Raw genomic sequence first — 56,468 nt, 5'->3', positions numbered from 1 at the left:
GTGCCGGGCCCGGGCAGCCGCCTCTGTTCTACCGCCCCGCCGGTTCAGGCCTGCCGGGGTGCCCCGAGGGTCGCGGAGAGGCCCGGGCTTGGCACCGGCGGGCCTGCGTTTACAAAAAAAAAGCTGGTTTTCCCTCACGGTTTCTTTCGGGGCCGGCGCCGGGAAGGCGGCACGGAACCGCCCTCCCGCCGTCACGTGCCGGGGGCGTGCACAGGGTGCACGATGGTGGTGGTGGCGGCGGCGGCGGGGCCCGGCGACGGCGGCGGCAGCAGTAGCGGGTAGAAAATGGCGGATTTCGAGGAGCTGCGGGTGAGGAGGGGAGAGGTGGCGGTGGCGGAGACGCGGGACAAGATGTAGCCTGGTCGTTCCCGCAGTGTCGGGGGGTGGGGGGAAATCCTCGCCCGCCTCTTCCCCCGGCCTGTCCTCACGGGGAGCCCCCGCCGCACCCGTCCGTGCTTCGCTGGGGGGGACGGTGAACCGACAGCGCCGCTCGCTGAGGCGGCAGCCCTTAACGGCCGGCCGGAAACCACCGGGGCCCCGCGGCCGCCTGCGCCTTCCCCGAACGCCCTGAGACGCGTTCGGGGAGCGGCGGGAGCCGGCGGCGTCCCGGGGAAAACCCTCCCTGTCACTTCCGCGGGGCGGGCGGCGGGGAGGCTCGGAGAGCCCGCCCTCCATCTCCGCCGTGAGGGCTGTGCTGTTGGTGGGGTTCTTGCACCCCCCCCCCCCCCCCCCCCGCCCGACATTTTTAAAAGCCGTTTCGGCGGTTGCGTTCGGCCCGACCGGGCGAGAAGCCGGGCCCCGGCCCGGTGCCGGAGGCTCGCATGGCGGCCGGCGGGGCCCCGCGCCCTCGGGAGGGCCCAGCGCTGTGGTGCCCTTGCTGCGAACTGAAAGGGAGAATGCTGAATAATGGTTAGGTTTTTGAAACTGCTAATAATTGCTGAATTTTTTGAGAATTCATGACTCGATTTCTAACCGGGAAAACTGCCTGTGAAGCGTCGAATCCAGTATGTCTTTTCAGACCTGTTTTATCTCCAGTTGAATGCCTTTCGTATTGCACTTGTGGACTTTTTGTAACAGATTTTTCGGTGTGGGGGTGGCCTTTTGTATCTTAAGGTGTGTACACAAGGAGCTGACTGCATCGTTTCTGTATTTCCTTACGTTTCCTGAACAATCTCTGAGTATCTTTGTTCAGAAGGAGAAGGTTGTGCTTCTGCAGCATCCACACCTGCAGAAATGCTGCTGAGGGAATACTACATGCACGCTAAACCCCCCTGACCTAGACTTGCCTGCAGAAGGAATAAAAGTCAATTAAATAGGAACTGCTGTGAGTTGGGCTTTAGTGTAGAGAAAGGTCTGATGGCTGAACTGACTGTAGTCTGACCAACACTGGGAAATATGCTGGAATCACCAGAGGATTTCCTACACTAAGGCTTCTTCCAGCACTAACACTGGTTGGGTTGAAGTGGCTGTAGTATAGCTGAGGAGCTCTGTTAAAAAAATCCCATGGAAAGAACTGAGTTTATTTATTTGAGGACAACAATGCTCTACCTCAGTGTTGGGTTTGAGAACAGTTGGCTTATTTTTTTTCCCCAAGTTAAACTTTTTTTAAACTCTTTTGTCTTTACACGTTTTCTTGTTTGGTGTCCTTGCTTGTTCTTGGCCACCTTTCCAGGGTCTCTCAAAGGGCATGGCTTTGTAGGTGGCTAAACTCCCACTGTAAACTTAGTAGCAGGAATAACTTTTCTTGTTGTAGCACCTCTTGTCCAGTCTTGAGCTAGAGCTGTGGTCTGTGTAAGTATTGATAGGCTCTGTCTGGGAATTGGGTACCTAAATACCTTTGAAATTGTATAGGCACCTGAGTTCTTTCCAAAAGTAACCCAGGAAGTATGGAGGGAAAAGGGAACTGGGTTTCAGGCCAACTACAGGACTGCCTTTTTGTCACTTGAAAGAATAGGTATCAGTAGTTGAAATGTCTTTTGATGTCCACGTTCATCTTATTTGTAAACTGGAGTGCCTGTTGAAACGAATCTGTTTGCCTGGAGCGTCTCTAAATGTCCAAGATCCAGCTGATAATAATGCGTGATCCATTTTGGGAAAGCTCTAGGTATTTTCTTGGAAGAGAACATAGTAGGCTGCCTCGTGTCTTCCAGGCCTTTACTGCCTTTTTTTTTTTTTTTAAGAGGATGCATTTGAATGTGTCTGCTTGAATACCAAGCACTTGGTTTGCAGGTTAATTTTTTTTTTTTTTCAGACAACCAATTCTTCCTGCTTTTGGCTAAAGAAGAGAGACAGCCCCTTCCCCCCAACAGATTTTGTGAATTGACCTTTTGGAGTGATGTGAAACTGCTGCTTTATAGATTAACGTACGGGACGTTTTTATGACAGTGTTGTTTGCTACTGTTGTTGGTTGCAGTTTCCTGTAGTGTGTGATCTCTACCTGCTTTATAAAAGGCCATTAGGGCAATTTGGAGAGTTGAATTTACTATAGTAAATTGTTAAGGGTGGACTAAAGGCAGGAGGTCAGAGTTCTCTCTTAAATCCTGGTTTTGAGGGGAAATGCACAGGGGCAGCTTTTTTCTATTCTCAGGGCCAAGGATCATTTTAATATGTGTTAGTACCATCCCTGCCATCCTCTAGATCTTTGGAGTAAAAGTTCTGAGGAGCTATGACCAAAGGGTTATAACCAAGAGGCTGTAGTGAAGGAAAACAAAGAGGCTCAAAGGAACCTGCTGTTACATCAAGGCTTTTGGAAATCTTCAGTTTTGTTAAAGGACGTGGAAGTAGCTGTAACCACGGTCATTACTTTTCAAGATATTGGTGAAAATGTCCAGTATGAGGCTTAGCCTTCCAGACCTTCAGATTAACCCTTAATTAATTAGTAGTGTTTATTGAATTCTGTAGGTTACCAGTTTCTGGAATATTAGGGAGTTGCTGAGAAGCTGTGATGAGCACAACTGTATCTTTCTTGTAGTTTGAGGTACAATATCCAGACCTGCTGTTCACAGATGTGTTTTTAAATGTGGCTCATCACCCATAATCCTCGCTCACAAGCAGCCCGGTGAATGTCAAAGGGATTACACAGGCGTAGACGGACGTGGAGCACAAGTCAGCAGTCTGGTGCAGAGGCCAGAGATGGCACGTGAACACATTTTTTAACTCCTGGCCCAGGAATGGGGGAACTACAGCTCCTTCTGAGAGCCATCTCTGAGAACACCATTCCAGCTCCCAACAAATTCTGAACACACTCAGATTTGGCTGGAAGCTATGGTTTGCATCTCAGCAAAATACTGCAGATAAGAGGGGATCGGTTATTAAAGAGAGAGAGAACATCTCTTGGGTCCCCTGAGTTTCTGCTGGCGTCCTGACTCTGATTTGGAAACAACACAGAGTGCAGCTGTTGTTGAAACAGCGTAGACCCCCAGTTTAGAAGATAATAGCTTCAGTCTCGTAGTTTGTATTTAATCAGGTTTTGAAGTAATGTATTAGTTTCATCTTGACGGGAGGAAAAAAGCTGTCTTTATAGGTAAATTAATATACCTGTGCAGAACTAATTTGTGTGACACTGGTGATCGGTTTCATGGCCATTGTGGGGGAAAAAAAAACCTCCTCATTTTAGTGAGAAGAGATGGAAGTGTGCTCATACATCCTATGTGGAAGGGGAGATTACACAAAACTTACTGGGAAATCAGGGTTTATAAATGCTGAAAGTAAGTCCCACTTCTACTTTTTGCTCTTGTCCACCCGGTACTGAAGTAATGCAATTCAAATATGAAGAGCAATGTGTTTTGGATACCATATTAAAATAGAGACATTCAGGTCTCATTCATGTATGTATTGGATCTTTCATTCATACCAGACTTGGTGTCTCTTCGCTCCCCTTGCTTTATTTTTCCAGTTTGCCTGTTTACCAGGTGAAGCAGTGCTTAGTGCTAAATTCTTAGCCAAGAAGAGAACACCAAGAGCTGTTTTCACTTGTCCTCTTCAAGCTCATTGCCAGACACTCTGTTCTACTCTGTCTTACTTTAGCTGTGTTAATAACATGGTACTGTATATGCCAACCAGTTTGGGGGTTTCATTTAGAAATCAAATTCCGCACGCTGATCTGGGGTGAACTTAAAATGATGGACAGAATAGATATGAGAAACTTCTACTGGTGATACAGTGATCTTTAGGTTGCAGTTAACACTGAGTGTGTTAAATACATAACCTTTGATAAAATACAGTTAATAACCTATGACGAGAGGCTGCTATCTTGTATCTGTACATAATCCCCCTGTTCTTTCTAGATGTATAGTAATTTTTTCAGACCAGTGAGGTTTATTGTGGTGCCTTAAAAGTTTACTATATCTAGAATAATTAGCAATTTTAATGATTGTGCTGAGGGATGGGGATGATGGGGGAGAGGAAGGAGATAATGTAGTTTATGGTATTTAAAAAAACGAGGCTTCAACGAAACGAGTCAACCTTTGTTTTGAGTGTCTTGCGTTAAATGAACGCAGGTATTTGATTTAGGATTTTCAGTTTTGTTAAGCGCGTGCAACTCTGAGGACTAATGCCTAATTTAGGAGTGAGGCTAGAGTTAATCCAAAGAAGAATACGCATGATATTGAGGACCTGGTGGTCATGCTGTTTGCACCAACTGCTGCATTCTTCAGAGCTGCTCTTACTGTGCTGTACTACTTACACAGATTTAGCTAGTGACATCTGCATTCCTTCCCAGGACTTGTGGTTTTTATCTATGGTTACATTGGTTTCCAGGATACGCTTATGTTTGTGTTTAGGGTCAGCATAGAGGTCTTCAACCTTCCTGAGACATGAGTTGCTCTTTCTCACAAGTATGACACATTTCTAGCCTGCTGTACATCAGCATGTATGGAGATGTATTGCAAAAGATGTCACCAAGGTGCTTCACTGCTATGTGTGTCCAGAAGAGGGCTTAAAGTCAGGAGTGAGGATTTGTGGGGTTGGTCCTTGGTGCATCCCTTCCCTGTGTAGCCTTCAGACACCTCAGAAAGCATCTGAAAGCCAGTGGGGCTGAAGCGGAGCTCTTGGGTGGAGACTGACTAGAACTTTTGAGTCAACCTGGATGGCTTCTGCAGGTTCAAGTGTAGCTTTGGCTACTTGAGCAGCTGTAGCTGCCCAAGAAGCTATGTTGTTGGTGCTTATTGTAGACACATGTCAAGAATTTAGCAAGTGTTCTTGGTTACCTTTAATTCATATATGTAAGTACAATGACTGTTAAGTTGTGGGTAGCTTTGTGGGGAGCGTGAAGAATCACAGGCTGGTTTCGGTTGGAAGGGACCTCTAAGACCATCCAGTCCCAACCCCCTGCCCCGGGCAGGTACACCTTCTACCAGACCAGGTTGCTCCAAGCCCCATCCAACCTGGCCTTGAGCGCTGCCAGGGAGGGGGCACCCACAGCTTCTCTGAGCAACCTGTGCCAGTGTCTCACCACCCCCAGGGTGAAGAACTTCTTCCTTGTACCTCATCTAAATCTTCCCTCTTTCAGCTTTAAACTGTTACCTCTCATCCTATCACTACAGTCCTTGATAAAGAGTCTCTCCTCACCCTTCCTGTAGTCCGTCTTTAAGTACTGGGAAGCTGCTGTAAGGTCTCCCCAGAGCCTTCTCTTCTCCAGGCGAAAGCCTGGACCTCTTGTTTGAGAGATGTTTGATCCTGTACTTTGTTCTGAAACATGCCTGCCCTTAATTTCAGCAGTGTATCAACATTTCCTGGACTCCTTAACGTCCTTATCCCTGTGAAATGAATGTCATTCCAGATACACCTACGGCTTCATGCTTTAGAACAGTATTTCTGCTTATGAATCACGGTTGCTATAGTTTAAGAATAAGAAACAAAAAACGCTGTGGAACTTGTTATGACCTTCAAGTATGAAATTCAGTGGAAAAAATGTTTCTGGAATATAAAAATACTTGAATTATCCAGTCTGACTTCCTTAAAGTTCTGTCAGACTACTCTTTTGTGTTCATGGAGAAACATTAAAAATAAAATGGCTTTGGTCTTCCGTGTTAAAAAAGCTTTTTATTGGGCTGTGCAGCTGTAAAGAACTTCTCTTAAGAGAAAATTGATGGCATTTACATGACACAACTTGAATGTTTAATCTTAATTCAGTGATGTGAAAGGCATGTTAATAGCTAGGCTGCAGTCTGCTGCAATATTGCTGGAACCCCAAAAGAAAATAACTCGTTGGGGTTGTTTGGAAGTAATATCTGTCTTGCACCATGATTATAAACACTCCTAAGCATATGTTATGCCTCCATAAAACCTTGTTGGTTGTAGCAAGTGTCCACTTTGAGATATCTGTAAATTGAGTCATAAGCTAAAACATGTAGATCAGACTCGCTGCGTTTTCATGCACGTCATTTTTGTTGCCTCAAAGGGAATGTAGAATGAGCTTTAGGAGGAAAATGTTGCAAAAGCTATTGTTTAATTACTTCTGGTAAAACTCACTTTTGCAAGACTTTCAAAGGCATATGGAAGATTTCTTGCATTTATGGGCAAAACTATGGTTTTTTTAATACTCCCAACCATTTTTAGTGGAGGTGTCAATGTAAAATTGTGCTGACTGTGGTATTGAAGCCAGCCTATGTATTCTAATAAAATGAAATCCATCTTGTAACAAAATGCTAGTTTGTGCAGTATCTGCATAAAATGTTAGCTGTTTCAAGGCGTGATTGACTGCACATTTCACCTTGATTAACTTGCGAGAAGGCACAGAAGGCAGCAGGCAGGGTAATAAGACAGTACTTTGCAATACATGCTGTTTTCCTTAATCTCAATGTAAAGGATTATTCTATCCATTTGCATTCAGATTATGGAATCCAGAATCATGCTTACTGCGTGCATCTGAAATAAAGGAGCAGACGTTGCTATCAAGCTTATGCAGCTATCTGTAGAACGTGCAACATGAAGTTCTCAGTAAATTCCTGACTATCAGTATTACTTTTGAACACAATTTCTCTTTTATGTGGCATGAATGTGAAGCTGTTATAGTACTTCAAACTATTTTTTATGAATACTGAAACACTATTTTCTTCACTGTGTTTGGCTGTGAGACTGAGGAGAAGTCGCAGGGGAATGCCAGGTGGAAACTAACCTTGTCCAGCAGCTTGCAAATTGGATGGAGTTCTGTCTCCATTTCTTCTTTTCTTGTATCATTTTGCTGTGGAGAGAAGTTGCTGGGATGAAATTAAGGTGACATCTGCTGTTGGTCTCTTCTCCAGAAGTTAGGGTGAGCCAATCAGCGTTTCACGTGACGCTGCTCTCACTGGCGATTGCGTCTGTGGTGCGTTTGTAGATGGGGTGTTGGGGGAATACCACTTTGAGGACTGCTGGGTTAGCTCCCTGATATCTACTCCTATCTGAAATAGGATAACCTTGTCCCCTCAACAATGAGGAAAGGGTGTGCCTGGTGAGAGTACTGCCATAGTATTTTAGGTAGTTGTTTTCATATGCACAAATAATGTGGCCCTTAAAGGCACATCCTGGCTGCTCTTGCTCCTGCCATCTTGTAATGGCACAAGAGGGACCTGGACAGGCTGGATCGATGGGCTGAGGCCAGTGCTCTGAGGTTCAACAAGGCCAAGTGCCGGGTCCTGCCCTTGGGTCACCACAGCCCCAGCAGCGCTACAGGCTGGGGAGGAGTGGCTGGAGAGCTGCCCAGCGGGAAAGGCCCTGGGGGTGCTGGTCGACAGCCGGCTGGACATGAGCCGGCAGTGTGCCCAGGTGGGCAAGAAGGCCAACAGCCTCCTGGCCTGTATCAGCCATGGTGTGGCCAGCAGGAGCAGGGAGGGGATCGTGCCCCTGTACTAGGCACTGGTGAGGCCGCCCCTCGAATGGTGGGTGCAGTTTTGGGCCCCTCACTGCAAGAAGGACACGGAGGTGCTGGAGCGTGTCCAGAGAAGGGCAGTGAAGGTGGTGAAGGGTCTGGAGAACAGGTCTGGTGAGGAGTGGCTGAGGGAGCTGGGGGTGTTCAGCCTGGAGAAGAGGAGGCTGAGGGGAGACCTTATCACTCTCTGCAACTGCCTGGGAGGAGGCTGTGGTGAGGTGGGGTCGGTCTGTTCTCCCAAGGAACAAGCGATAGGACAAGAGGAAATGGCCTCAAGTTGCACCAGGGGAGGTTCAGATTGGACATAAGGAAAAATTTCTTCACCAAAAGGATTGTCAAGCACTGGAACAGGCTGCTCAGGGAAGTGTTAAACTCACTGTCCCTGGAGGTATTTAGAAGACGTGTAGATGTGGTGCTTAGGGACATGGCTTAGTGGTGGACTTGGCAGTGCTGGGTTAACGGTTGGCCTTGATGATCTTAGAGGTCTTTTCCAACTGAAATGTTTCTATGATTGTAAGTTAAGTTTTCATCTGGCTCAATTCCCTGATCTGTCTTACTGCAAAACCAATTTTTTCAACATTAGGTAGAGAATAGGGACCAGCAGATAGGGGCAGAGGGGGTATTCAGACTTTTGGTGGCTGATTGCATGGTGGTAGCACAGTTGTGTTAAAACTTCTGCTGAGATCCGATCAGTGTTAGAATACATGGGTGTAAACTCTAACTGTATAATAAGGATTAGGGAAGGTAAACCCGAAATATTGTGTTTTGAGTTGTACCCCTTCTGAAATCAGTGCCCAAAGCTTTAAATGTTGTATATTGGACTGATATTTAAAAATCAACAAGCATTTTTGAACTGTTTTTAAAAACGTCTGTTATGATCCTGACGTTTACTACTTAATACTTTCTATTAGGGCCTTTATCTGCCAGTCCTTGAGTCTGGAGTTGGTATGGTACAGCAGTACAAATTAAAGTCAGATGTTCTTTCGTCTTTAAAACTGAACCTTCTTGTTACGGTGGAAGAGTCCCATAGAAATAGGAAGGAACTTGCTTAGAAGAATTCTGGGCAATTTTATGTATCTGAAGAGAACTTGCTCACAAAAATGTAAGATGGTGCCCCTATGCACAGTTACTCATTTATAGTAATGGAGTAAGATCACTTCCTCATGCGTAGTGGGTGTTTTTATTTCTTTTTTTTTTAAATGAGAATCTTTCTGTCTATGAACTTCATAGTCCAAGCCTCAAAATCTTCCACAGCGAACTCTGATAACCAAGTAAATAGTAGTATTTCCTTTGAAGAGATCTTTGTGTCCCACAATACCAGAACATGACACGAGAGGGACAGGAAGTTTTCTGTGATGTTCTGGAAGAATCAATTGTGTTGGTTGAACAGTTTGTTAGTGTGATCTAATGTAGCTGTTTATAAAGTGTCCACCTTGCTTTGCCACCCTTTCAAGGGTGAAACCTTATGTGCCTGTCTGTTCGTGCGTGTGTTTAACATGCTGCCCAAAGTAGAGGACATTTCAGAATAAACTATGCAGAACTTATTTTATTTCTTAAAATGCGATGGAAGACAGGTGATAATACTGGTTCATCTGGCACTTTTTGCTTGTTTCATGAAGCGAGACAGATATTTTGTGTTGGAGCTTATGTTTCTGCCGGTGAATTTAAGATAGCACTCCATGGGTTGCATTAAAATTTTGTTTTTGTTGCTATTGTTTGAGTGTGGAAACAATTAGAAAACTTTGAAATTGTTAATGCAGCCAAACTCAACCTTCATCCTGGATGCTTTGTTTCTTCTCTTTAAAGTAACTGTACTCTTGTGTTGGTAAGGGTATGGGTAGTATCTAAGATGACAGCTGTGGAACCAGAATGATGGAAGTTCAGATGCTTCACCATGCTCCTCAAAGGCCTCCTTGCGGTACTGTTGGTTGACCTGTGCTTGTCTCTCTTCTCTTCCTAGAATATGGTATCAAGTTTCCGTGTTTCTGAACTACAAGTGTTGTTGGGGTTTGCTGGACGTAATAAAAGCGGGCGGAAGCATGACCTCCTGATGAGGGCATTGCACTTACTGAAGAGCGGCTGCAGCCCAGCAGTTCAGATAAAAATCCGTGAACTCTATAGGCGTCGGTACCCAAGGGCAATTGAAGGACTCTCGGACTTACCAGCTATAAAACCTGCGGTTTTCAACTTGGACAGTAGTTCCTCTCCTGTCGAGCCTGACCTGGCTGTTGCTGGCATTCACCCGCTCCCTTCTACTTCGGTCGTGTCTCAGTCTCCTTCCTCGCCTGTCAGTTCTGTGCTCCTCCAAGACGCTAAGGCACAGTTTGAGATGCAGCAGCCGTCACCTCCGATTCCACCCGTTCATCCCGATGTTCAACTGAAGAGCCTACCTTTTTACGATGTGCTTGATGTGCTCATAAAACCTACGAGTCTAGGTAAGTGTTTAATAGCTCTGCAGGTTGCTTAATTCATGAAATAAGTGTTGCTTATGGCAGTACTAAGTCCAGACTTGAATGGCTTTTTGCAGCTGGGGAAAAGGGGAAACTGCCTTTCTGTCTCATCTCTGCCGTTGCCCTCTCTTCACCATTAGTCCCCAAAAGTGCCAAGCCACACTTCAGAAAATAGTGTTCTCTTGTGTAAATATTGTATGATTAAAGATCTTCGTCCTTTGAATATTAAATAATAGAGTAATTCAGTTGGGAAGTACCTACAATGATGATCTAACTGCCTGACGACTTCAGGGCTGACCCGAAGTTAAAGAGTAGTAATTAAGGGCGTTGTCCAAATGCCTCGAGCATGGACAGGCTTGGGGCATTGACTACATCTCTAGCAAGCCTGATCTGGTGTTTGACCACCCTCTCTGTAAATAAATACTTCCTGATACCTAATCTGAACCTCCACATTTGGCTGAAAGATTTGGACCTGAAGCTTCTGCCTCCTATAAGTGAGGAATGCATCTGTTGTGGCTGACAGGAGAAGGATTTAAGGGTCAGTAATTAATAAGGTGCAACGATGTAGAGAACAAGTTCCCTGGTTTGGTAGTTTAAGCTTGTGTCACTGCAACAGTTCTGCAGGTTCTGACATCTGGCGCTGAAGCAGATACTTTGTGCAGCAAAGTTCAGTGTTGTACTCAGTTTAGGGAAGATTTTTTTCCGCCTACAGGTTGTTGTCGTACTGTGTGTTAAAATGTAGAGTGGACCTCTGTCTTCCGAATAACCTGACATCTCAGTTTAGTTTCCTCAAACACCTCAGTCTTAAAACATATTTAATTGTTTGGAAATACATGGTTTTCTGTCTTGAAAGTCAGCCTGTCTTACCTTACATGGTAGAAAATGTTCCCTAACTGTTTGGTGATATTGTTTAGAAACACTTCAGCATTTTGCAGGCTGCTTGCATCCTCTTAAACGTTATTTTCTTAACTGATAATGAAGTTTTGTACCTTGGTCAAGCGATCATTGTCTTCCTCCGGTACCTAAAGCAGCAAACATTACCAACAAGCATTATTTACAGTGCCTGTGGTCGCTTCTGTTTGTGTGTCGTGACAGTCTGTTAGAGTTTGATATCCAGACTGTGTTGGTACAATAGCTGCTGTGGTGTGGGACAGCTCTGTGGCTCACGCTGCCATTACCTATATGGAGGTGATCTGTCAGTGCCACAACGTTGTGGATAACTCCTGGTTATGTTCCCTGTGCGCGGTAGCCGAGTATCTTAACTAGCTTCCTGAATTATGCTGTGTTGTGGGACAACTGTTGGCTCGTAGTTCACCAGACTGGTTGCCAGCCACGTAGTCATTCTGTCCCGTGTAATGCAACATGTGCTCAGTGTTGTATTTCTGCTGTACAGGTACCTTTTGCTTCCTGGTCAATGATAGCTAGAGGTGGTGGCCATATGCTAGAAATTTCCCTAATGGCTGTTTCTTCTCAACTTTGGAAATGATCCTTTTCTTCTGAAAAGAGAATGCTTCCTTAGGGGTGTCACCATGTTATAGTTAGAGCTGCAGGTAAATTCCTCTTTCCCTTGAAGACTGTAGGCTCTTTGGATGTTGCCTAGTTTTTGTAGGAGTGAGGGTTATCTAGTCCTGTAGCCTTTGGGTCCTCTTAGGACATGGGCAAGGGGGACAAGGTTAACTTAACTGAGTACTTCCTTGCCTTCCAACTCTTTCCAGAGCGCAGTACCTGAAAGTGGCAGCAGTCAGAGCGACAGCTCAGATCTGTGTGAGGCGGAATGGGGAAATGAGATGTGAGGAATGGCTTTAAATGCAAATTGTGGGCCCTTCTGATGTTAGAAGGATATGAGCATTGGCGGAAAATCACCCTTAACGTGGATGCATGAGCAAATCTGGAAATGAGGCTTCCTTTATTTCCTATTTTTAGAGTGATATGGGTAGCTTATAGTCCCAGTTAGTGGATGTGGGATGCCCCAGTGACGGGGACATGGTACAGACAAATTTTGTGTGTTTTGAGAATTAAGGGCTTGGAAACAAAGACAGACAGGTAGGTCAGAGCTCAGAATATAGTCCACTTCACTGTGACTCTTTAAAAGGGATGAGTGTAGGTATTCTTCTGCACTAACATGAGAACACAAGAGCAGGTGTAAGTGTGGGGTTTTGTTTTAACCCACACTTAGTTCAATAACTGAATATTTTAATGATCTTTTTCATGTGTGCTCAAGTATTATTTGTAAAATATGAAATGCTGTCTGTGGTGTGTGTGTGAGAACATGCACAGTGTAGCTGTTTTGAATTGTTCGAGGAACTTGGTGTGTTTGTTCCACCTGGGTTCTGTTTTGTGTTTTGTGCCCTTTTTGTGTGTGTGTGTGTTCTGGGCAGACAGATCATCTCTGAATCAGTACTGGGATCGGTACTGGGACCAGTGCTGTTTAACATCTTTGTCGGCGACACGGCCAGTGGCATCGAGCGCACCCTCAGCAGGTTTGCCCACGGCACCGAGCTGTGTGGTGCGGTGGACACGCTGGAGGGAAGGGAGGCTGTCCAGAGGGACCTGGAGAGGTGGACCTGTGCAAACCTCAGGAGGTTCAACAAGGGCAAGTGCGAGGTCCTGCACCTGGGTCGGGGCAATCCCAAGCACAGATACAGGCTGGGGGATGAGTGGATGGAGAGCAGCCCTGGGGAGAAGGACTTGGGGGTGCTGGTGGGTGAAAAACTGAATGAGAGCCAACAGTGTGAGCTCACAGCCCAGAAAGCCAGTGGCATCCTGGGCTGCATCAAAAGGTGTGTGGCCAGCAGGTCCAGGGAGGGGATTCTGCCCCTCTGCTCTGCTCTGGTGAGACCTCACCTGCAGTGCTGCGTCCAGCTCTGGGGCCCCCAGCACAGGAAAGACATGGAGCTGCTGGAGTGAGCCCAGAGGAGGGCTACCAAGGTGGTCAGGGGGCTGGAGCACCTTTCCTATGAGGACAGGCTGAGAGAGCTGGGCTTGTTCAGCCTGGAGAAGAGAAGGCTTCGGGGAGACCTTAGAGCGGCCTTCAGTGCTGAAAGGGGGCTGCAGGAGAGGTGGGGAGGGCCTGTTTACAAGGGCCTGTGGTGACAGGACGAGGGGTAATGGTTGGAAGCTGGGAGAGGGCAGGTTTGGACTAGGTACAAGGAAGAAGTTCTTCACCCTGAGGGTGGTGAGGCCCTGGCACAGGTTGCCCAGAGAAGCTGGTGCTGCCCCCTCCCTGGCAGTGCTCAAGGCCAGGCTGGATGGGGCTGGGAGCAACCTGGTGCGGTGGGAGGTGTCTCTGCCCATGGCAGGGGGTTGGAACTGGATTTGAGGTCCCTTGCAACCCAAACCATTCTATGAATGTGAGAGGGTACAAGACAGCCTAGCTCTTCCCAACCTGCCTGGCTTGGTTGTGCTATTTTTGCATTTGTCCTTCTTGCTGGTTACTTTAAGCTGTTGGACAAGTCCAATCTACCTTTATTTCAGGTCAAGATTTCTAATTACTCAAGTTGAAAGAAAGTAAAAAAGTAACATGGACATCCTATCAACGCCTAATACTAAAACATTACTGCTTCCCATCACTGACTGACAAGTAGGATTCTGACATGAAAGTGGTGTGTGTGTGTGTGTGTGTGTATATATATATATTTTTTTTTTCCAAATGCTGCTCCCAGGTGTGAAGTCTAGCTGGCTTCTCTGGCATTAGGGTTTGTGTTCCCTCCCTTCCTCCCTAAAGGCTTAGTTACCTCTAGTCGTTTCAGAATTGAGTAATTTTCCAGTTGCCTATTAATAACCTCTGGTGCACGTTCTCCTCTTGTAGTACATTGAAGTAGTTGTAAACATCTTCTCAGTGGTACTCTTTTTGCCAGGTATCCAGTGTTATATTTTGTTGTGTGTTGGTTGGAAAGGATTATAACACAGGTTGCCAAGCTTCTTTAGTACTGAAGTATAACGTGATATTAAGCTGTCTGAATATAGTTGAATGAATTATTTGTTCCATTGCTTTCCTGTTGACAGTTACATGCAGTTCAATCACAATTTGATTATATTAAGTGATTTATGCCTTGTTCCAGGAAAACCTCAACTGCAGATCCTGTTTTAATCGATTAGTTTAATCACCATGGTTAAACCTCTTTTTTTTTTTTCCTCTTTTTCTAGTACAGAGCGGTATTCAGAGATTCCAAGAGAAATTTTTTATCTTTGCTTTAACACCTCAGCAGGTCAGAGAAGTCTGTATTTCCAGGTAAGAAGTAAGAGTGTGGCATAGCATAGGTAAACTTTTTTAAAATTTCAGGAGAAAATGTGGGGGTTTTAGTTTGTTTTATGCATTGCATAAGCACGCAGATGCAGAGTGATAACGCTCACCAAAGTTATGCTGAGTTTAGCTGTCCTGTTGTCTTCAGGAGCTACTGTGCACAGAATTTATGTGCAGTTGGGGTAAATCCTACGCCACTAAAGAGTTAACAATTCCTTGGTTCCAAATAATTGTGACTATTCAGCGATGGTAAGCTTTTCTTCCCTGCATGTTTCCTGGCTGCAGGGAAGGCTGCTTTTATCTTTTTGTCCCAGGGTTCATGTTGTTGCAAGACCTGTGGTGTAAGCCAAGAGGATTCGCGGGGTTTTTCCTCTTTGGCAACATCGTCCTTTGTTACTATAAACTGTTGACAGAGGATGCTGATCCTAAAGTCCTGCTTGACTTGGAGTAGCTAAACAGAGGTGTTGCTCGTGAGACTTGTTCATAGCTCAATAAAAGAAAAATAAGAGCAAAGTTTAGTGACTTTTGTGGCAGGCGCACCAGTTATTTCTGCATACGACTTGGAATATGCGATCTGCTCTCTAAATGGGTACGTCTCTTTGCCTTTGTCACAGGGACTTCTTGCCAGGGGGCAGGAGAGATTACACAGTCCAAGTTCAGCTAAGGTACCTTTTACATACTCTTCTCTTATGACTTCTTAATTGGCTAATGTAACATACGTCTGGATGTTTGTGGGGACATATGGATGTGCTGGCGCTTGAAAATGATGCTTTCTCTTTTTGGGGATCTAGGTTATGCCTAGCAGAGACAAGCTGCCCTCAAGAAGATAATTACCCTAGTGGTTTGTGTATTAAAGTGAATGGGAAGCTGTTTCCGTTGCCGGTAAGCTTGTTTGCATGTACTTGTGGCTTCTTTGTGACTTGCAATGCATGTTTTTTTTTCTGTTATGTTAGCTTGTTAAAACAATCAAGCTGTTTATCACTCAGATTTCTCTGGTTACCAACGTTTGGCACGTGGTTTGTACATTTGTTGTGTGAGAGCGCCATTAACTGCTCTTGGTCATGGTAGAGCCACTGCATGGATTACTTGTACTTTCGCCATCTATAGCAAACCTCATCTGTGGCAGTTAACACAATAAAATAGGTCAAAACCAAACCAGTGTCTGCATGGGGAATGCTCCTCGTAGGTCTTCAAATGGAGTTTGTTTGACTTGATTGGTAAAGCCCTTGCTGTTTGGGCTATCTGTATTTTGTGATTGGCTTAAGTTCCTTCTTGTGACGAGGGAACAGTACCACCTCCTTGTGTACAACTTTGTACGCTGCTGTCCACCTGTCTGGTTAGAGCAGAATTAATTGTGAGGGTGAAGAACAGACACATTCTAGGGTTCCTAGCACTTGCTGATACTGGAACAGGACAGTGTTGGCAGTCATGCACTTTACTGGGGTCTGATGTTGCAAAAATTAGTATGGAGGCAAGGTCACCTCAAGGCTTGAATATATACAAAAAGGGAAAAGTACTGTCATTATTCTTGAAAAATCTCTGGAATGGGTATCTCTGTACAGTAGAACAGAGAGAGACTCTTATGCAACCCATTCTGAAATAGTTCTGGAAGCTATAGAAGATGGACATAGTGGTAGTACAGAGGATTCTTTCCGCAGTGGGTTTGGAAAAATACTGCCTGGAAAAAGGTGTGAAACCTTTTTCGGAATGTTTGTCACCTTCTTGGTGTGTCAGATGTGTTGTCCTGTACCTTCCCTCCTGCCATATGCAACCATGACTGCTTTTTTGCCCCTACTCAGCTCAAGTGAGACTCTCTAGCTTCTCTTCCCAGTACTTCTTTAACCATTGCATCACTGTTCTTCTATCTGTCTTCATTGTGTAAGACACCCCTCTTGAGTCCCTCCATTTGTTTGACAGAAGGACTGGAAACCTTAAAACAGCTCTCGAGATACCAAAAAGTATTCTCTTAGAGGAATACACTGAAGGAATGGATTGGACAGGATTAAAAAACCGAGTCAACTAAACTTTGACTCAATTAGCACAGTTTTTGGAAGTGGGGAGCACTGGAAATCTCTCTTTAATCTGCAGGGCATTTTCTTCTTATGTTTTCTAGTCAGTATTTTCTGCAAATGCCAGTTACATTCTTTGTGGTAAACCTGAGGATTTTCTCCTTCCTTCTGCAGATTTCTCCCTTTCTTTAAGCAACCCACTAAAAAGAATTGGGTCTGATGTTATCCTATGGACATCAATGTCTGCTGCTTCTCAGTCTTGCGAAGTCAGTTTACACCCTGCTATGCTATCCATTTTGTGTGTAACACGTGTCACAGCTGTAGCAAAAATTGTTTGTGATCTTGGATTATTGCTTTGCTTTATATCTAAATCCTGTAGGTTCTTCCTGCACATCGTAAGATGATTCTTTAATCAGTTCAGCAGAAAACATAGGTGAGAAAGTGAATAAATTACTATTGTCTTGGCAACTTCCTTTCCTCTCCTTCTTCAGTATGAGCTGAATGACAAATACATCTCAGTCTGAGTGCTCCTGCAAACATTTTTTTGTTGATTTAGTCACTGCATCCTTTCTATTGCAGGAAGTGTAAGATAACTTATTTGCCTCAAAGATCACTATTGTCCAACTCAGTAGTCTTGGTGTTAGGTAATTAATCAGCGATGCCAGCCTCTATTGCCAACTCACACAATTCTTGAGTGCTATTCTGTCTTACCCTGGTATACCAGTGCGTCCCTCTGCAGGTGTCTGTAAATTACTCTTGGTCATCTCCTTGGCTGCAATCCTTACCAGAAACTTCAGAGGAATGCTGTCAGTGTGCCAGGGCTGCTTCGGGTTGTGCCAGCTCGTGTTAACATGGTGTTTTCTTGTATTCCTACAACTGTTTGTGTCCTCCCTTTATTGTGTTGGTTCTGACTTAAAAAAGGAGTAAATGTAGAGCCTTGCATGCTGGTGTCTTGGTAAGTAACAAGGACTTTATATATAATGCACTACAGCAGGTGGTTCTCCTGTTGACTTCTCTCATAGGCAAGACAAAACGCAAAAGTCCAAAAAGGTAATTTGCTTTTCTTCTCAGGGCGCCTCTGTAGACCACTGCGAGTCTCTTTCAAAGGACAAAATCAAATATGTCAGGACAGGCTGGAAGTAGCCACATAGAAGACAGACAGCTTTCTGTTGATGGATTTTTCTGGCTCTAAAAGATTCCACCTGCTTTCACTAAGATGGTTCTTGCAAGAACCATGGAAGATTTAAAGGCCCAAATAATGTTGGCACTTCCTAGCCCCTAGAGTTAGCAGCCTAACTAAAAAGTGGCTGGTTATGGTAATGACCTTATAGCAGCCTTCCAGTCCCTGCAGGGGGGCTACAGAAAGGCTGGGGAGGGACTTTTTACCAGGGCCTGCAGTGACAGGACAGGGGGTGACGGCTGGAAGCTGGGAGAGGGCAGGTTTGGACTAGGTACAAGGAAGAAGTTCTTCACCCTGAGAAGAGTGAAGAAAAAACTCACCTCTTCACGGTGAGACACTGGCACAGGCTGCTCAGAGAAGCTCTGGCTGCCCCCTCCCTGGCAGTGCTCAAGGCCAGGCTGGATGGGTCTGGGAGCAACCTGCTCCAGTGGGAGGTAACCCCATTACCCCAAGACCATGCTGGTTGTGATAGGCAAGCGGAGTGCTCTTTAATTAACTCCTGGAAGGCTAGGAAGGGAAGGTTTTAAAGCTAGGAGCTGTGAATGTGTGTTTCTCTGCGTAAAGAAATGTATATGTGTGTGTTTTTTTAACCAGCATGTCCTTTCTGGGAGAGATTCTTGTATAGAACCACACTGGCCTTGAACTAAATGAAATCTGTCAGTCAGGTCTGTGCAAGACATAGGGCTGCAATCTCTTACTGGCATCCTTCTGGTACAGGATGAGTTTTTTGAGAGGAGTGGACTGCAGGCTCGTCTGTGTGAGATCAAAACAGAGTCTCAGAGTTCTGTTACAGGCTGGCTTGCTTTCATAGGGACAGATGCAGGGCGAGATGAATAAGCTGCAGCTCGGCTGTGTGCTCCTCCGCATAGCACAATACTTTCAGCTCATGATCTGCTGGAGAGTATCTGCTTGCCTAGAAGCAAAAAGGAACTGAATGGCTCCTGATCCAATTCGCATGGATCATCTAGGAAATAAAACTTCAGAGAACCCGTCCAGGTTATGAAATTCTTCACCAAATCTCAGCAAACGAGATCTGGTTTGCTTTGTTTCTGCAGACAACAGCTCTTAAATACAGCTGATAGTCCATGTACTTCTTCAGGGGCCTTGGCAGAGTTCAGATGCCAGCCTGTTGCTGATGACGGTAGGTGTAGTTGATGCGAGGCAAAGCAGACACCAAGGAGATGTGGGGCTCTTGGAACAGACACTATTGCATCTTAAATGGAATGAATGAAGTGTTTTCTGCCTGTGAAGCACTGAATTCACTCTTCATGGCTTGCTGTGTGTGTGGCTGTGTCCTTGCGATGTTCTGTTCTCTTTCAGTGGGGCAAAGGAAAAAAAAAAAAACCAGGACAAAACATCAACATGATTTTTTACTCTTCAGAGAACTTACCTGGACCAAAACTGCACTCTCTTCCACCTTTTCAGCACTTCTGTAAAATCACTTCCAAAAAAAAAACGCTTTAAAATTGCAGTTGACATACAGTATTAGGCTGTAAAAGATGGGTATTTCTCAGAGTAGGTGTTGAATTTAGTCTCCAGCCTAGAGAGCCTCTAGGTTTACCTGCTCGCCGTAGACCTGTTTAAAACTACCAAGTCTGTTTCAGCAAGTTTCAGAGTACAGCAGGGAGATTTGGTAACACTTTCTTGTTCTTTCTTCTCACAGGGATACGCTCCACCGCCAAAAAATGGAGTTGAACAGAGGCGACCTGGGCGCCCCTTGAATATAACATCTCTGGTTCGGTTGTCGTCGGCAGTGCCAAACCAGATTTCCATTTCCTGGGCTTCTGAAATAGGAAAGGTAAACTGTATGTTCTGTAGGGTGTGGAAAGTTGTCTGAATAACCTCATCTAGTATTCCTTCTTACCCTACTGCTTGATGTTCCTGGCAAGGCATGTGCCAGCAAGTGTTTCATACTGGGTGGCTGAACTTATTATCAGTGCCAGGAAACAAAGTTTGCTGTAGAAGTATGGTAGCTTACAGTAGCGTATGTAAGATTTGCGTATAGACGGCAATGACTTCCTTATAGAATTCACACTAGAGAGCCTGCTGTTGGGGATTGCCCGAAATGTGGGTTGAAAGACCAAAATCTTTTTGTGATGTAAATAGTACAGAACAGTTCAGACATGACAAAATAACAAGGAAACCCTATTTTCTTCCTTAGAGCTTGATGGTGTGAAAAATTAGATGATGTAGCCATGTATTCTAAGGCACGTTTCTCGCTATCGGTTCTAACTGTCTTTGGCGAAGGTTTTTTAAGCTGATCAGATGTGCCAAGGCTGTGGGGCTGGAGACATGCATTTGCTTTTGAGGTTTTTGTATTTTCTAATACAGTAATGCTGAGTAGTTTTTTAAAGCAATTTTTATTTCATAGGAAGAACTGCTTCATGGATATTTCCATCTCTTTTCTTTTGAGATTCCTTTTTTTACATGAAAACGGTCTCTCTGTGAATTGATTTAAAATTGTACTTGCAAATAAACCAAAACAGGGATGGAATTTCTAGCTCAGAAAGCTCTTGGATGGGAGGTTGCTGGGAAGGGTTTACTGGGGAGGTGTCAGGCCGCTGGTGTCAGCTGTTTCTGGGCTTGGTGTATGGTCCAGCCAAGCATGTTTGAGATATGTGTGTGGGGTCTGTGTGTAATGCAGGATACCTGAGCAGTGGGTGTGTTTTCTTGCAAACAAAGAGTATTCTGGAAGTTTGGGTGACTTGCAGGAGAAGTGACTCAGTGTGGGGAAGGATGGAGAGCAGGGAACAAAAAAAATGAAACGTGAAGGCTCTTCTTTAATGCAGTTCTAAACTTTGTGGAAAGGTGTAGTGGGGGAAAAGCATGCTGGACTTCAGGTGGCAGGAGATAAAGGGGATGGTCACTGAAATGGGATACCTGTTGCTTTCTACTGCCTGCAGTCATTAATCATAGTTGAAAAGGAATTAGCCTTTAGAATGGCTGCGTGGCTGTTTAGGAATTACCCCCCTATGGATTTACCAAGGAAAGAAAGGGAGAGCATGAGGAACTTCTCAACCTAGGAAGAATTCAGATAGCTGTTGCAGCAGCCCTTTCGGCTGTTGGTAAGTCAAGAACTACTTACTGCTCTATCTGTGACTAGCTGCCTAAATCCTTCTGGATTCAATTACCAAAGTAGCTTACCTCTTACTACTTTCTCCAAAATCAAAATCTGTGGACCAGAGACGCCACATGTTTCAAAGTGAGACTCCTATATAAGGTTTTATATGCTAATTTACATTTTTTAAAAAAAAGGAACTGGAGAGAAAGCTAATGTTCAGAAAATAAATGAAGGGCAGTGCTGACAGCAAAGTGGTTTTTTTTTTTTTTCTGAAACAGAGGTGGAGGGAAAGATCTAAGCTGTCTTCCCAACTGTAAAGCACAAGAGTATTGAAATCCTTGCAGTGTTGTGTGTGGTCTTGGCCTCTCCCGCTGACCCCTGCTCTCTTCCTCCCCTGGATCTGCCAAATCATATTCTCATGGAAGCAGATGAAGTGGAGGTTGTCCCAGCGTTCCCCCTTGCTCTGAGAGGCAAAGCGCATTCTTCGGTCTAATGTCGGTGCTCTGCTCCAAGTACCAGAACTCTCGGAGCAGCCGTTGCTATTCCTTCTCTAAATGAGACCCCTGGGGACGGTTTCAGTGAGCTTGCGTGGTGAGGGCTGACTGGCCTGTCCTTGACTGATAATGGAGGGCTTCTGAGCCAAGGAGGCATTAGCCCCACAGAGGTGGTCAGACTTGAGCCTGTAGAATTCGCTCTGTAAGCAATAAACAGTGCCATGTATGGTCACTCTTTAAAGGAAGAAAAAGAATCCATTTTCCTTAGTCGTTTCCCATGCACTTGGATAACTTCATCTGCTCATCTAGGTAAGAGCTGGTTTTCCTGCAGCTGGTGAAGGAGGAGCAGGGCAGTAGGTGTTCTTACTTAAAGTTCTTGTGCAGTACCCACACAATGTAGGAACCATAAGAAGGTGGCTGGCAGGGGGTGGAAATAAGAGACCACGGGTTCTGTTTGTTACACAGATGAAACCACTATTATTCTGCAGTAGTGGGACTGGCAGAGTTTTCTCTTCATTAGTGACCTTGAAGAGAGAGCGAACACTGAACAAAAGAAGTTGGCAAGTGGCGTAAATTAGGGAAGAGTAGTAAATGCTGGGGAATGTGCCCAGCCTCAGAGCGGTGGGTATGGTGTAATGAGGCTTGGCTTAAAAGTGCAGAGCAGGCTAAAGAGAAGGTACAAAGAAATTGGTGCGGCTGTGTGCCATTTGGAGGTGGTGTGTCTGCACCCGAAAGACCATTCATCATCCTCTCTTTTGTCATATGATCGTCTTTGAGCTCCCCACTGACAGAACGATACTGAAAAAAGGGAGGGATTTAGGAGACAAATGTGAGAAGTTCTTAAAGACTGCATGTATGAGAAGATGTGTCACCAGTCTAAATTATCTTCCCAAGAAAAGAGCCCAGGTTGTGTCTCCATTGTGGAATTACTGTTCTTAGTTAAGTCACAACTGGAGTAGCATGATCGGCAGGAGATCTTTGGTGGAGTATTGTACACTAATCAAGTTGTTTGTCAATGCTTTTCATAACTATTAAGCAAAAAACTGGCATGTTTTCATTTTTACTCTGTGCGATAGCTAGTGTAAATGGTAATCTGTTGTCGTGGTGGAAGTACTGTACGAAATCAGTGTTTTAATCTTTAATCACTTTTTTTGTAGAATTACTCCATGTCTGTGTATCTCGTTCGCCAGCTCACTTCAGCTATGCTTTTGCAGAGGTTAAAAATGAAAGGTATCAGAAACCCCGATCATTCCAGAGCACTAAGTAAGTCAAATTAATGTGCCTGCCTGTACTTTGTGAGGGTGGCTGGTGGCTCTTTAGGACTAGAACTGGTACTTGGGGGGGTTTGCAGCCTTTGGAAAAGGAAGTCCATACCCAGAGTATCAGAGGTCCCTTTGCTGTGGCTGAGGCTTCACACACTTTGTCAGGGAGGGTCCCTGTGCTGGTAGGGAGTGCAGCCAGAGATCCCGTCTGAAATGTTCTTATGGGAATGCCGTGAGCACCACTTACTGTGGTGGGCTGCGAGGTGCAGGCCAACGTCTTAAATTCCCTTCACTTGCACGTGATGCTGATTGTACCTCGCTCACTGGTGGTTATTCATTTATCTCTTTGCACGTTGGGTTGAGCTTGCTTTACTAACCCTGGTGGCTGTTCGTGTATCTGCTGCACGTCAGACAGTCTGGTGAAGTGCACTGTTTGCCAGTTGCTTATAAATATTGAAACTATTGTCGTTTGATATTGCTGTGAGTTAGCTTCCTACATGCTTAATTTTTTTTTAGAGAGCTGGAAATAAAGTGCATGTACTGGCCAGTCAAGATCAGCATTTTAAATAACAATGTCTGTGTATAACTTCCTAATTTATTTTAATAGTCAAAGAAAAACTAACTGCAGATCCTGATAGCGAGATTGCCACAACCAGTCTGCGAGTGTCTCTGATGTGTCCTGTAAGTATGGCTGGAAATTACCGTATACAGATTTGTCTTTTTACCTTTACTGCAGAGTTGGGCTGCTTTTACAAGGCCCCGCTTTAGAAACTTCACTGGCTTTTGTTACACACTGATTCGTTAATACAAAATAGCGGGGAGAAGGTTGCATCTACAAGCACGTGATTATAGCAGTGTTCAACCAACTATGGTATTCATTTATGTGGGTGCCTCACTGTCAAAATGCAGTCAGAACCAAGTTGCTACTCATGTGTGTATAGTGAGGTGTTTAGGAGTGGTCTTGTATATTGAGGTGTTGAAACTCATTGGCCAGGGTGACAGAACAATTAAAGGACACAGTGAGAAATAAAACTTCAGGTCTTCTCATCTTGGTATTGCTTATGCTGCCAGCTACTACAACCAGAAAAGCTCATAACTGTGTAACAAGGTAATGCTGCCTTGGGGTTTCCCTTCCCAAGCAGGAACTGGCCTTGTGTTTGTGACTGGTCTGTTAAACTTAATGTTGAAGTAGGTGTTATGCCTTTCTGAGTCTTAACATAACTGGCGCTGACAAAACCCCTTCAGGTATTTGGCTAAAAGGAAATGATGAAAGTGGGTACTTCGGTAGGTCTTTTTAATAAAAATAAAATCCTAGAAATAACATTGATGCAGGTCCATTAGAAATATTTCTGACTGTTTTCAACTCAGTGAAGGCTTTGAGGATGGCTTTATTGTTCCTTTAAGTGCACTGTACGTGCTTTGATAGGGTGGATTTGCCTGCAGCGACCTCAGCACTGGGCACCTCTGTAGTGAGGACAGACAGGTACTTCACCGACTGCCTCTGATTCCATTGTTAGCCATCCAGGCCTACTTCACTGTCTTCTGTTCTGACGCTCTTTAAATGCATCTCCTGCAGCTGGGAAAAATGAGACTGACAATCCCATGCCGGGCCGTTACTTGCACACACCTGCAATGTTTTGATGCTGCTCTTTATCTTCAAATGAATGAAAAGAAGCCTACCTGGATCTGCCCCGTCTGTGACAAAAAGGCAGCTTATGAGAGCCTAATAATAGATGGGTAAGACTGCGTTTGCAGACTACACAATCATGTAAATTCTTTCATGATGTACTTGATAGCTACTTTTGTGACTTGAGGTTTAGCCATTTCATACTATTTTCTTTGTCAAAATACTTCAGACTGGGAGGAACCTTTAGGCTCTGTTAGTTTCTGTTCCCATGACTGCATCATCAGACTCTTGAGCCTTAGTATATTTTCTCTGGAGAAATCCAAATCTAACACCTAAGGACGGGCCTCCCCTTTACATGACCCTGTCTCTGAAGCTGTTAACTTTAAAACTTAACTCTAACTCATGGACAGGTGTCAGACTTGATTCAGAGGATGACGATTCCCCCTTCTGTACGGAAACCTGTGAATTGCAGTAAGGCTGGAGTGGCATGTGGGTAGGCTGGGATACTCTTAGGTTTTGATGTCTGGACGTCTGTGAAGGCTGCAGTTACAGGCTTTCAGGCAAGATGAACTAGGGAGAGAGCACATGCCATGGGTCGAAGGTGATCATAATTAGCTTTTCAGCTCTGTCTCCTTTTCCCTTAGAATAAAAACTTTCACTTGGAATCAAAAACGAAACCACTTAACTTTATTTTTCAGGCTCTTTATGGAAATCCTTAATGAATGTTCAGATGTAGATGAGATCAAATTCCAAGAAGATGGCTCCTGGTGCCCCATGAGGCCAAAGAAAGAAACGGTGAAAGTCTCAAGTCCACAGTGCACCAAAATAGAAAGTACGTTCATCTGGGTACTGGTTGCAAACCGACAAAATGTCCTGGGGACTTATTTGTAGCTTGGATAATGTCTATGGATGTTGATTGTTTTGTGGAGGGCTTAATACTTCTAACCTCCTTGTCATTTAAACTGAAGAGAAAGGGTTGTATCTCTAAAAGTGTACATTTTGGGGCTGTCTTTGCTTTTCGTAACAGTAGTTAAGAAAACAAAAGGTTGCTCTTGTTTGAAGTCCTTAAACTGATAAGTGAAGATTAAAGCTTGTGCTTTAATATTCTCAATGTGATACAGAATATTAATACAACAGTTCCTGAGCCATAACATTCTCTGTAGTGGCCAGGAAGCGGAGCTGAAACAGGATTTGAGTTCCTGGCTCTGTTGCAAATAGAAAGCGCTGATGTCAGCAGCCTTTAAAAAACAGTGATATTTTATTCTCTTGTTTAGGTTCCAGTGTTGTTAGCAAACCGTGTTCTGTGACAGTGGCCAGTGAGGTAAACAAGAAGAAAGTTGACATTATTGACTTGACAATAGAAAGCTCTTCCGATGAAGAGGAAGATCCTCCTGCCAAACGGAAGTGCATATTTATGTCTGAAACGCAAGGAAGCCCAACCAAAGGGTTTGTCAATTTTAAACTTAGTTGTTATTCTGTGATGTCTCAGAGAAACTGATCTGTAGGCAAATGGATTTGTAATCTCTTTTTTGGGATCCAACTCCACACTTACAAAGGAAGATTTCTAGGCCTCTCCTTGCAGAAGGTTGTATTGATACGGTGCCTTTGTACAAGCAAAACACTAGTAAATAGTTTTACCTCTCATAAAAGACTCTCGCTGACTGTTGCTGTGTTTGCAGGGATATTTCTTCATAGAAAGGGAAGCTGATTAAGCCAATGGACAGGATTCTCCTGAGAAAGCAGATTATGCCAAGTGGAGGAGCTTTGTGCGTTCTTGCTAAGTTAGTGTCATCTTAAAGGCTTTTCTCTCGCTGTCTGTTATACCCTTTATCTAATCTGCTCTGGTGCCCAGGAAACGAGGTTGCATTGCGTGTTTCATCCGTCCTGTCAGTCGTGGAAGGGAGGTGCTTAGCTGTCCTGAATAGAGACAAGTTTTTGCTCCTTCTCTCTGTTAAACTCTGGAATGTCTTGGACGCTGTTGTCAGTTTGTCAGTCACGGTTATCAGTCAGTGCAGCGCCTTGGTCAGCCCAAGTGATGACTCCCCAAGTCCTCTGTCAACTGCTCCATCTTTGTAGTCATGCCTGACTTCAGCAGCAGTCTTAACCACCTTCTTTACTGTTGTGCCACCTTCTGTCTGTCCCACCCTGAGCCGCTCAGCTGCAGATACTGTTTGTGGCTTCCATAAAACTCTTGATCTTGGCCCGTAGGGTGCAGGAGACCTGCAGGGAGAGAGGGGCACTGGTTAAGCTCACCAGCTGTCACTGCTCAACGAGGCAATTCCCAGTGCCAGCTTTTAGTAGTGGCTTATTAGTTAGTGTTGCCGCATGCACGAGGTGTGTGTCTGTCTCGCAGTGTAGTGGCTTATGTCTTGTGTTAAAATAATAAAAACAAACCCTTTTTGGTTTGCCAGCTCTTGAAGTAATGAGCCAGTGTACTGTGTCTCTAGTCCACAGGAATGTGTGGTCTTTGAGCAATAGTTGCTCATCTTCAACAACTTTTCAGCAGTGACACCTGAAATGCTCTTGATTTTTGTGAGGATTGTGGAGGAGTCCTTCTGCAAGAGACTCTGTTTCTTATTTTTTAAGAAAAACTAGCTATAAGTACACCTCTTAATGATGTTTCAGAAGGCACCAAGACTTCCTTCCATCCTCTTGTGTTTGTCTGAGGTGGCTGCCTGCAGTCAACGATTGTAGAAGCACTGAGTTTTGTCTGTCTGTGACCAATGTATTTTCCTGACTGTTTGGGTCTAGAAATGGCATGTTTTCATTCTTCAAATCCAAGCCAAAAGACAGGCTTTTGGGGAACAGCTTATCTCCTGTAAACAATGTTGTGTGAATGCTAGTTTTGGCAAAACTGGGGAGGTGTTCCTTTAGGTAGGAGCAACCTAGGCTGAAGTAGGAGATGTGCTTGAGGAGGGATGGTCTGAAATTGAAGCTTCTGAGATCAGCATAAATGCACCAGTGCAGCAGTCTGGGGAGGCAGACGTGAGTGGCTAACACTCGTGGCTGCTGGGCTGAAGGGGGTGATGCCGAGCGTCTGGGAGCGGGGCCTGGGATCAGGGAGCTTATGAAATATTTTATGCATGTGGCTCCTGCCTGAATGCCTGTGGTGTCACCTCCAACAGCACCGTGAGGTAGTTGGGCAGAAGGTGCGGACGCAGGAGGGTTTTAACTGGTCGCATGCTCCTGGAGAGCTGGACTTAGCTCGGGCTGAGGCTGCAAGTGAAGATGCGTTTGATGTTTTAACTCCCGCGTGTGTAACCTGTGCTCCAGGGGCTGAATAACAGTCAGTCGTGCCCTTGGTGTGACAGGTTAGCACCGAGGAACAGGGACGTGGAGAAGCTGAAACGAGTGCTCTCCTCCTGGCTCTGGCTACCTGCACATCCCTCCCAGGGTGCTCCGCAGATACAGATTTCCATTTCTGTCTCTGAATGAGTAGAAATGACTCCAGCACCGTACTTTCTTTTAATGCCAGCTTGCTCTTACGTCATAGCTGCTGTTGAGAGCCAAGATAGGGTCATGTTATTATGGAGACTGTTATCGAATGGGAAATTAGAGTGGAATGCTGTGTTGTGTTGTAACATGTTGACCTTGTGAATGAGAGTGCACAGCGGTGCATCGTTGGTCCGCTGTAACTAACGGCCAGGTTGTTTGTAACTTCCCGTGCTGTTTAAAACAGGGTTCTCATGTATCAGCCATCTTCTGTCAGAGTGCCCAGCGTGACAACGGTCGATGCTGCTGCTGTTCCTCCTTCATTAACAGACTACCCAGTACCATTCCATCATCCACCAATATCCAGTATTTCATCAGACTTGCCAGGTAGGTGGTGGCTATTTTTCACGTGTATTCTGACACCCTTATTAATTTGCGGGGTGGGTAGAAATCGGAGAATTGAACAACCTTTTTTTTTTTAACGGAACAAGACTATACGCAGTATTGCACTGATGTGATGTCTAGACAAGTCCAGTACAGGCCGTCTTTCCAGTTTCAGATTGTGCCTCACGACAGGGATGTGAAAATCATTGCTTCTGGGGTACAAATTGGCGCTTTGGAGCAGCAGCCAGAAACACTTCTCGCTATATTCAGTTAGAGTTGGTGTAAACATCCGGCTGTTACGTGTTGTAGGTGCGAGGAAGAGCAGCTGCTTATTTAAGTTATAGACGTGTGACGGCACTGACTCATCCCAGCCCTAGCTGTAGAGAGATTCTGCTAGCTGATGGTAGCGGTGCTCTGTCTAGACTGTATGAAAAAGGTTAAGGTGAGCTACGATACGTAAGCTGACCTCTATTGACTTTCTTTACCTAGACATACCCTAAATGCCTATGATGTATTCTTCAACCCGCTGCTAAGTGTCAGACAAAAGGTGGGGATACTGATTGTTTTCTATCCTGGCTCCTTGAAACGAACACTGTATATAGGGACTCTGGGGGTTCTCTTTGCTGGCTGTAATGAACCCAGAGCCCAGGAAATGGTGACTTGTGGTGACAGGTGTCACATTGGCCTCCTGTACTTCCCTCTTCCCCCTCCATTGCCTGTCTCCATTTCTCCCGTGCAACATCTCTTGGGTTTTTTCCTCTTCTTTCAGCACCAGTTTGGCAATGGGATGGATATCAATCCCCTTGTCTCTCTGTCCATTTTGGTTCTCTTACTGCTCCCTCCCTCCACTTCTCCCTTGTTAAGAAATTGGTTGCCTTCCTAAATTGGATAGGAGATTAAGCTGAGAGAATGGAAGTTTAGAACTGTTGTCCATCTCTTATCAACTGAAGTTCGAGAATATGCAAGAACAAAGGAAGCTGTTAATTCTGTAAAAGCGGCTGAGCTTAAATCTCCTTCAAAATCTTTCTCTAATGGAGAAGAGGAGAGATGCCACTGGTTCGAACAGATTTGGAGGTGAGGGGAGAGGAAGGGAGTAAGTTTACCATTTCTTTCTGTTGACATAGCAAACACAAGGCCAGTATTTAGAAACAAACCAAAAAAGGCTGTAATTTCTCATTGGTTTCGTGATTTTAAACGTCTTGCCCTAAATGCTTACAGGCTAATGGTGTATAAGACGGACGCTAGTTGTCACTGCTCTTGCAGGATATACCTTGAACTACTTGTAGTTTCCTCTTCTTCATTCCTTTTATTTGTCTAGACACAAAACGGGGATGATATTAGAAATGTTTCCTTATTGGCTGCCCGTGGGTGGAGGAAGAGACCTGCTGCTTGTTTTTGGACTTGTGCATGTTGTGACTTTACTTCATTCCAGCATCTTTAATGTGATGACACTCTTCATGTCCCAGTTTGGCCAAGTCAGGTACAATATGCAGTGAAACTTGCATTATGAACCAACAGCTCCAAACGGCAACCTCCATCTAAGCAACCACATTGAACCACCCTGCAATATCCAGTGAATAATACATCATTATGTCATTCTCATTCTTAAAAAGAGCCACTTTTACTAGATAACTCGTTTTGCTGGTGCCTGAAGTAGTCGTTGAGAGTGGTGTCAAAGTGGTATATTCCATTTAGAAACTGTGTTAACGATTGTAAACTCTGTTCTACAACCACAAAAGTTCCTTGAATTTGTTGTGTATGAATAAAAGAAAGATGCATCAATTGATTATCCTTCTCTTCTTTCTAGGTTTGGATTTCCTTTCGTTAATCCCAGTCGATTCACAGGTATGTTTCTGAACTGCTATGGGGTTAATTTCCAAGTCTGGTTCTTGTGACATATACTGACGAAGTAACTCTCAGGGTGCTGTCATCATCCATACCATGTTTGCAGTCCACTTGCTTAGACCTAACCACAGACCAGGAAGATCCATTTACCCAACAGGAGGTGGTAACAAAGATGCATGGAGGGAGGATTCGCTTTAGCCTCGCTAGGATCAATCCAGGCATGGGAAGGCAGGCATCCTTGCTCTTGATTGACAGTTTGCCGTTCTGAGGGGATACTTGCACAGCGCTGACCGGAACACAGCCGTCGCGTACTGCATGCTCTTAGTTCACACTGTGCATCTGCAGGCCAGGTTACGCTCTGCAAACATATTTCACTGATTGTTGTTTCTGTTGGTTTTGATACTAGTAGGAGATGAAGTTTTAAAGGAACTATCCTCCTTAATTTGAGCACGTGACCCAACACTTTTATAATAAACGCCTCCGTGAAACACTTAAACCCCATTGGCTTTGGGTTATATGGAAATTTTATAGGTCAAAAGTAACTAGGTGGTGCTCTTCCTTCCTTGGAAACTTAAACTTTACACAGTTAGGGAGAACGATTCTTACTGTAACTAGCTTCTTGCACAGACTGCAGCCTTGAAATCTGGGGGAATATCGGCTCCCTAACGGAGACAAGAGGATGTGAAGCAGGCCCTCTGTTTCATCTCCCCGTCACTAGAAGACGGCAGTGATAGGACTCGACTGTAGCGTTGACTTTCTGGTGCCTTAAAAACAAAGGATGAACTTCCTCCTTTTCTTTCTGCTTACTGCATCTTGCAATGCTCTGTGCCTGACCTTGAGATCTGAACTGCCAAAAGTGGGAATAACAGAAGTTTGTTCATGTGGGAGACTGGAAGCAGGTATGCTGCTGTGAAGTGTCCACTTTGGACAGTTCAAACAGTTCAGGCTCAGTTCCAAACTTATGCCCAAGATTGGAATCCACAGGGTAAGAGAAAAGTAAGGTGTGTTGAACAACGTGTGTCGTGTGTGCGTGGGGTGCCTTACGTGATCCCCTTCTGTGACACCTGGCAACCCTGTTCTGTTTCTAAACGCTTAGAATGTTCAGCTCTGCTTTGAGAAGCCTTGTCTTCCACTTCAGGACATTTCAATCAATCAACCTAGTAATTTTTCTTAATCAGGCTTGATCAGGGCTCATTTATCGCTGCTAAAACGTTGAGAGACCTGCATCACTGCAGGTGTATACGATGGAAATGTCGATTAGTACAGCTGCTGCCGTTTGAGGGGATGAAATTATTCTAACCTCCACTGAAGGAGCAAAACTCATTCTGCTGCCTTTCATGAAGAAAGGAGCCTGGAACGTGCAGTTGTGCCCAGTAGCTATGGGCAGTGAACATTCTCGAAACACTAAGGTGGTGGGGTTTTTTTTTTGGTTTGGTTTGGGTTTTTTGGTGGTCATCATGTGGACGTGATAGTGTTTCTTAATGCGCTAGTAAACGCTCGAGCTAACCAGTTAGTAAGGAGAAAATCAAGGCGGGGTGGGGGGTGCGGTGAGGGAGACGAGCTCGTGGCTACCACCTCTGCTTGCTTACCCGCTGGTCTGCAGAACTTGGGTTCTTGTTACGCGTGTGTTCACGAGGTTCTGCTGGTGACGTGTTTTGTGCTTGTTGTAGGGAAGATGTATCTTCAGAGCATACATTTCCCTCGTGCAGTTAGTCTCTTCATTCTTCGTTGTTTGTTTCAAGCAGTACTGTCCTCCTATGTTTTTGGATAGTCTCACCTCAACCTTAACAAGCAACACGCCTGGCAGCATCATCACATCGACCAGTCGCCATGACAGCAGCACACACGTTAGCTCCTCGGGCAGGAGCGAGGCAGGGGTGATAACCAGCAGCGGAGGCAGCGGTCCTGACATCATCTCACTGGACTGAGACAAGGGCCGGCCTGGGACTCCGTGAGAAATTGCACACTGCTGCTGCTCGTGTCTCTGGAACTTCAGCATCTCAGAAGTTATTCTGATATTTATTGAAAGGATTTGCCTTCTGGAAAATGGAATAAATTAATCTACACTAGGAGCAGAAGTGATGGATTTTAATTTTTTTTTTTTCCTTTGCTCGTTAAATAGCTGGTGTAGAAAAGGCCCCTTCAGAACACGGTTTTATGCTTTTGGCTTGTTCTGGGGAAACTTGACTTTTTTTGTTGCTGGCTGGATTCCACAAATGTTTTTTTTATTTTGGTGTAAAACGCAGCAATAATGTAAAAACAAACAGAAACGTGTTTTTTCTAATAAAAAAGGCACTTAACCACTCTAGAACAATGACACCCTGGACAAAGGTGCGGAAGGGTACCCATTGGTGAATTTCCAGTATTTTTGCTGGGGCCTGTAATGAACTTCATGTAGGACAATGCAGCTTTGTGAAATAGCCATGGTTTGTGTTGTATGTCTTCCCCCTTACCTGGGGATGTTGGGGAAGCCTCTGTAAATAGGATTGTTTGGTGGTTTGTTTTTTTTTTTTTTGCCTCCTGATTTAACATTTTTCACAAATGGAACAAAATCCTAAGCTGTGACTTCTTCATCTTAAGGTTTTTTGGGCTGGGGAGGGGACACGCTATCTATGCAAACCCTGCATTACGCAGTCTGTGCTGTCACGTCAGAATGGGGATACCTCCCTGCCACCAAAAACTCCCAACTATGCACAGCCGAGCTATAGCTGAATTTCTTGTTTGATAACTTTTAAGAAGTAATAGGAAAAAAAGCTCTTAAACTCAAAATTAGGTTAGAAAGTCCCTTGTGGTCCACTTTGAAACTGCCACCCCGCACCAGGGGATCAAGCGAAGTGCACGCTTTCTGTGGGAGCTGTAAGGAGACAGTCCTGCACTGGAAAAAGTAATTCCTGTTTTATCTCCTCGAATCTCTTGCTCGTGGCTCCTGCCACTTCAGCGACTGCTGTACTCTGCTTGGGAAGACTGCACTCTGGCTTGCTGTGGGGGAGACTTGGCTTTTTGGAAGATAAAAGGTGTAGCTGCACAGCACAGTGTTCCCACCTAACTGGAATTACGTGTTTAGGGCTTTAATAATTGTTGTCCCACAGTACATGGCCTCCTAATCATGGCTTTTCTAATTCAGTGGGAGTAACTTCCTCCTGTTTTACTCCTGTGATGAATCTGCTGCTTTGTGGTGTGTATGCTGCCTGCACACCCCTGAGGATAAGCTCAGCGGTGCGGTATGTGGAAGAGGTTACAGACCAGGGAAAGGAAGTCATTCCCATAGAGCTGGAATAATGGTATTGTCTATATATGTTGACATAGCAGCTTTTCCAGGTGTTGTGTTTCTCTTGAGTAACTGTATTTGAGATTATTCCTTCCCTCCTGACCAGCTTTCACTTTTTCCTAACTTTGTGTTCCGTTCTTCTTATTTCTTTAGTCAGGTGTCTGGTGCTTTTCCCCTTCCCTTGCTGTTACAGTATTGGAATGAAGTACATGGATAAGAAATGTTGAAGCAGGATGTATTGTAACCCCCGTCCGCCCTGTACTCCCACCTTTAGCGCTGCATTACTATTCCTCATTGCCTTTTTTTGTATGATCTCTTACAGCAGTCTTCAATTCAGGTATTGGTCTTAATATTGCATCCATTCTTTCTTCTCCTTTCCTTACCTGTTGAGCTTTTGTACCTGTTAAATCATATTAGGAACTGATCCTTATTATTCCCAATAAAGCCATGCTTCTCATGATTTTTTTTTCCTAATGGCCTGCAGCAGATCGGTGCTTTCTGCATCACAGTTGCACAGCGACTTGAACTGTGAATAGCGTGGAGAGCGGTTCCAGAGTAATTCTGAATAAAGTGTTTTAAAACTGGTGCCTCTTGCTGAAGATGCTGTTCGTGCTCTTTATGCCAAGCGTGACTCGGGCAATTGCTGATCTGGCTGAGGGGATGTCAGTGCCTCACATACACGTCAGAAAAGTTCAGTAAGGGTGAGTGCCCCTTTTAGGACGTGTACTCTAAACCATTCATTGTACTATAAAACAGGGCTGGAATTTTATTAATTGTTGTGCCCTGTTTAGTAGTTACTTACCAGGGCTGAGGTAGGGTTGTGTTCTCCAGCTGTTTTGGGCAGCATTTAGCTTTAAACCTGGACCCAGGACAGCAATGTCAAATGCAAACTCAAAGGCATTTGAGCCTTACCTGTTTAGGAGAGAGTTAGATCATCACAGGCTGTGGGGTGAGGTCAGCGTCCGGGTGAACAACGTAATGGTCCTGCAATGCTGACGTACATGCAGCAGGTAATTACTAGGCTTGTGTAACACCTAAATCATAGAATCACAGACTGGTTTGGGGTGGAAGGGACCTCAAAGACCATCTAGGTCCAACTCCCCTGCCATGGGCAGGGACACCTCCTACTGGAGCAGGTTGGTCCCAGCCCCATCCAGCCTGGCCTTGAGCACTGCCAGGGAGGGGGCAGCCACAGCTTCTCTGGGCAACCTGTGCCAGCGTCTCACCACCCTCAGGGTGAAGAACTTCTTGTACCTAGTCCAAACCTGCCCTCTCCCAGCTTCCAGCCATTACCCCTCGTCCTGTCGCTGCAGGCCCTTGTACAAAGTCCCTCCCCACCGTTCCTGTAGCCCCCCCTTTCCTTTCGTTCACCTGACTTTGTGGCTGACGGGTATCAAGGGGTTGGAGTACTGCAGTGCAGCCATGTCACCCCTTTGATCGCTGCCTTCCCCGAGGCAACAAAGCATTTCTTCACGCAGTGGCAGGTGGAAAGGGGACTGGAGGCTGCAGCTTACTCAAGGCCTGTACCACTCTAGCCCTGCTCTAAGCAAACCTGCCCACTGTAGCTAGATGAGTTTTTGGTTTACTTTTCCTTCTAAAATGCATCTGAATGCCTAGCCGAGAACTTCTAACGCGAGAAAAGTCTTGAAGAAAAGGTCAGGTGACTTCTTACCTCTGTGTCAGTATCTGGTTACTGCTTTGAGAGGACTGTATCAAAGATACCTTAAAACCAGCTGCAGAAGGAAAATAAAGCTTATGAGACTAAGACCAAGTAAGTCCCTCTGCTGCTCAGGTCACCAGCATGCATCGACAGTCACGCTGCAAGACCTGGCCCTTTTTTCCCCACCCATCCGTTTGCATCCTCTTTTTTCTGCATTTCCTGGAAGCGAGCTAGCTGCTGCCATACAAGTGACGGAAAGGCTGCACCTACTGACCTGAAGGCCGTGAGCCTGAGCTGGCTCCTCGTTTTCATACCTCCGGGTCAGACGGATTTCTCTGAAACAACAGTGAGCCACGCAGGCAGGACTTGGCGGCCCAACGGTACCTACAGCCCCAGCCCCAGGAGGTTCTGTGCCTGTCCAGGAGCACGGGTTCAGGCATTTCCAACATCAGCGGGGGTGTTCTGTAGCTGCCTTTAAATCCAGGCGCAGGATGCCAGAAAGCTTACCTGTGACTGCAGGCCTTTCGCTGTCAGTCTTCAGAAGCACAGAGGATTCAAGTTGGTAAATGAAAGAATGCATCATCTGGCTGGGAGGACAAAACCTGACAGTTCAATGAGAATTCCTGTGAGAGCGACAGCGAAGGGAGCTGCTTCCTGGGTTAAAAGACAATTGCTGATGAGGCGAACTGCAAAGTCCTAGGGAACTAATTTTTTTTTTTCTAAGGTGTATTTTTGACACAGGCATCAGTGACCACAGACAAGATACATGCAACAACAATCCCACAAATCAAATTAACACATCATTTTAATTTCTTTTTTTTTAGCAGGTGATCATGCCAGCATCACGACACATTAACACTGTATGTGTATTCAGTGTGACACTCGAAAAACTTTCCATTTCCCTCCTGGTTTTACGAGGATAAAAGTATCAGGGCAAAACTGGGCAGTGCATCACACAACGTGAAACAGCAGTGATTATAACTTATCTAGCGAGTTATCCAGAGGTGGAATACCTTCCTTCAAGCCTTTGCGTTTACATGTTTCAGCCACAACTTGCCACGGACGAGAATTTCCATCGCAAGGATCTCCAGGCAAAACCTGCCAGTGAGCAGAGAGGCACTGTGGAAAAGCCTGGCCACCAGATCTCAAGTCAGTGGTAAAACCTAGTGGGAAGGCAAAAATAAAAATTAAAAAATGGATGAGCCAGCTACAGGAAAAAATAAAACTGCTTTACTGTGAATTTCTGCATAGAAAAAACCCTAAAAAACCAGTACTGTTAGGAGACTGCTACTTTGCAGGTAATTCTTTCAAGCAGGTAAAAATGGGGCCAGCTGCAAAGAACTGCAGACAGATGTTGTGTGACCAGCTGGCAGTAAAAAGGAAAACAAAATTCAATTTAGATAGTCAGGAAAATTATGTTTCATATGTCTTGGGACCTGAACCGATCACCACCGCTCCGAGATATTAAGGGCGATGGTAAGTAGCACAGAAGTGTTAGTTTGGTGTTCAGAAGAAGTCAAAATGAGAAATCAAGTGCTAGTACCTGTTAGGAAAGGAACAGAAAGCAAAACGTTATGTCCAGTGAAAGCCCGCACCTTTATAATTAAAGTTGTGCAGCTGTGGTTGCTGTCTTATAAAAGCAGTTACTGCAGAAAAGGTTCAGGGCAGGGAATACAGACGACCAAAGAGCCCTGAACTGGCTCCCACGCCAGCAAGGCAGGACTCCTCAGCATGGGCGGAGCGGCAAGGCAGTAGGAAGGACACAGGGGGCTAAAAATTAAGCAACATGGAGGATGAAGTGGATAAAGATAGAAACAGGCTCATGCTCCTTTTTATCGATACAAAGGAAGCATTGGTTGAAGCCAGCAGGAGCCAGGTGCATGAGACACAAAAGGAGGCAGTCCTTCACACGTCGAGATCGGTGAAGTCCTTGCCAGTGCTGGGGGTGCTGACGTTTTACAGAGTAAACTCATGAAGAAATCCATCGAGGGTTACTGAATTGATCTAGAAACCACTTCTGCCCCAGGATGCCTCTGAAAGTGGTTATAAAAAAGCCACTGGGGAAGTTTGACACCAGCTTACCTTCTTCTTTCTCTTCCCTACGCGCTCACTTTCAGTCACTGTCATGAACAGGATGCTGGGCTACCGCGACATTTAGTGTGACAGCGCAGGAACTCCACATTTGGCTGAAGCTACACAGGAGTTTCCTTTGCCATCTCCTCATCTTCATAGCAGTGTTGTCACCTTCTCCCAGGTATTCAGTCCTGTGAAGAGCTGCTGCCTGTGAACTGCTTCTAGCCACTCGTTTATAGGTAAATTCTGGTATTTCCCCATGTCTTTAGATCACTGTTTTAGCACGGTTCAACAGCATCTTTAGCAAGGAACTAGAAAGGCAGTTTTGCAGAGTACAGATGTCAGTATGTGCTATGTGAGACTGACAGCCCAGTGTAATACATGTCCCACCCAGTCTAAGCTTACACTTCATTTTGTTTTTCCATGTTTGGAAAATGAGTGTCTTTATGAAAGTGTTTTAAGCTCTATGGAAACCTGGAGAAGGGGAAAAAAAAAACCCAAATACTCAAAACCCAGTCACACAAATGCATGTGTAAATTGTTCTTCTAAGAAGTCAAATTGCCAGGTTAGGCATCTCTTATTTCATCACTGATTATTTTAGCAGTCACCACACCAATGTACTTTGGCAAAGAAGCCCCCTCCAAAATAGAACATAGCATTTCTTGCAGTTTTACTGTGTGAAGAGTTCCACATGCGCCCCATGGAACTGGTAAACTTTCTGTCACACTGTCACAGGGTACTCTTGAAGTGCATTTTTAAACGGGGAGGAGGGAAATGGGACACACAAACAAACCACTGTACCGGAGAAAGGGCTTTGTACCACACTGAAAAAAGTTTCAGGGGCAGCAGAAGGTTCAGATTATTATTACAAAGGTAGCGTTAAGATTGGTAAGAGGGTGTAATGCCATTTAAGCTACTCAGGCTGGCACTCTGTCCTTCTTTTAAAGGTTCAGATCGGTACCAAATTTTCTAGCCTGCTGCTGCTGAAGACCAGTTCTTTCTTCCAGGCTTGCTTCAAAGGAAGACCTTGATTTAAAATGATGGAAACCGAATCTGGTGTACACTGAAAAGTCCTCACGTGCTGCCACATCTTTTGGCACCCTCTGCTGGCATGAAAGCCCAAGGGAGCAGGGTGCCAGGAAAAAAGGAGTGAACTGTTTGGTGCTAAAGGTGCAAAGGGGCATCAGGAAGAAGCTCGGAGCTACTAAAATGGGAATCCTTAAGTCCTGCAGAGATCTTTCTTCGATTGCAAGTAGGTAACAAAAGAAGCATCACCTTACCCAATGACTCGCCTACAGGTAGGTACGCCTTGACCACAAACACAGGAGTTCCTGCCGCTTGGGATTCTTCAAACACGTGTCCCCTTTTCCTGTTCAGCACACCACAGATCCCACCAACCACTTGTCCTGAGCACTGTAAAACAAAAAATGTTCTATCGAGTGACGTGGAAGGAGATCACCAGTTCTTAAAACACAGCCGGGCAGCGCTGGGCAATCCCTCTGGACAGCTCTCTTGATGCTTTTCTTGTGATGGCGCTGCACTCAGAGAAGTTTCCCATTACAGCCTGTACCGACCGTGCCGGGCTGTAGTTCACACACACAAAGCGAGGCATCAGTGCGGACGCACCGTGCCCTACCTGCAGCAATCGTTGGGCAGAGCCCTCCAGCGCTTTGTCATAAATGCATGTACCACAGGCTGCCAACAGAATACAGGCAGGATCTCACCATAACTTATCTTAGAACTCGCAACATGGCTGACAAGGATGATAAAAGCTGTACTTAAAAAAAACTTTTTTACTTAAAACTTGCTTAGAAACATACCGCTAAGGGTGCAAAACTCCACTGCTTTGTCACAACAGGCCTCACAAGTCCTCCACATGAAAAAATTCTCCGTTTTGCTGTTCTGCCCTTATTTGAAATCATCCTTGTCAGCCCTCATGGCTAAGACATTTTCTAAGCTACGGAGCTAGTATATTTCCAGCACTGCAGCCTGGAATTAATTTTTAAAGCAGGTTTTAAATATTCCAATTGCTTTTAAGACAGTTGAAACAAATTGGTATGTGAATAGCTGTACTTGGTGATAAATAAATACTTTTAGCATGGAATATATTTTCCAGGCTCTCTCATGGAAGAATTTAATTTACCAAGAAAATCCAGCTATCCAAAGGACAGAAGTTAATGTTTAAACAGCTCAAAAAAAGCTTATTAAAAAAAAAAAAAGGAAAAAAAAATCCTTGCTGCTCTTTCTGGTTATTTTTGTTCTCATGAATGGTTACAGTGACAGAAAGAACGGAGGGAAAAAAAAATCCCCAAATCATAAGTTTCCCAAAGGTACTGGCAATTCATAAAGGACAGTATAATTCACCTCCCCACCTACATTTTGCTGTTCCCATTTAACCTTTTCCTAACTTTGGAATTAAAAACCGCTTTGTAAACAAAGTCTCTGCATCACTGACCTAAAGGACATAGAGCTATCGTAGTTTCTTGGAAGAGAAGGTGGAAATATGATTATATATCTACCTGTTGCACCTCTGTTGTTGGCAGTGCTGGGTTAACGGTTGGACTCAATGATCTTAAGGATCTTTTCCAACCTAAATGATGATTCTGTGATCTTGTACGTAATACCCTGTTGCATACCTGTGTTTCTACCAGACAGATGGGCTCCATAAGCCTGTGTAAGAGCGGAGGCATACAGAGCCCTCCCCGCAGTAGGAATGATGTGCCCACCATCACAGTGAACTGCATCAGTGGGCAGAGCGACACCGTGGACATCAAAACAGTATATACGTGGATATCAAAACCTGTCATGTTCTCCTCACACAAGACACCCTGCAGTATTAAAAGGGGAAAAAAAAAGTGTGACACTGCTCAGGAGTTTCTAAGACACGAACCTTCACTTCAGCAGGGTTCTGGCCTGACTGAAGTAATTCGTGCAGGTGCTGAACAGCTGCAGTTCACAGAATCCCAGAATCACAGAAGGGTGGGGGTTGGCAGGGACCTCGAAAGATCATCTAGTCCACCTCCCCTGCCACAGCAGGACCACCCAGAGCAGGTCACACAGGAACGCGTCCAGGCGGGTTTTGAATATCTCCAGGGAAGGAGACTCCACAGCCTCCCCGGGCAGCCTGTGCCAGGGCTCTGGCACCCTCACAGTGAAAAAGTTTCTCCTGATGTTAATGTGGAACCTCCTGTGCTCCAGCTTGAGCTCACTGCCCCTTGTCCTGTCATTGGACATCACCGAGAAGAGCCCGGCTCCATCCCCCTGACACTCGCTCTTTACGTATTTATAAACATTGATGAGGTCACCCCTCAGCCTCCTCCAAGCTCAAGAGACCCAGCTCCCTCAGCCTTTCATCATGACGGAGAGGTTCCACGCCCTTTATCACCTCTGTGGCTCTCAGTTGGACCAAGGCAGTGTACACCATCCACACAGCAAAGTCCTTCTAGGAAGGACTCGAATGCTCCTCTAGCACTGGAAAAGTCACACTTGGAACTAGCATTAAAACACCTCCCCACAACAATGTGTTCATTACGTAGGTTGAGTGACATACGTTCTTCAGTGGGGACAAATTCCAAGTAGCCCACTACCCTGTTCTTAGCAGTTATTGACAGTTTCTAAAAGATTTCACACGAACAGAGCGCAGATACATTTCAGTAACACAAGATATGAGTACAGCGTACATAACCACACTTACCTCTTTCGCAGCCCACTAGAAACCAGCAACAACACTCTTGGATTTCATTTCATACTGGACACCTTTCGTGATGTCAGCTGTTTGGACCGGTACCATCAGGTCCAAAGCTCCAAACCTTACGAGCCTCAGATACATCCCACTTGTGTTTCTCTACCAGGTAACGAGCACACTGCTTCAGTTCTTGATGGGAACTCATTTCCCCTTTGATACGTCCCCTGCCAGGCCATCAGGAAAGGGCTGAGCCTTCACATACAGCCCGTGGTGTTCGTTGGGAGATTTGGATAAGCACACCCGGCTTGACTCTTCACCAACTGTCTCACAGTCAAATACAACCAGTTCTGATTCTGTCAAGTAGATCAAAGACATAAAAATTCCCAAGTACAAAGCGTGTCGTTTCCACATACCAGCCAAATGCTATTGAATAAACCGCAGCTTCTCCTCCTAAGGCAATGTGTTAATGTCGGGTTCACTCCGTCACCCAGGCATGCTCTGCTAGCTTCATCAGGAGGAATAACGGCATTTTCAGCAGCACATCTACTGTTACCATCATTGTTCAGGTTAGTTTTCCTGTTCACTGGATTTTCTTCACATATCTGTCTTGATTCTAAGCTCTTTCAATGAACTAATCAAGAATCCCTTTCATTACTTAATCAGGTTGATCTCTGAAAAAGTTTCAAATTGCTTTAAGGAAGTTGCTCTAAGGAAACCAACAACAGCAGATTAAGATGATATTTTCAAAGGTTAATATTTAGTCATATACCATATGCTGCAGTCCACAAAAATTCTCGAATACCTTAATTGGAATGCAAACATGATCTTCTTCCGGATCTTTAAGGCAAATTTTGAGATGCAGCTCCCCTCCTCCAGCAATGATGTGTTCAGCACTCTTCAGCAATACACTAGAAGAGGAAATAGTAGGGAGTAAACACTTTAAGAATTTGTTAGTTTTAACATAAACACACACAGACTAAATCAGAAAAATGTCAGATGCCAAAACCGCTCAACCCCAAGTACTCAAAAATTTGACAAATTTTCATCCCTATATTGTTTCCAGGAGTGCTCCAGAATGAATCTCCTCACCAACAAAACCGGGTACTCTCACATTAAAGGTAGGTACTTGAGCATTAAAAAAAGTGTCAGGAAAAGTACTGCACAAAACCCCAATGCTAACTGCTGCAGTCTGTGGTTTTGCTCAGCATCTTCCTATTCAAATGCTGACTGAACTTACCCGTATTTATCTTGTGTTAGCTCATACAATCACAACTGAAAACTGTTTTGAGCCTGCAGCCACGCCACTAGGTCACATAAAGAGCTCTCCGAGTTCAGTTGTATGCTTTGGGTACTGCACTGCAAACCAGTAGCTCTAAAGCTAAAACTCACAGCTAATGCTCACCTGAACCATAGGATCAGACCTGGCCAGATGCTTTAGACCTTCGCCTAGTTTTGGTACATCAGCAAGGTTTTTTGCTTCAAAAGCAACATGTACAAGTGGACTAACACTAGATTTCATCACTTGCATGTTGTGGGCGTGTTCGAAGGTGGCAACGGTACCCACCTTCACCAAAAAGCGGTCAACACCAACTAGACCAACAATGTTGCCACAAGGTACATCCTCAATGGGCTCAACATAACGACCCATCATCAAAATGGTTCTACAGAGGATGGGCAACAATCCCCGAATACTTGTTTTATCCTCAGCATTTCCAAAAGGCTAATAAGCCTTTTCACACAAAGGAAAGTTGTCTATTATTTGCCTATAATGTCTCTGGATTACTGATTTTATTAAACAGGAAAAGAAGACTCTTATAAAGAAATACACTCTTCATTTCATTAGAATTCCAAAAACTAAAAGCAAGCATTTGTTTTTGCATGCATTGCTATCCAAAAGTAATATACTATTTCCATCTATCTTTGAATGGGTTTTAGGTAAAGATCTTCTTTCTTGCCAGGTGTGTAGTTTGGTCCCATGATTCGAATATTCTGTCCAGTAGAAACAACACCAGAGAAGACTCACCCAAAGGCACAGAAACACCCCTTATCGGATGTAGGGACCATTTTGGAAACGTACCTCATCAGAGGGCCTTTGTTGGGATCACAGTTTTTGACACCTGCAATAAAACATGTATCCGCATCAGACGCATTTTCTGTGAGACTTCAAAACCTGGAACTATATACATACGATTCCCAGAATTCAGTGAACCTTATTAACAGCTCCTCTCCTTCCAGCCAGTAAAGGACAACTGTGTGTGGGCAGATGAATTATAGCTATGGTAGCTAACAAAGATTCTTTATTAAAGCAACGAGTCATCACGGCTGTTGTTTCTTTCAATACTGACACCTCTGTCAGTACTTGCCCAAGCTTCCCTCTTCCAGTAGGAGGGTCCATGTTATCACTAAATCTCTACTAATACGACCTAGCCCCAGGAAAAGGTCTGAATAGGAGGATTTAAAGATCCCCTGTAATCCATTAGAATCCAGAAGACAAAATACAGCACTAGAAGTTTGCGTCCTCAGGGATCTTATGGATGATACGGTCAGAAGCTGAACCTCCAAGCAGAAGCCCTGTTCTGGTCTGCGAGAAAGAGTTGACAGTTTATTAGAGGATTAAACACATGTGCCATCACAGATAAGCTTCTCTTCTGCTAAGACTGAACGTGAAAATTACTTCAAATATTATTTATTTATTTCAACATTTGTGGATTTCTGAGGGAAGTGACAAATCTACACAAATCCAAAAAAAAAATCCTCTTGAAAATAGCCAAGTTGATGATCATAGTACAGATGATCATATTACAGATAAATTCTTCAGAACTTAACTCCTTCCTACCAGTGTCAGGCCAACAGCCCTGTATTAGACTCAGATTCAGCTATTTGCTCTTTATCTAGTCATGATCTCGGCCACATCTTCAGACAACTGGGAGACGGTTCCATTTTTTTATCAGATAATCGTCCTCCATCTCCAGGGTTGCGAGTGAATCAGAGAACAGGAACAACATGTCAGCTACCGGGGGACATGTTAGAAGTGTCTGAAAGTACAGTATCTTGTTATGATTCTGACAGGGATTGAGGAGAAATCACAGGATTCACTAGAAGGCCATAAAGCTGCAGAGAGAATGAAGATAAAGAACTTGCTGCTCCATCCATCATCTACGACATGTCCAAAGGCTGGTACATACCATATTCCTGCTCATCTCAACCACTCGTTCTCCGAATCTAAAACAAATACAACGTTGTTTCAGACACACCAGCATCCAGAATATAAGGACAGAAAGCAACCCTTATGTGTAGTACCCCAAGGCTTTTTTTTCCTTTGCGTTCTTTCTCTTTGAAATACCCTGCTCAACAGAGTCCCACATTAGTAATTATCATTCTAACACAGAAACTTAATGTAAATTCATTTAAGGAGGTTTTACTCAGCTGTGCACTAGAGGTGCTGTATTTTTGACACCCCCTGATAAGCTGGAAGATTATTTTTTTTACCCATAGCAGCTTCATCGTCAGGTGGCCCCTCATAAAGAAGTTCACAGTGGTATTTTTGTGCTGTTACAGGGCAAAGTGGGTGAATGGTGATCATCTGAAGCAAGGCGTCTCCATCAGGCAGGCAGCCGTGCATCACAGCCTAGGGACGCAAAATTCACATCGTAGTTAAAGCTTGTTTCAACAAACATAATAACCGACCCCAAATAAACCTTTTGGATAGCATGTAGAAGGCTACACCTAGGGATGCAATGTAAAAAATTGTGACAGACATTTAAAATTTCCCTACGACTACTTAAATCTTGTTAAAGGCTGCGAGGAAAATACTTACCTAGAACAAGCAATTTGAACATAACTGTATGTTTGAATTACTGAAAGCCAGCACTCCTTGCATTCTTTTTTTTCCTTAGGCTAGTGACTTACATTTCAACAGACAGGTCAGAATTCTTGGATTATATTAAGCTCCTGAAATAAAACATGAACATTCCTCTTCTCTGCTGACAACAGATTACAACAGTAGAAAGAAAAAGGACCATGAATAGTCATATCCTATGGCTGTATCATCCACATATGGAAGATAAAAATAAAACCAAATGTTTCATTAAATCTCTGGCCATTTGCCACAGTGATGTGGTTGGATTTCCCTTATTATTCCAAGAAGTTTCCACATGTATCCCCTGGGCCCCCTTTCCGCACAGGTTTTAACACACCTGAGGAGAACATGAGTTAGCACAAGAACTGGATGGTTTCTGAAAGTCTCTGCTCTTAACATTCAGTGCTGCATAGAAAGTGATCACATGCTTTCAGACTTGGCTGACTCTTCAACAAGGCTGACGGGAACTCAGCAGTGTTCTCAAATATGATGGAATTTGCGAGAGCCAACCAGAAACCGTATTTCTGATTACACGGCCACCGCGCATATATGTGCCAACAGACACTTCGTATTGGCATCACATTTACATCTGGAGAAGAGGGAGGGAGGCAGTATTGTTGGGTTTTTTCCATGTATGAAACAAAAATGTTCTCCCTTTTCTTAAATCAAAACAGGTATGTCTCTTGTGTGCTGCAACACACTTAAGTCCTGTCACCTCTCCAGCAAATTCAGTGCAATACATTAGCAAGCACCTTATTTCAAACCATGGCATTCCTGATGCACAAATTAACCACTGACCAGGTTATAAAAAGACAATGAAGGTAAGTTTCTGTGGATTTTAGAAAGACATAAAAGACTGTTCTCATTACACAGCTCACAGGTAAGAAATGCTACCATGCTGGAAATTCTAATGAAGTAGAAAGGCCAAGTTACCTTAAGAAGGGATTTTCCCTGTTTATCTTGATCTTTAGATCTAGCCTGGTATCAAGTTTCTCTATCAGTTCGCCTGCCTCTTCTTTCTTAAAATTCATAATGGCATGAAAGATCTGAAAAAAGTTTATAGCGGCCAGAGTAAGTAATATAACAGGGACAGGTTTTGCTTACCATTTATCTTAAACATGTTGTACGTCTGAACACCCTCCGGTTTCTGTTTGGGGCTTCCCTTTGAGAAACTATTCGCAAGGATCATACAGCTCAAGATTCACAAATTATGTCAAATTTTCTAATTCTGAAGGAAATTGCAAATTCCTATCAGAAGAGGTTCACACACAAGACACACAAAACTTTCATCTAACGATATGCAGGATAGGTTATTTCAGTGGCCAGACCATTCAGATTTGCTGCCTTCTACTTCTCTCCCACCTTTTGCACATTTTTTTCGTACTGCAGAATTTTTCTACTCTCCTTAGAAAATATGGACCTACGTTATAAGAGGGATGGGTTTCCTAACAGCTAACTTGCTAAACTAGAAAGAGTCTCCCCTTATGCCCTTGCAATCAAATCAAGACGAAATATTGCTTTACCTTAAACACAGGATCCAGAACTAGCTGGCTAAATGTCCCTGGCCACTTCTTTCCATCTGGGCTAGTGGATGATTTGCTGAATTTTCCAGTTGCTGGATCAAAATACCTGAAGAAGATGTTTATTTTCACTCATCCAGTTTGAACTTGAGGAGTATCCACTTTTTCCTGCAAATTTCTGCTTAGTTATTTTTAAAATAAAACTTTGTAAAGATTCACATTTAAGCAGAGATTAAAATAGCAGAAGAGCAGCTAATCCTTATTTGAGTGTAGCAATAACTGTTAGATGTTTGGGGAGGCAAAGGATGGCTTTTTGTTTGTTGAGGTTTTTGAGGTTTTTTACTACACTTAAAAACACCGACTTCAATGTGCATTTTTAGGCTTTTACAAGAAACTAGGCACTGTAAGCAAACCCATTGCCAAGAACTCTCTTACTCCACACTGTTATCTATAACTGCCTTTTGAAGCCCTGCTAAAATAATTTAAATACCACACAAGATCAGTCTTGGAGTATCCCGTGAGCTAAATGAGTCAAGGTAGGTTAATTTACTGTAAGGCATGAGAAGACAAGCAAATGCACTGAGCTTTCACACATGTATAAAGCATCCAGTTAACAGCAAGTTGTGTACACATCTAATAGGTTAACTCTGTCGTTTATGAGATACAATTTAAGGTTAACTAAATTCACAGAAATACTCATTGCTATCAAAAGACTGGATTTGGTCACAGAATCACAGAATGTTTGGGGTTGGAAGGGACCTCGAAAGATCATCTAGTCCAACCCCCTTGACAGAGTAGGACTATCAATTTTGCTTATGCAGTTCAATAAAATGTTTTGTTATGTTTTTGTTATGTTCTGAAGTTCTGAGAGTCAATCTTCCCTCTCTGCTTTTACAGAGCAGGTTATCAGAGCTCACCATAGGAGGCACATACAGCGTATCGCCTTATTGTCTATCAGACACACAAATCATAGAATCATCAAGTGATTCTAAGACCTCTAAGATCATCAAGTCCAACCGTTAACCCAGCGCTGCCAAGGCCACCACTAAACCATGTCCCTGAACACCACATCTACAGGTCTTGTAAACAACTCCAGGGATGGTGACACCACCGCTTCCCTGGGCAGCCTGTTCCAGTGCTTGACCTCTCTGTCAGTGAAGAAATTCTTCTAATGTCCAAACTAAACCTCTCCTGGCATGACTTGAGGCCATTTCCTCTTGTCTTGTCATTAGTTACTTGGGAGAACAGACCGACCCCACCTCACCACAGCCTCCTTTCAGGCAGCTGCAGAGAGCGATCAGGTCTCCCCTCAGCCTCCTCTTCTCCAGGCTGAACACCCCCAGCTCCCTCAGCCGCTCCTCACCACACCTGTTCTCCAGACCCTTCACCAGCTTCGCTGCCCTTCTCTGGACACGCTCCAGCACCTCCGTGTCCTTCTTGCAGTGAGGGGCCCAAAACTGCACCCACCATTCGAGGGGCGGCCTCACCAGTGCCCAGTCCAGGGGCACGATCCCCTCCCTGCTCCTGCTGGCCACCCCATGGCTGATACAGGCCAGGAGGCTGTTGGCCTTCTTGCCCACCTGGGCACACTGCCGGCTCATGTCCAGCTGGCTGTCGACCAGCACCCCCAGGGCCTTTCCCGCCGGGCAGCTCTCCAGCCGCTCCTCCCCAGCCTGTAGCGCTGCTGGGGCTGTGGTGACCCAAGGGCAGGACCCGGTAATTTTGTTGTAAGAGTTCAAACTCACGTCTCTATCCTTCTAAGCTGCCTGTGCAAGCTCAGTGTTACAGAAGCACAAACTCAACATGCACTGGTAGGCACCACCGATATCCTTAGAGTGTCACTGCAGTACCTAAGCATGTATCTACTCTCATTCCATGTCAACTGTGTTACTTACCTACCACCCTCGAGTTTTTTCATCACATCTTCCACTTTCTTTGAACGCTCATCTGGAGGGAGTTGTCCTTTTTCACCTTTGGCAACAATTTGGTTACGTACATATCAGCAAACTGCTTCAGAGTAAACGCCCAGCCATGCAGACCAGAGCCAAACCCAGTAAATGGATCAATCTTTAAAAGTGGAAAAAAAGTGAATGCATTTCATAAAGCACTGATTTGAAATGTATAGATTGCTTTCAATGACAAGTAGGATCAGTAGAGATGCCAAATACTTTCTGAAACGTAGCCCAAGGATATGTTCCCCCTAAAACGGGTCTATTGAATATTACTTTGAAGCAAGAACCTTGCTTTGTCACACACAGTGTTTATAACAAAGGCTAAAATAAAAACTTGAGAAATATATTTGTAGAGTGCTAAGCTCAATTTAGAGGATTATGACTTTGTAAAGAATATTAACTGAATTGTTAATTAACTTTCTCTGGAAATTTAAATATAGGTGGCTCATTTCTGCCACACATATAAAACTGGTCTGACTTAAGAACGGCTGAAATTCATGGAATATAAGAATCAGGACTAAAATCCTAGCTGAGAGTCCTTTGTTCCAGTGATTAGATTAAGCTGCAGTCAATTTTAACATAAAACAAGCTAGTACAGGACAATCACATTTAAACAAAGGGAACCAGGTCTGAAAACTCTGGTGAGAAGGTCTGTCTTGGAACTATTTGGTGGAAAAAATAATACGTGAAGCAGCCTGATTCTGACAATTCCTTACTCTAAGAGCTGGACCACCAGAGAAGACTTGCAGTTGACTGTTTTTTTTATTTTACAAATCTCAGCTGCAATACTGGAAATATTATTTGTCTTTTTACTTTCAAACCATCCTTCCAGAGATATCCAGCGTATTATGATATAATTACTGGTAGTATAACAGAAAGTTACATCTTCAGATCAGAAAAGAGCAAATTAAATGTCTTATCAAGCAGGAATAGCAGAAAGGCCATGTTTCTTGTCATGTATGTGACATAAGCAGCAAAGTCAGGCACAGAAAGCTAATCTTCTGGCTTCTGGTCCTTTGCCTTAAACTTCAAACCATAGCTTCCCTTCAGCAGTTTGCCCCAGGCAAATGTCTGACATTTGATGTTTGAATGACACTGAGGAACCAGCTTGAGCTTACACATTTTGCTAGTGAGAAAGTATCACTAGAGGACGATCTGCTGTGTGAATTCTCTCCTCTCTCCTAGGAGCTTTCGCTCCCCTGTTCGCTGGTCTGAAATAATATCCCCAAAAGAAAAAAGGATGAAACAGTGGGAGTGGAAAGGGACTGAAAAATGGCTCCTTCAGGTTGGCCAGAGATCTGAACTGCCATAAATGTACGCAATTGTTTCATATCAAGGCTTGTATTCTCCAAAATAGGATTTCAACCACAGCAAAGTTTTAAAGTTTTCTTTACCATAATTACCCATTGTTCCAGTTTCACCCTCTCCATAGGTGGAAATGATGACATCGACATTTTCCACAGGCTCCAGCTTCAATCCCAGCAGGGCACGATCCATTTTGTCCATCATCAGTAATGGTTTGATACGTTCTGCTGTAGCCTGCCGCAGAATAGTCTCTGTACACAAACACCTTAAAATATAGAAGTGCAATTAAAACATGCATTATATATATGGGCAAGATCTCTAATTTATTTTGTACACTGGTGACTGGGAAATTCAAACTGGGAATTAGGTGGGAGTCTTAGCGCTCCCCGAAACCATCATTACTTAGTTGCACGTATCGCTCCATTTTCTACCTGAAAGAGGAGAAGAAGGACAGGCAGCTCCACTCCCTAGGATTTTACTGAAAGATTGACTTTATTTCCTCACTTACTCTACATTCAACCCACAAGTTGGATACGAGTGGATACAGTCCTCTAAGATACAGGAAAGGCCACAGACTACGACTACAAATCAGAATTCATACCATTCGTAGCTAAACTTTCACAGAAAGAAGCTTCTTCCATCACTCATGATTTTTTTTTTTTTCATAAGAGGAAGAAAATAAAATGCACGGCAGCATTTCTAGTTAGAAGAGCATGCTTACCTGAAACACAGTCAACCACAATGAGGGCACCCTAGGTGGCACAGAGAGCTGCTGTAACTTCAGAGGAGAAATCAACATGTCCACGTCTTACTAACATTAAGTTAATAAGAAAACCTGAACCATCCCTACACTGTTTGATGAAGGTCAAGTTGTCTGAGAGTTCATAATACATAGAAATTGCCTGTAAGAGAAGACAATCCATTTTAATAATGTCGTAATGTTTCACAATCTGCATTGGTCAGGCAACTATACCTGCTCCATTACAGTGCCAGTATTTCTTGACGTACTTAAAGGAAAAAACACAAGAAGACTTCAATATTTCAATTTATAAAGTTCTTAGGATCTAAAATTCTGCTTTGGGTGTAATTAATTTTTATTCTTATTCAAAATCAGCACCTCAAGATAGCAGTCACAAAAAATAATATCGCCGTCAAGACACCTGTAGAGTCACGCTCCAAATCACTTTACAACTTGCTACCGTTGCAGTTGTAGGTATCAAAGACAGAGGTGACAATAACTAGACACAGCCCACCACAGTGGCTTGGAGGCACAGGGTATTAGTCTGCAAGCAATCCAATAAAAATGAAGGTTACTAAGAATCTTTCTGAAAGCGCCTTTCACCATACTGAAAAGTGGGTAAGAATGGTTGCTAGATATCACTTAAAAGCTCTACTCCAATATTGCCCAGATTGCACTCTGAAGACTGTGAACTTCTGTTCTACAGCGCACAGCTTGATTCACATGTCAACTTAAAAAAGATCTGACAAGATGCAAGGCTTTGAGCAAAACATTTTTCTGTCTTCAGATTTAAAAAAAAAAGAAAAAAAAAAAAAAGGAAAGATACAAGCAAATTCTTACGTAGACTTGATTGTGATACATCGTTCTTGCTCATCTTTCCGCGTGTCTGTGAATCATGTTTCTCCAGCTCTGGCTGAAGCGATGATGCCCGCTTTACACACCAAGGAGTCCGTCAAGGTTGATTTGCCATGATCAACATGAGCAATCACAGACATCTTCCTAATACCGGAGACTTCTTGTCCATGATTGCTCGGATCTGGTCTACTGTGAAATTCACCTGGATGGAGGAGGAAAAAAAAGAAAAGAAAACCAGCTATTGCTTCCTTTTAAAGTACACAGATGTCTGTGTGAAATTTTAAACTTTTACTATTTGTTATTAAATTCACAATCTGAAGAAGAAATTAAGTTGTTCATACTTTTTTTTACTTAGCATCACAAACAGTTCACATTTTTGGCATGTTTTTGTAAGTACGAAGAGCGGAGGCATAACTTAAAATACAGCTCAGATTTCGTATCACTAAATGTCAGCTACCACAAAAACGAAGAATCCACCTGCGGAGACAGAACAGCTCATCCCTGCCAAATGTTCCAGGGGGGGTTAGCACACAACTGCAAGCTGCAGCTTTCATCAGAGCTTCTGCACCCATCCTTCTCCTCTCCTCCCACCACTGCCCCTCACTTTGCCAAGTCCTCCTCCCACGCCCGCTCTCCATCTCCCAGGGCTTTTCGGGTGAGCCACTCTTCCTGGTTCACAGAAGAGCCTGGGTCATCTCCTTCTGCGGCCAATATACCAGCTCTAGAAACTGGCGATCCAGCTCAGTCAAAAACCTCTTTAAAGACTTTAATTAGTCAGGTGCAAAATTTTTAGAGCCCCTCCCACAAATGATATCCCAGAAATAAGTTTTTCTTATTTCCATAGATCTCTTGCTCAGAACAATCCCCCTCCTTCAATTTGCAGAACAACAAAAAAAAAATCTTGACCCTCAGAAGCCCTGGTAATTACCCATTAAACACATGACAACTTAGCAAAGGAAGATGAGATCTTACTAATCTCGGCCTCTCTCATTCTGTAACGAGAGTCACCTCTAGGTCACAGGAGTGCAGTTAATGTAGTTATTCTTGCAAATCCCTTTAATGCACGAAGTGTTTCATAGGGACACGGAAGAAGACAGAATTGGGAGAAAAAAACGATGGGGAATATTAAACAAACAAACACAAAGATCACATACCACATCAGTAGTTTATACTAGGTGCTCAAGTGAAGAAAAATACACCATAAGAAACACTTAAACAGGTTCCTCATCCGTGTTGGAGTTGCAAATGACACAAAAATAATGAAACATGCATTTCTGTGGCTACACCAGCAATGGTTTCTAACACAGTCTGGGTTTAAACGAGTGCATCTGAACACAGGAAACCTGTCTTTTTTCAAGAGTAAGATATTAATTAAAAAAACCCCAACCCAGCCCAGCTCAAAATATACGCAGGAGACAAAACAAGGGTTTTTTTTTTTTTTACATGAACAAGTACACTTCTGATATATATCTTATTACTGCATATTCTCATACTAAATTTGGATCTTCAACTTTTTCACTATCTTCTGAAGGAAATAGTTCTTACTAAAAAAAAAGGAATACTTCTAATTAAAATAGCCAAGTTCTTTTTAGAGAAGAGAAATATCCAAACTAAGCAGCAGCCTGGCCTCTTCCCCCAAAAATGTATTATTTCCCACTGTCCCCTACATCTAAACTTTCTTTCCTACCCCAAAGTCTGCAATGGAGAAAACAACCAACTCATCCCCTTTTTTCTCTGCTAAAGAAAATTTAGTGCAAACAACAAAATTTTCAGATTATGCTTATGGTTTTGTCAGTGATCCAACTCAAATGAAGGCAATTCATTTCTGCATTTGTTCTGTCACTTTATCCTTCAGTTTAATAAAAACCAATATTTCTTTTCTAGTACGTTCTAGGGCGGCATGGCATCCGAAATCTCACTCATAGCAAAATTTACATACTACTTCTGAGACCTTGAAATATTTCATTCTCCTCTTTCTTTTCCATTTAGAGAAAACAGCAGCACTATTTTCTACTTTTATAATTTTCCCTGTCTGTAAATTGTGCTGTGCTAAACACAAAAAACCAGTACTCTTAGTGAGAATTGAGCATAGTGCTAGAGCTGTGCTATATACCCTTATCTCATAATGTAAACAAATACTTCAGTGTTGAGGAATATACCTGCGTGCTCTTTGTATTTGGTAATTATACACTTTCTTAATGAAACAAGTGAAATTTACTTCTGATAAATATTTAACTAGCACAGACATCACATTTTGAACTGAAACCTGTATTTTCCCCATTGTCTCCGAGTTTCCAATACATTTACATACATAGGCGACATTGTAGCTGTCTTTTAGGGCAACAGGCAGAGATGGCCATAACTGTTTATTTCTTCCCCATATTTTAAGCATACAGGCCTCCTACACAAGCCCATTGACATTAATTCTAAATATAAACGTCATGCACATGTCCCTCTGACAGGACTGGATGTTCTCCTACAGACTCTCGAAGCTCATCATACAATCTGAGAAAGGATGGCATTTGGGTTGTAAAAATCTCGATTTGTGCCCCAAAACAATGGAGCCTTACCCTCCAGCTGGGATAATTATGTCCCACTGTTACAAAAGTAGAATGAAAAATGATACGCGGAGTGACAGCTACACAAAACGTGGATGTAAAATGTTAAGTTTTATGAGTTTAGTTGCTTGGTGTTTCCAGAATTTATTAATTAATTAATAAGTGGTTAATATATTACCATTACTTTGTGGTGGAGCTGGAGCAACTTTGGTTTGAGATGGAAAAGAGTCACCAAGTCCTGGTGAAGAAACAGAGAGCCAAGAAGAACAAGAGAAGAGGAGAGTCAGACAGGACTCGGGTGGGGGATATGGCAAAGGACAAGGGAAATCTACAACCAAATTTAAGGGACTAGATGGACTGTGGGACCCAAAGCTCTACAATACTATACCTCAAAAGAAGTCATCAGAGTCAAGGAGGTAGAGGCAGGCCTCCGTAAGCGAACCTCAAAGCTTGTGCTGACAAGTCTCATGGCAAGCCAGTGCCAACAAACACAAACGTATTTTTATTTCAAGTTTTCCATCCTTTTGCTTAACTACAAGACTGCATCCCTTCCCAGAAACTGAAGGTCTGGTGTCTTAGATCTTCCTGCATTAGTCCCTTTTGCCAGGCCTACAACAATACAGCACAGCTGGGAACGAAGCTTTCAGCCTGTAGGAAGTTGATACCAAGAGCCAAGTTTAGGTAAGTGGCACTGGTTCATCATTGTTTGGTTCATCCCTTCGCCTAAATGGGTATTTTTAAGAGTTTAACATTGTTACCTCACTTTTAATTCACTTTGTTGTATCACAGCAGCTGTTCTTGTTAATATAACTGGGTATACCATTCTTAAGTTTCTGCTAATTAGCTTGTTAATAAAATATAGTATACCAGAAAAGATCAAGAGCTCAATTCAAGTATTAATATTAATGTCTTACCAGGCCTTCTGGTAGGAGCTTCAGGATTATGTATTAGTAAATGCCATCCACTTCCAAACACTTTATTTACCATGTCATTTACACGAATGCCGAAACAGTTTACCATATGTGCTGTATTGTAACAGGGAGAGGCACTGCCATCACGATTTCTTTTCGTCATAAATACAACTGAAAACACAAAGCCTGATTAAAAATTAATAGCAATTTTAATTTTAAATGTTTTTCATTAAAGAGCTGTTACACATTTTCTGTTCCGCTGTGGCAGACAGCAACAAGATCAAAGGTATCTTGCTATGAAATGCTTGCTGCACAGGGGTTAAGGTCTTCTGTGTGCAATGGCAAGCAAAAAAAACAGAGATGAAAGCAGTATTTGTGAAGTGAGAAACATCACCGCTTTATTACAAACCGAACATCACTTTTGCCAAAACCCTCAAGTTCCATAGCCACTACAGCCAGAAAATGACCTTGCTTCTTTTGACTGCCGCATTACATCATTTGGGTAGCCCATACTGCAGTGTTGCTTATCCCCAGCTATCAGTAACGCCTCCACAGTAGACTGCCTTCCTCTTCTGCAGGGCATCTCCTCCTTTTAAAGATGTTCAAATTCTTATTGTAATGAACCATTACATAGCTCCAATCCAGAAACACATATTATAAAAACAAAGAAAAATGAAAACACTCATTGAAGCTGACATAGGTAACTAGAATGTCCATTGCAGTTAACAGTAACACATACACAATGAAAAATTACAAGAATTTAGAAGAAAAGGAAAGAGTTCCAATAGCATAAATTATCAAGAAATGCGAAGATGTACAAACACGGGTTTATCACAGAAACAGGCTGGTAAATTCCTATTCACTAGAATAAAAAGAGGCTCAAAACAGGTGAAACACATTACCAGAACCGCAGCGATTTAAAACAACGGAGCAGACTTGCCAAGGTGAAAAATAATTCAAACCAAAACAAACCCACCCTGTGTTGTTTCCAACAGATCGATTTCCCTGAGAAAATGCTGCTGATCTGATTCGGGTCACACGAGGCTTCCTTCCTCAAGACCCGAGCAGCGGGGCACTGTGCAGTACATTTCTTCACACATACCCATCGCCTTTCCCAAGCGTCACTGGAGGCAACGCTTTTATCTCCCACCCTTATAAACACAGATGGTCAGGGTTTAACCCCAAAGCTTGAATTCGCTACGCATATTGGTGGGCAAAACGTAGAGAAACGTTCAAATCCGTGACCTACACTGACAGGGCGCGCTCCCCATACCTGCAAAAGGAGGAGAAAGAGAAAAGCACCGGCACCCTCCCTACCCGTGCACCTGGCACCCTTCTAATAAAACAGTATGGTGGGGGATAATGGCAAATAAACAAGCTCAGCAGTGCCCCAGTCCCGCGGCCGGGCAGAAAGGGACGCGGTCAGCACCGCCTCAGCGCTACCGGGGCGCCACCGCCTCCCCGGACTCCTGTCAGCACCGGGAGGGCGGGAACCGCCTCCCCCACCCCCGTTCCTCGGCCAGCCCCCAGGGCTGAGAGAGAATAAAGAGAAACTCCCCAAAAATAATCATTCATGCTCCGGCGAGGGGCCAGCTGGGCTGGCTGCGACCCGCCGCCCCTTTCCCAGCCCGCTGCGCCTCAGCGCCGAGGCGAGAAAGATGGCGGCCGCGCCCACCCGCCCGCGGCAGCTGGCCCCGGCAGAGCCCGGCTGCCTCAGAGCACGGCGGCGGGTCGGTGGCTGGGGCGGCACCGCGACTGACCTGGCCTCCGCCTCGCGGGAGCACTCACCGTCGTGGCGGCGGATGGCTCCGGGTCTCGCCTCCGCCGGGCTGCGGGAGGCGGCAACGAGCCGAGATCAGCCGTAGTCGGGCTTAAGCATCGCTCCCCCCGCCCCGCACTCCCCAGCTTGGCCGGCGCCCGGTGTCTGCCGAGGGGCGGACGGCCTCCCCTCACGGCGGCGGGGCCGGGGGCGGGTTGTCCCGGCGCTGGTTTAGCCGCTGCCCGCTCCCGCCGCCACCGCTCCCCGGAGGTGCCCGCCCGCGGCCAGCCTCCCCGCCCGCTCCTCCCCAGAGCTCTATCCCGACGGTGGCCCCTCTAACGCCGCCGTGACCCCCAGTCATCGCCGAAGGGTCTCCCGCGACCCTCAGAGGGGTGGCGGCTCGCGGGGGTGGCGGAAGGGGACGGGACCCCCAGGAGGGCGCGGGGAGGCGGTGGCAGGCTGGCCTCCACCACGGGGGCTTACGGTGT

The 56,468-nt window shown here is 44.3% G+C and overlaps 2 protein-coding genes across 3 annotated transcripts; one reads left to right on the top strand and one right to left on the bottom strand.

The window, feature by feature from the left end:
* Nucleotides 1–285: 285 nt before the first annotated feature.
* Nucleotides 286–32,165, top strand: PIAS2 (protein inhibitor of activated STAT 2). Of its 2 annotated transcripts, none has more exons than XM_086479243.1 (14): nt 286–309; nt 9,810–10,284; nt 14,446–14,530; nt 15,157–15,207; nt 15,334–15,424; nt 19,395–19,529; nt 22,444–22,549; nt 23,156–23,229; nt 24,125–24,285; nt 24,874–25,007; nt 25,450–25,621; nt 27,855–27,994; nt 29,799–29,836; nt 31,582–32,165. In XM_086479243.1, the coding sequence occupies exons 1-14, from the start codon at nt 286–288 to the stop codon at nt 31,762–31,764; spliced, it is 1,869 nt and encodes a 622-aa protein (XP_086335369.1). In that variant the 3' UTR covers nt 31,765–32,165. The 2 variants fall into 2 exon arrangements, with proteins under 2 accessions (XP_086335369.1, XP_086335368.1); XM_086479242.1 differs by having other exon boundaries at nt 31,579–32,165.
* A 3,574-nt stretch (nt 32,166–35,739) lies between these two features.
* On the bottom strand, nt 35,740–55,327 carry LOC147413373 (elongation factor 2-like). Its single transcript, XM_086480189.1, has 13 exons — nt 55,324–55,327; nt 50,839–50,954; nt 50,132–50,165; nt 49,248–49,409; nt 47,797–47,872; nt 45,905–46,010; nt 44,012–44,150; nt 42,600–42,639; nt 41,944–42,183; nt 41,292–41,430; nt 39,474–39,665; nt 38,118–38,250; nt 35,740–35,927 (listed from the first exon to the last, which is right to left on the bottom strand). The coding sequence occupies exons 1-13, from the start codon at nt 55,325–55,327 to the stop codon at nt 35,740–35,742; spliced, it is 1,569 nt and encodes a 522-aa protein (XP_086336315.1).
* Between the last annotated feature and the right edge of the window lie 1,141 nt (nt 55,328–56,468).

This window comes from Leptosomus discolor, chromosome Z (assembly GCF_034619465.1).
Source record: "Leptosomus discolor isolate bLepDis1 chromosome Z, bLepDis1.hap2, whole genome shotgun sequence".
Lineage (NCBI taxonomy): Eukaryota > Metazoa > Chordata > Aves > Leptosomiformes > Leptosomidae > Leptosomus > Leptosomus discolor.
Note: the sequence above shows the minus strand (reverse complement) of the source record. Positions and strands in the feature narration are given on the sequence as shown.

What these genes read in the sequence shown, in the direction of transcription:
- PIAS2 (XM_086479242.1), top strand. Translation starts at nt 286, where the DNA reads ATGGCGGATTTCGAGGAGCTGCGG. An exon ending in GGAAGCTGTTTCCGTTGCCG is followed by an intron (nt 15,425 to 19,394) that starts GTAAGCTTGTTT and finishes TTCTTCTCACAG; the next exon opens with GGATACGCTCCACCGCCAAA. An exon ending in CAAGGAAGCCCAACCAAAGG is followed by an intron (nt 25,622 to 27,854) that starts GTTTGTCAATTT and finishes TGTTTAAAACAG; the next exon opens with GGTTCTCATGTATCAGCCAT.
- LOC147413373 (XM_086480189.1), bottom strand. An exon ending in TGGAACAATGGGTAATTATG is followed by an intron (nt 47,873 to 49,247) that starts GTAAAGAAAACT and finishes TTGTTGCCAAAG; the next exon opens with GTGAAAAAGGACAACTCCCT. An exon ending in AACAAAGGCCCTCTGATGAG is followed by an intron (nt 42,184 to 42,599) that starts GTACGTTTCCAA and finishes CATCCTCTGTAG; the next exon opens with AACCATTTTGATGATGGGTC.